A 71,843-nucleotide genomic window follows, 5' to 3' on the forward strand; every position below is an offset into this window, starting at 1 on the left:
GAATCTCTGAGTACTGCGGTTCCGATGTTCTCGTGAGAAACACGGCCGGGAAGGAGACGAAGCGTCAGAAAAAAGGAGAGAAAGATCCCCTGGGGTAACTGGGACTGGGTCTCAGGGAGGGGTTGGACCCCTAGGAAAAGGGAGCCAGGGGTTTCCTAGTACAATCCACTAGGAAAAAAGGGATGAGAGTGAGGGTCCCCAATTCCAGAAAAGCTGCCAGATTGAGGGTTGGAACACACAGAGGCTAGAAAAATTACTCTAGATGGGAAGTGTGAGATAACAGGCCCAAGAGAATCTGGGACTGGAAAACAACATTTGAGAGTTTACTATTTTATTTGAAACGCAAAATCTGTGGGTAAATACTAACAAGTGATTTGAAAGTAAAAATGCCTTCTTATTGTGTTGTCATGTTGTGAGTGAGAATGAGTGAGACAAGGAAATAAAAGTGGGAGAACACGAATGAATGAAAGTTTATGTAATATAGGTTGTTGACTTAAAGTTTAACTATATCATCTGGAAGGAGGTGAATATATTAGAGGAAAGATTTTCTGTGCTGTAAAGGGGAGTAGAGGCATGGGTGAGAGCAAAGAAATGGGCCAGGGACGAACAGATAAAAATCCTGGGGAGATGGAACAAAGAACCAGTAGGTTAGGTTCAAGGAAAAAAGGGAGTAAAAAGATAATAGCAGATATACCCCAAGATAGTTCCCTGGGAATTAGGTTAGCTAACTGGGATAGTCATCCTTGTACAAAGAAAAAGGATAAAGTAAAGATGATTCGGTATTGTATGATAGAATGGACAAAAAAAGAAATAAGATCCAACCATGTCTATTGGCCTAGATACAAGTCTTTTGAAGCTTTGATCTGCCAAGCTTTAAACCTATTTGTAAACTCAAAAGAACCGGTTGATTTAGAAGAGAAAGAATATGCTTCTTGTTGGACAGGGGACACGGGACCCTTGGAGGTAAAAGTTTTTTAAGATATCAGAAACCCCAGAGACAGAGCGAGCAAAGGAAAAAAAGAAAAGGGCTGGGATCCCCTAGAGGCACTGCTGCCCCCGTTCGCGCCAGATGCCCTGGCCCCTGCCCCCGGTCACGCCGTAGTCCAGCCTGGGCTAAACGCCCCGGCCCCCGGACAGGCGGCGGTTCCGCTTGAGCCAAGTGCCCTGCTCCATGCCCCCGGCCCTACCACGGCTCAATTCATGCTGCGGGTACCCACAGTGGTCCCGTTCATATCGGTTGGCCTGGCTGTGGCAGGTATTCCCGTCCTCGTGGCGGCTTTGCCCCCGCAGGCAGCTTCTGCTCCTGCTGTATTTCCGTTTCCGCTGACTACCCGGTCCACCTCCGCTCCCAACTCTATGACCTCGGAGGACCTGGCTACCCGGTCCACTTCCACTCTCAACTCTATGATATTGGAGGACTTGACTACCCATTGCACTTCTGCCCTTACCACACTACCCACTTCCGCCCTTACTTCGGTTCCCTTAGCAGCTCCAACTTTCGATAGTGGGGCACCCTATTAAAATACTAAAAGAAGTTAAGACTCAAAGGCAGCTCAATAATCCCTCTCCTGTCACTACTCCGAAACAGGGGAAAAGGGTCTCCTCTAAGGTTATGGAGACTGAGGAACAGAGAGGGAGGGATCAAGAAATTAACTTATTCCCTTTATGGGAAGTGCCGATGGGAGGAGTGCAAGGGGGAATAGGGCTTGTGAAGGCCCCTCTGACCTCTTCAGAGGTCAGAAATTTAAAAAAGGAAATTAAAGGGTTATTAGAGGATCCCATAGGTGTAGATAAACAACTAGATCAATTTCTAGGTCCCAATATTTGTACTTGGGAAGAGATGCAGTCAGTATGGAATATTATATTTTCCCAAGAGGATGATTCGCCCCAATCGAGCTCAGAGACACTTCAGAGACCAAGTCAGAGAAGTGGGTATTTGCTTTATTCGGTGCACCGGATGTGTGGGGATTGTTTCCACCAAACACACACACACACCTCAGTACCCCAAAGACACAGTTATAGGTAAAATCATGAATATTAATTACATTCTTCAGGATAGGAGTGGTTATACAAATCATTTCTCGGAAGTCATTAATATCATTAGCATGTGCACCACGCATGCTCCGTATATCCTGGTGGTCTTTGGAGACCCCCAAAGCCTCCTCCAAGGTGACAGTCTTTCATGGGATGATTCAGCGGTTTCTGTGCTGGTTTCAAATGCATGCTTAGCTGATAAGCTATCAGGCCAGAGCTGTTACCTACAATTTGAATTTGAATTAAGAGTTCAGCCTTCAGCCCCGGAGGCTACAGACAGGCGCCTGTGCTGGTGGAAGGGGGCAAAAAGCTCAGAGTCTCAAGGAGAGGCAGATGATTAGAGCTGCTGGAATGAGAATTTGGGAAAGAGATGATATACAAGGTCCCCCAGGAGGCCAGAAGATGCCAATAGCACCTCCTAACTGGAACCATAATGAAGAGGAAGGAAGAGGGCATATGATTGTTTATCATAGTTTAATAATCAAAGGAATAAAAGGGGCAGCACATCAGGGACAAAATGTTAGCAAAGCCTTCGACAGACGGCAAGGAAGGGAAGAAACTCCAACAGAGTGGTTAGAAAGACTCCGAAAGGATATGAAACAGTACTCTGCAATAGAACCCGAAAGTATAGCAGGGCAAGCTTTATTGAATGTTAACTTTGTCACCCATGCCTGGACAGATATTAGGAGAAAGTTGGAAAAGGTTGAGGATTGGCAGGACAAAGCATTGAATGAGTTATTAAAGGAAGCCCAGAAGGTCTATGTAAGGAGAGATGAGGAAAAATCCAAAGCAGAGGCAAAAATCATGATAGCTGCCATGTGGGAGGGTAACTCTAAGAGGAATCTGAAGCCCCCAGGTGATGCCTGATGGTTTTTGTATTTTCTCTTTATACCCTTTTTATATCCTTTCCCATTCCTTGTGCCTTTCACTCCCTGTACCTTAGCCCTACATGCCTATAACTATGATATTTAGCCTAGTTCCAGGGTTCTTTGGGGAAGATGAAACATCCCTGCTATCTCAGAACTAGAGACTCCAACCTTGAATGGGGCCTCCTCTCGGGAACATGTTTTTGTAAACTAGATTGTAGCCTCATTTAGGGAGGGATAATTAGAATAGGGGGACAATTACTTCATTTGTTAAGTTTCTTATTGGGGGATTTTAGGTAGATATGCTAATTTGTAAGGTAGATAAAATTGTATACGCGTTGTACACAGGTGTGCTCCTCGGCGTGATTCCACCTTCGAGTAGGGGACACCTGGGATCCTATTAAAACCAAGGTAATACCCTTTTTTCCCCTATACTGCTGTGTCTGCCTCTTATTTTACCAGCTTTTAAGGCATCACAGGTACCATTCCCAAATATTCAGGTTTCAGAGACTGCAGCAGCGTAGACTCTCGAGCAGCCCCCCCCGCTGCTGGGGAGGACTGCTCAGAAACCTGAACACCTAGGGAGAAACAGAACCCCAGAACAATCAAAATCTCAGGAACAAACCAAACATACCTGCTTCTATTGTTGGGAAGAAGGACGCTATAAAAGAGAGTGTCTTCATCTAAAGAAGAAACTGAAAATATTTCAAGAGAAAAACCCAGAGGAAGACTAGGGAAGTCATGGGCTCTATTTTCTGGGGGATAAGTACCATCTAGAGCCCTTGATAATTTTAAAAGTAGGCCCCCAAGAGGAAGTATTAGAATTTACAGTTGATACTGGGGCAGAGAGAACTTGTGTGGTGAATATCCCTAGAGGGTGTAGTATAAGTAATGACACTATAAAAGTAACAGGAGCAAAAGGAGAGGGATTTAAAGTTCCTGACATTAAATATGTAGTAATTGAAGGGGAAACCAGAATAGGGATGGGAGATGTCTTATTAGTTCCTGGAGCAGGTTGCAATTTACTGGGGAGAGACTTGCAAATACAGTTAGGAATAGGAGTTATACCAGAGGAAGGAAAGATGACAGCTAAAGTGTTAAAACTTGGTCAAGAGGATGAGGGAAGGATTAAAAAGAAGTTTGGGCTAGGGAAAGAGATAGGGGGGGATTTAATATTGACCCTATAAGGGTGGTCATGATTGAGAGAGAAGAATGTCCCATACGTGTCCGCCAGTACCCTATATCCCTAGAGGGAAGAGAAGGGTTAAAGCTGGTAATAGAAGAATTGATAAAGGATGGGACATTGGAGCCTTGTATGTCTCCTCATAATACCCCTATTCTTCCAGTAAAGAAGTCTGATGGGGCTTATAGATTGGTACAAGATCTAAGGGAAGTTAACAAGAGAACTTGGACACGTTACCCAGTGGTACCAAACCCCTATACTCTTTCAAGTAAAGTCCCACCTCAGCATCAGTGGTTTAGTGTAGTAGATCTTAAAGATGCTTTTTGGGCCTGCCTGTTAGCAGAGGATAGTCAGAATATTTTTGCCTTTGAATGGGAAGATCCAACTACAGGGAGAAAGAGGCAGCTAAGGTGCACAACACTACCACAAGGATTTACTGAATCCCCAAGTTTATTTGGACAGGCTTTAGAAGAAATATTACAGACTTTCCCCACTCCACCTGGAATACAAATTACCCAATATGTGGATGATCTTTTATTATCAGGGGAAGTGGAAACTGAAGTTAGAGAAGCTACCATAGGACTTTTGAATTTTCTTGGGGAATGAGGATTAAGAGTGTCAAAAAGGAAATTACAGTCTGTGGAATCAGAAGTAAAATATCTTGGTCACCTAATAAGTAAAGGCAGCCGAAAGCTGAATCCTGAGAGGATTGCGGGGATTTTCTCTCTTCCCCCCCTTCATCAAAGAAGGAAGTAAGAAGACTACTTGGATTATTGGGATATTGTAGATTATGGATTGAAGGATGTACTCAAGCAGTAAAATTTTTATATGAGAAATTGGCAGAAGGAGACAATATAGAGTGGACTAAGGAAGATGACAATAAATTAGAAGAATTGAAGTCTAAATTAGCTTTAGTACCAGCTTCGTGTTTACCTTCATTGCAAAAGCCCTTTTACCTTTATGTGAATGTGGAAGGTGGAGTGGCTCATGGAGTTAGTCCAAGAATGGGGAGGAGTAAAACGGCCAGTAGCTTTTTAATCTAAATTGCTAGACCCAGTAAGTCGTGGCTGGCCAGTGTGTATTCAAGCTATAGCGACAACTGCTATTTTAGTAGAAGAGAGCCGTAAACTTACTTTTGGAAGCAAGTTCATTGTGGGTACCCCTCATGCAGTCCGAAATATATTAAATCAAAAAGCTGAAAAGTGGTTAACAGATTCTAGAATAATAAAATATGAAGCAATTCTAATAAATGGTAATGACTTGACACTAGAATTAAACAAGAGTTTGAATCCAGCTCAATTTTTATATGAAGAACCAAAGAGTGATTTAGCACATAGTTGTTTAGAAATTATACAATACCAAACTAAAGTTTGGGACGATTTAGCAGAACAGGCCCTCCTAGAAGGGGAAAGAATACATGTTGATGGTTCATCTAGATGCATTCAAGGAAAAAGAGTGTCAGGATATGCCTTGGTTGATGGGAGAAATATGCAAACTATCGAGAAAGTGAAATTACCTTCAAATTGGTCGGCCCAGTCTTGTGAATTATATGCTCTAAAAAGGGCACTGGAATATTTAGCACAGAAGAAAGGAACCACATATAGTGCTTCAAAGTATGCTTTTGGAGTAGTACACAATTTAAAAAAATTGGGAAGAAAGGGGGTTTCTAAATTCAAAAGGAAAGGGACTGATACATGAAGGACTCATTTTAGATGTTTTCGAGGCATTAAAATTGCCTGAAGAAATAGCTATAGTGCATGTTAAAGGACACCAAAGGGGAATGTCCCCAAAAATAAGAGGGAATAACTTGGCAGATCAAGAAGCTAAAGATGCAGCAGAAAATGGGACAGAAAAGGTTATGTTAATTTTGACCCCAGACAAGGAAGAATTGGAAGTTCCAAAATTTAGTGAAAAAGAAGAAAAAGAATTAAGTAAAATAGGGGGAGAGCGATATCAGTGTGGGAAATGGAAACTTTCTGATGGGAGGAAGTTACTTAATAAGCCACTTACTAGAAAAATATTAGAAAACATGCATCAGAAGACTCATTGGGGTACTCAGGTGTTGTGTGATCACTTTTTAAGGAATTATGGGTGCATTGGGATTTTTGGAGTGACAAAAAAAGTACCTGAAAAATGTATAACTTGTCAGAAAGTAAATAAAAAGGTAATGAGGAAAACAACCCCAGGAGGCTGCAAATTAGCTCTGAGACCATTCCAGAGTATCCAAGTGGACTTTACTGAACTTCCCCAAGTACAGAGGTGGAAGTTTTTATTAGTAATAATAGACCATTTAACTCCTTGAGTAGAAGCGGTCCCCACTGTCAGAGCTACAGCTAATGTAGTATGTAAAACCCTTTTGGAACAAATTATTACCAGGTATGGAATGGTTAATAGAATAGACTCAGATAGGGGGACACATTTTACATCAAGAGTCTTACAGCAAATAACTCAAGCCATGGGAATAAAATGGGAATTACATACCCCATGGCATTCACAGAGTTCAGGTAGGGTGGAGAGAATGAATCAGATTTTAAAAAGAACTCTAACAAAGCTGATGATTGAAACACAAATGTCCTGGGTAACATGTTTATCATTGGCTCTATTGAGAATCCAAACACAACCCAGGTCAGACCTGGGAGTGTCACCTTATGAGATGATGTTTGGGCTACCCTTTCTGACCACCCAACATGAAACTGCTACCTATGAAATGGGGGAAATAAGTGTTATAACATATGTCAACACAATTGCAAGAACACTTGAAAATTTGCAGTTGAAAGGGATAATCCCTCAAACCACACCCTTAGAATTTAAAATCCATAATATCCATCCAGAGGAATGGGTACTGGTGAAAACATGGAAAGAGCAATCTTTAACTCCACAATGGGAAGGTCCTTTTCAGGTACTACTGACAACTGAGGCAGCAATCCAGACCAGGGAAAGAGGGTGGATCCACGCCAGCAGGATCAAAGGACCTGTGGAGGAACCTAAGGAGTCGACTATAACCTCTAAACCGGGTGATACCAAGTTGACTCCTAAGCAAAAGACTGGGTGGTAATGAACTGGGAAGACCCAAATGATCCAGAAAATGTACTGAAGATCACACCTAACTGGGAAGTAAGGCCAAGTTTATATCAGTGGTTCCAAGTGCCACCTGGACAAGTTTTGAGGAGCCTCCGATATCCCCCTTGGGGAGGAATACTTCCACCCCAAACTGGAGGATCAGGACTGTTTCGGGCAGAGGGTCCTCACGTTTTTGCTTTAGCCTGTGACTTGTATAAAAAGGAGGAAATATTACAACCTCCATCAGTACCATACCATATACGCTGTCTGATACATCCCAATACTGGACATGCTAGCTGGGTTAAATGTAAATGCATAAGATGTGGGAGAAATTGGTATTGTAGTTCATAGAAACGGCACCCTTGTTGCATAAAGTGCCGTGTACCAGACTTATTCCCTGTCCAAATAGAACCAGGAAAGACTGAGATAATAACTTTGCTCTGTAGATGGGAATTACTAGTGCCTGTTGAGTGGGAGGTACCTGAGGAACAGTAGGAAACTACAGTTAAGAAGTGTCAAAAGCGATTTTCCTAGAAAATAGCAAAAAGAAAGTGATGAGGAGATGAAGGGCAAGACCAGGATTGGCCACTGTACTTGCCACCGAGAAGATCATATACACACCTGCTATGGGTAGCAACCCCATAGGCATGGGAGGTGGGGATATAAGCCATACTGGACCTCTATTTTTCCTTCTATTGTCACTCATTTTTTGTCTCTTCCCTTCTGGGATGCCAGTATAATCATGTTGCAAGTGCTACCGAATGCTTTACATGGAAAGAACCCGAGGTTCCTTTCTTATTACTCACACCCACGTCAACAGCCACTGTTATAACCCATCCAAGTACTTGTACACAAAATGGGAAAAAATACTGGATTGCAGAAAATTTAGGAATGAGTGGTAATAGGTTAGGAAGTAAATGTCCAAAGGGGGAAAGATGGGTTTGTTTTACATTCGCCCTTAGGGGTAGGGTTCAGGACTTAGTAAAAGAACAAATAGTAAGCAAAAAGGCAAAGCCAGCACAGCAGTCCAACTCTGTATCAGCTCCACATTGAGATTTGTATACGAAACTCAGGAAGCAATTAGAAAAATAAGTAGATACCTCAAGATTTGGGAAAAACCTGTTTGTGGAATTGGGGGAAAGGATAAGTAAGGAACTAAACATAACCAACTGTTGGGTTTGTGGAGGGGCCTTAATGACAGAAGAATGGCCATGGAAAGGCAGCAGCCTGGACCCCGTCAGACTCCTTAAGAGGAATCAAACAAATATAAAAGAAGAAAACCAACCAGAGGGGTGGATTTTGAGTTCAACAGTGATAGGAGAAGGATGTCTCTGGCACACGGGAAAAAATTTTCTTAGCAAAGCAGGAAATACTCCCTGTAAGAGATATAAAGGTAGTAATGGAACTTTTACATGGTGGATTCCAGAGGAACCAACTCTGTATTGGGCCCAGAAAAAAAACAAAAGGAAAAAGTTGTAAGTATAATAGCGAAACCAGACTCTTTCAATGTAATGATACAGGCAAGAATCCTTATTTTGGGATCCCAGTGAGACTCTGAGCTTTCGCCCCCCTTCCACGGAGCCTGTCCCAGCTGAGGGCTGAACTCTTAAATTCAAATTGTAGGTAACAGCTCTGGCCTGATGGCTTATCAGCTAAGCATGCATTTGAAACCAGCACAGAAACCTTCACCCTGGAGGGGTCTTTGTGGGTCTCCGAAGACCACCACGACATATTAATGACTTCCGAGAAATTATTTGTATAACCACTCCTATCCTGAAGAATGTAATGAATATTCATGAATTTTACCTATAACACTGTCTTTGGGGGTACTGGTGTGTGTATTTGATGGAAACAATTCCCACACATCTGGTGCACCGAATAAAGCAAATACCCACTTCTCTGACTTGGTCTCTGAAGTGTCTCTGAGCTCGATTGGGGCGAATCAAATTGGCACCCCAGATGGGACCCTGACTCTGCTCGGCTGCCGGATCCAGGGGTAAGAAGACCTCCCAGTCGCGACCCTGAATTTTCAGGGGGAGCTCAGCTGTCCTTTGGCTCACGGAGGGGGGAGACCAAGGACCATCTGCACCAAATTAAGGTATTTGCTACTTTTACAAAAACAGAAATGCCTGCAGGTCCGGGGTGCTAGTCCCCAAGGGTGGGTTGAGACTGGGTCTCCCGAAACTAGTCCTGGGCAAGGGGTTGGACCCCACCACCAGGAAAAAGTACTTTAAAGGGTTGGACCCCCAGGGTTAGACCCTGCTATAGTGAAAGGTACCTTTAAGGGGTTGGACTCCACTGTACTACACCATCATACTGTGATTTTTGTTCTGTCTGTCATTATTTTGTGAATTCTGTGTGAGTGTGAATGAATGAGACGTGTCTCTGACACGAATCGAGAGTGGAGCTATATCTGCGTTTCCGTTCTCTGGCGACAGAAACGGCCAGAGAAAAGCGAAGCGACTGGCCAAGAGTGAATGAGTATAAATAATATATAAACCGTTGGTTTGGAGTATCTGGAGGGGGGCAGATTGTATTATTGGAGGGGAAAGACTAAATTGAGAACACCCAGACCCTCTACACCTTTCTAATACAGCTCCATGTGATTTCCTTTTGAAATCCTGTGTTTAGTGTGGAAACTGGACTTTTGTGTGCTTGTAATTGAAGGAATAGAATAAGGGGAGAAGTGGCAGAGAGTAGCGTGACTTTGTGGCTGGTTCCCCGGATCTGAGGGGTTTTGAGAGGAAAAGTCTGAGGAGACGTGCAGGAAAGTGTGCGTGGAAGGAAGAAGAGAGGGAGAATAGACAAAAGGAGGCAATGGGATCATCTGAAAGCAAGGAAATACCCCAAAAAAGTCCATTGGGATGTGTGTTAGCACATTGGAAACAACTAGGAGCGTTCTCTGGAGGGACTATGAAAAAGAGCACCCTAATTAAATATTGTAACCAGTGGTGGCCACTGTACAAATTAGATGATGGTGAAAAGTGGCCAGAAAATGGAACTTTAAACTATAACACCCTACTACAACTAATGTTATTTTTAAGGAGGGTAAACAAATGGAATGAGACCTCTTACGCTGATTGCTTTTTCACTTTAAGACGTGTCTTGGTTTGAAAGACAGGTGTCTGCCAAGAGAGGTTGAACCCTCCCTTAGAACAGAGAAGGTGATTTTTTTTTCCCTCCCTCCGAATTATTTAATTTGGTAAATCAAGGGCTTTCAGGCAAAGGTATGGGAAAAAAGGAATATCAGTTCTTTACTAGTATCTATAAACAAACAATAACAATAATAGCAACAACAACTAGAACCAAAAAAACCAATAGCAGATGACTTGTGAGCTGCTGAGCCTCTTCCCGTGTGGTGTAATCACGGTTGCAAGCAGCAGGGGCGCTGTTGAGCTCCCGGCCGGGCAGGGCAGGTGCGATGACTGCCGAGCGGCTGCAGGTAGCGCTGTGGCGCAGGGTCAGGTCAGCGTCCGGCAGCTGCAATGGCGGAAAAGGCTGAGAAGCACGCGGGGCAGCGAAAGCAGCTCGGAGCAGTGAGAAAAGCAGGGCAGCAGGGGCGGGCGCCGGCTCTCTCTCTCTCCCCGGCCAGCAAGGATTTCTGCAGTCACAGCAGACGCCGCGGTCTCGTGCGGCAGAGGGCGGGGGCAGGCAGCAGGGGCCGTGGGGCTCTCCCGGCAGCAGCTGCAGGAAAACACAGCCCGGGGGAAAACGTGCCCTTCCCCGTGGGGAGAAAAGTTGAATCAAAGCTCACCCAGCCAGGAGAAGAGAAAAAAACAGGGCACAGTTGGATTTCCTCTGGTAGCAGCTGGAAAGCAAAGAGAGCAGCCTGTCTCCTCAGCATCCGAACCACGAGCGAGCGTTCCCAGGGCCGGCTCTTCCCTTACCGTGCCCTCCCAAGCACACCTTTTGTCTTTTACAAAAGACTTGATGGCCCTAAAACACCCAACTATTTGTTGCTTAATAACAGGAATGGGAAGAAATTCCAAAGGTACTCAACCCCCGACAAGACGTAAACCAGAATGGCAGAAACAATGTGGTATTAATTTAGCACTTCAGGACTCGATGGTCCTTGTATTGGAAAAAGAGGCAAAAGGGAAAAGCCGCATGATAAGGTGCTGTTCATCTTGCAGCATTGGACAGCGGTGTTTAAAGCTCAAAGCTGAGAGAGACAAGGATCCCTTAGAAACCCAGGAGTTGATGAACTGCAATGGTGACACCCTAACATCAGGGGCAACATCCCACAGGTCCTCAACATCCCTGGAGGATAATGAGGATGAACGGACAAGTGAAGCTAGCTCAGGAATATCATCCAGAACTAGAAGCAAGGCCCTTGTAAAAGAGAAACTGATAGCACCACTCAGACAAGTGGTAGGGCCAGACGGGGGAATAACAAAAGTTAAAACACCATTTACAGCTTTGGATTTAGATACCTGGAGGGAGGCAGCCAGGCTGTATAGAGAAGACCCTGAAAAGGTAGCAAAGAGGTTTGAATTAATTGTTAGAAATCAAGATATTGATTGGGAGGACATAGATTTCATGCTATCAGAATTAACTGCAACAGAAAAGGCAGCAGTAGTATCTGCAGCAAGAACACATGTGCAGGGACAGATAGCTACTGAAATATTACATGGGAATGTAGATAACATCTTTCCTATTTCAAATCCGCAGTGGGATGCGAACGATACACAAATGTATCCATTTTTGGTTAGCTACAGGAAATTAGTACATTGGGGACTGCTAAATGCCATTCCTAAAACCATTAATTGGTCATTGTTATTCAATATTCACCAGGAAACCACTGAGTCCCCAGGCTCATTTATAGAAAGACTGAAAAATAATATGAGAAAACACACTACACTGGACCCAGCCTCTGAAGCCGGGCAACAACAGTTAATATCTTTGTTGATGGGTCAGTCAGCACCAGATATACACAGAAAGTTGCAAAAGATTAAGGGACCAGATAGCCGAGACTTAGAAAAACTCTTAGCAGAAGCATGGGAAGTATATAAGAACAGAAAACAGGCCATCATGGTGGCAGTGGCACAGGCTGAGGAGCCAAACACCCCCAGGGGCGGTAGAAGGCCCCCATCTAGGGGGCAAAGACGGCAACGCCCAGGCCGTGACCAGTGCCTGTGCTGCGGGGGGTTCGGGCATTGGAAGCGGAATTGTCCTAACCGTGCCGCGATTGTGCAGACGCAATCATCAGCGCTGCCAGAACCAGTGACTGTAGCACAGCTGCATACAGAATGACAGGGACCGGCAGGTTCCTCGCCAGCAGACCTGCTGGTTAAAATTAAGCTAGGGGAACAGGAGGTGGAGTTTTTGGTGGATACCGGAGCCACATTCTCAGTCCTGAATCAAACTTTGAGTCCTATAAGCAGTGATTACATCCAAGTTATTGGGGCCACGGGGAAAACTGAAAATGCCTACTTTTTGAGACCTTTAAAATGTACATTAGGCAAGAAGATGGGAATACACCAATTTTTATACCTTCCAAATTCACCAAAACCCCTATTAGGCAGAGATCTACTAACGTGGTTAGAAGCAAAAATAGAATTCACAGAACAAGGAATGAGACTACAGGTCCCTGAGGAAAAATTAATTATGGCTTTAAGCCTAGCAAATATCCCTGAAAAAGAAGAAATACCCATAGATAGTGAAATAACAGATCAAGCGATCCCCTTGGTATGGGATGTCAAAATTCCAGGAAGATCAAAACAGGCTTCCCCAGTGGTTATTGAACTGCTGGAAGGAGTGCAGCCAGTATCAGTAAAACAATATCCACTAAGGCATGAAGCACGGGTAGGAATAGAACCAATAATTGTTAAATTTATTGATCAAGGGTTGTTGAGAGAATGTAGGTCTGCCTACAATACCCCAATTCTACCAGTGCAAAAGCCAAACGGAAGTTACAGATTAGTTCAGGACCTGAGGGCAATAAATGCAATAATAAAAACACTACATCCTGTAGTGTCTAACCCTTACACCTTGCTTACAAAATTGCAAAGTGACTGGGTGTGGTTTTCAGTTTTAGATTTAAAAGATGCTTTCTTTTGTCTCCCATTAGCTGAAAGCAGTCAGGAAATTTTTGCCTTTGAATGGGAAAACCCCAAAACAGGGAGAAAAAGTCAACTTACATGGACTGTATTGCCACAAGGATTCAAAAATAGCCCCACAATATTTGGAGATCAATTAGCTAAAGAACTGCAAGGCTGGACACCGCCCCTTGGGGAAGGTATACTTCTGCAGTATGTTGATGACCTACTAATAGCAACAAGGACTCGTGAAGACTGCAAGAATTGGACTGTAAATCTTTTAAATTTTCTGGGACTAAGTGGATATAGGATCTCTCCAGAGAAGGCTCAGTTGGTCCTCCAGAAAATTACGTATCAAGGATATGAATTGGCGAGAGGAGAGAGAGCCTTGGGAAACAACAGGAAGAAGGCAATCTGTCAAATGCCCCGGCCAACTACAATCAAAGAACTGAAAACCTTTCTGGGCATGACAGGATGGTGTAGGTTGTGGATCCCTCGTTATGGGTTGATTGTGAAACCCCTGTACCTGCTCCTAAAGGAAACCAAGGGGACCTACCTATGCTGGACACCAGAAACTAATAATGCATTTGTAACTCGGAAACGTGAGCTAATGCAAGCCCCAGCATTGGGTATACCAGATATCACTAAACCTTTTCTGTTGTTCTCACATGAGAGGCAAGGACTGGCGTTGGGACTTTTGGCACAGAAGCTGGGACCCTACAAAAGGCCAGTGACTTATTTCTCCAAGCAATTGGATGTGGTCAGCCGAGGATGGCCCGCCTGCCTGCGTGCAGTGGCAGCTGTGATCCTGAACATAGAAGAAGCCCGCAAGTTCACAACGGGCCAGAAGATAACTGTTTTTGTCTCTCATACAGTGTCAGCAGTGCTCACACAGAAAGGAAATCACTGGTTAACCCCATCTCGCTTTCTCAAATATCAAGCTGTCCTAGCAGAATCAGAGGATGTGAGTATCCAGGTAACCAACATTTTAAATCCAGCAGCTTACCTCCAGGGCAGAGCTACCGAAGATCCTGTACAACATGACTGCATTGAAACCATGGAGGCAGTTTACTCCAGTCGCCCAGACCTGAAGGACTCTCCGCTGGAAGATGCGGAAAACTGGTTCGCTGATGGAAGCAGTTATGTCAGAGATGGTAAGCGCCTTGCTGGGTATGCAGTTACAACCACAGATGCCGTCATTGAAGCAAAACTGTTACCTGTGGGGACATCTGCTCAAAAGGCTGAGATAATAGCTCTAACTCGAGCCTTGGCACTAGCCGAAGGAAAGCCTGTCAACATTTGGACTGATTCAAGGTATGCTTTTGGGGTAGTACATGCTCACAGGGCTATCTGGAAGGAGAGGGGTTTATTAACCTCACAGAAGAAAGAAGTCAAGCATGCTACTAAAATCTTACAATTGCTAGAAGCAGTGCTGAAACCTTCAAAAGTGGCTATAATGCATTGTAAAGGGCACTCCCAGGGGAACACCATCCCTGAACTGGGAAATGCTATGGCAGACAAAACAGCAAAGGCAGTGGCTGGTATGGTTCAAATACAAGCCCTAGCTCTAATCCCTTCTAGCATCCTTATGGGTGAGAAACCCCCACTATATGACACGGATGATTTGAATTGGATACAAAAAGAGAAAGGACAAATAGGAGCAGATGGGTGGGCTAGAATAAAGGATCTCCTGGTCATACCCAGAAAACTGTTAAAGTTATTTATCCAAAGCGAACATTCCAAAATACATTGGGGAGTTGATGCCTTACATAACCATTTAAAGAGCAAAGTCATAGCATCAAAATTAAAGGAGACAATCAAGGACATAACTTCCACTTGTGAAATCTGTCTTAAAAACAACCCTAATACCACTGTTAGGCGAAACACTGGAACAATCCTCAAAGAAGCCTTACCAGAGGACGTATGGCAAATTGACTTTTCTGAATTACCTAGAAAGGGGAGATACAAGTACCTTTTAGTCCTCACAGACACTTTCTCAGGTTGGCCGGAAGCCTTCCCTTGTAGAACAAATAAAGTTAGAGAAGTTGTTAAAGCCTTAGTACAAGAAATAATTCCACAATTTGGGGTACCAAGGGAAATTAATTCTGATAGGGGATCACACTTTATAGCTCAGGTGGTTCAGGGAGTAAGTAATCTACTAGGCATACGCTGGCAACTACATACACCATACAGGCCACAAGCAAATGGACAAGCAGAAAAGATGAATCACTTAATAAAGCAACAATTAGCCAAAATTTGTCAAGAAACCAACTTATATTGGTATCAGGCTCTGCCCATGGCTTCACTAAGAATTAGGGTAAAACCATGGCTCAAGGAAAAACTGAGTCCCTTTGAAATTTTGTATGGAAGGCCCTATGGAACAAATGTGATTCACAATGACGGTGTGGCTCTGGTAGGGCAAAGCTATCTAATAGATTATGTAAAACATTTAGGTCAAAAATTACAATCAATACACACTACCGTTGTCAATTGTAAACCCCCACCACCTGATAAACCCTTTCATAATGTGCATCCCGGGGATTGGGTTTATGTTAAGCCTCTTTCAGGAAATCCACTCCAGGAAAAGTGGGAAGGACCTTATCAAACGTTGCTGGTGACTCATACAGCAATTAAAGTACAGGGAAAATCGACTTGGATCCATTATACCAGGACCAAACTTGCACCAAGACCAGAGTGGGAGACAAGAAAAACAAGACCTCTACACCTTCAAATACGAAAAATCAATACAACATGCTCTGGACCATACTAGTGACACTGATAATTGGGGCAGGTGCATGGGACCAAAATGCATACCTTTGATTAATGGACAGTTATAAATACAAGCTGCTGCAGTTACAAAATACGAACATTGCATCAGATCACTTTAGATGACACTTCTTGAGGGTTTAAAGAAGTGAGACAAACTTATAGCATAGTTACCCAACTTAACCTAGCTTAAACAATTGTTTGTAATAGTTATTTGTATTGTTGCATTGTTACTGTTTGTATTAGTAGTTATTGTTGTATGATATTATGCACTTGGAATTGCGATGCTTATGCTCAATGGCAAAAGTACAAACAGATATAAAATAGAGAAAGTTACTCACTTTCATGACATACAAGATTTGTAAAGAATTACAAATTACAAAAAGAAAAGGGGGGATTGAGAAAGAAATGGTCAAATAGAAAACCCAAATCTATTTGCACTTCAATCATCCTTGTTTCTCTGAGCTTTTGCCCCCTTCCACCAGCACAGCGCCTGTCCAGGGCTAAAGGCTGAACTCTTAATTCAAATTCAAATTGTAGGTAACAACTCTGGCCTGATGGCTTATCAGCTAAGATGCACATGCATGCATTTGAAACCAGCACAGAAACCGCTGAATCACCCCATGAAAGACCTTCACCCTGGAGGGGTCTTTGGGGGTCTCCAAAGACCACCAGGACATACAGAGAATGCGTGGTGCACATGCTAATGATATTAATGACTTCCAAGAAATGATTTCTATAACCACTCCTATCCTGGGGAATGTAATGAATATTCATGAATTTTACCTATAACACTGTGCCTTTGGGGTACTGAGGTGTGTGTGTTTGGTGGAAACAATTCCCACACACTGGGTGCATCGAATAAAGCAAATACCCACTTCTCTGACTTGGTCTCTGAAGTGTCTCTGGGCTCGATTGGGGCAAATCACCTGTATCAGTTGTCATCCTGGCTTTTAGGCCTCCATGACTTACCTATCTTGTCATCTCCAAGTATTTGAATTTTTCCTTGGAAGTGTCAACACTCGAAAACACATTTTCGCATTTCTCTCAGCTCTAGAATTGTCCCTGATTTTTAAATGTGAATAAAGTCCTATCTTACAATAAGAAAATCTACTGGAAAAGCCTAAGGGATAGTTCGAATAATTTTGCCCTCTCACTTTCCCTGCTGTGACAACGAAAGACAGTTGGGTCTTCTTGGAAAGACAGTTGGGTCTTCTTGGGCGTTCTCCGCACCCCAACACCCTCCCCCTACCGTCTCTGATGGGCAATTTGATTTGTCCTAAGATAAGAACACCAGGTGGGAATTGAAGGAGGAACTGTTTGAATGTTCGTACAATTAATGCATTCCAGAGATGGGGGAGCTGCGATGATTGCGACTGACTTTGGTACACATCGGCCTGCAAAAGGGTATAAAATGCTGCTGGAGAACAGACCAACTGGTCTCCCGCGATTGCGGGCAGCTTCTGGGTGGATCCCTCCCCCCTCCCCGGCAGGGACACCTGCAAAGTACATCCAGCCCAAAAGATGGGGAACACTCACTTTTGGACGGGTGAGTAAAAGCACTAAGATCTGGTCACATATGTATGTAAAATCCTAAAGTAGCTCCATAGATGTTTTGTTGCTTTGCAATTGTGCATTCTGCAAGGCCAAAGACTGTAAACCTGTATGTTTCTAGCCAAGCCTGCTGGTATTTTAACCCTTTACACCTGCTTATACTGCACTGGCAATATTTAGATACTGTATTAGCAATAAATCTAATCGCAATCAGCCACATAATCAATGTCATACTTCTTGCGCCTGACCGAGAGTCTTCTCTCTACTACTCCGCCACACCTGGTTTCAAAAATACCTGGAAGAGAACCTCTAGTAATCTCCTATAACAGCTTTTTATATTTATATATTTATATTTAGCTCCTTATTCCAAGAGCCCAGTCTAGAAACATGACATTTTTATCCCACCACAAGTCTATGATTCATAGGCAACCTTAAATCCTTACAAAGGAAGATTTATTTTGCTCTGCCCACCTCTATGACAAATTTTTAGTTTAGCTTTCTTTATATTAAACCCACATAACTCCATGACTTGCAGAAAAAGGCATATTTAACTGAACAGCTTTCTCAAAGAGATTACTCTCATATTTGGTATTTAACAATATTGTGCAGTAAGCTAGGCACTACGGGTTTTTCTGTCAAAATATACTTGAAGTATATGATACAGTTAAAATTGTAATTAGCCAGAAAAGGGCAACTGAAGCATTATGCTACAGAAAGATTTATTAGGATATATATTATAAATAAACAGGTTTGGTTTTTTTTTAAATAAGCTGCTGAGACACAATCCTGGCTCAATGAGTTAAAAAAGTCAACCATAACCTGCAATAATCAACATGCTTTTTAGGCCAATATCATATCCACATACAAGTTTGAGATGTAACAAATGCCAGCAATTAGAATAAGAGGTCCACGTAAATATGATCACAGCAAAAAGGACGTAAGTCTTCACTTTGAACAATGTATCAGGATAATTGTATACCAAGGCAAACAGATGTTCTTTGTGATCTGTGCACCACTGGAAGCCATTCTGTTGCAATCATAGTCACATGAAGCTTCATCTCCTTAATTCTAAACTACATTTTTGTCTTCTAACATTGGAAAAAAGGTCCAAAAGGATTCAGGAATTTGAGGGAGAGGAGGAGTAAAGAGCAAAGTGATTATTCATTTCCAATGTAGAAAAGAATTATTCTCCTTTATGCATCTTTCCCTATTCTAGTCTTAGTGGCACAGGTGAATTTTACATACAGCATATTTGGTTTGTTAAGAAACAGTATGAAAAACATCCTAAATTTTACACAATATACGTTCACATATTTATTATGATACAAACCTGCTACAAATAGGAGTTCTCAGCAAAAGTCAATCAACTCTTTGCATCTGCATAAATGCAAAGTCTTTAGATTAAAGTGTATCAATTTAGAGTTACATCTTATAGCCAGTATTAAAAGAATATGCTGAAAAAAATTTGTAAAAACATAGCTAGATGCACTTCATCTCTTACTGGAAAATACATTCACATTCTGAGACTAGAGGAATATTTTTGGATGTCATCCTCCTCAAGAATATGAGTAACTTCACTCCTATTTACTACAAGGAAAAATAAACTTACCTTTAACACTTTTTCTGTTAACATCAGCTCCATTTTCAAGTAAATACTGAGCAATTTCTTTGTGGCCTTTGTAACATGAGATCATCAAGCATGTATGCCCATGACGGTTTGATACTTCCAAGTCTGCTTTGTGCTCCACGAGGTATTTTACTATTTCCAGGTGACCATCAAAACAGGCTGCTCTAAGCGGAGTTGAATTTGTTAGAGTTGTGTTGTTGACAGATGCACCATGATCCAACAGACACTGAGCCACCTGTGGTTCCTAGGCATGGGTTCCAATTACACTGAACTATTGCAAGAGGTATATAAAAAGCCCGTCAGTTACTTTAATGCTAATGAACTTGAATCTTTGTTTGCAGTAATACGGTGAGTGTAATAATACTTTTTTGTGCTGGAGCTCTGTCTATGTATGCAATTGAATTATTACAGACTGTCTCCTTTGCTGTGCTTTCCAATGGAAATTCCTATTAAATACCCTGATACTGAGTATGCAAATACGAATTCAGGCTATTTCAATGTGTGAACCATTTTATGAAAATTCCCTTCCCTGACTATTTTATGAACCAGTCTTTATAGTATGAAATTGTATTAACTTTGTTAATATATATATTAGTTTACATTATACACTGTAATGCAATAGTGGAATTTTAGTGAAAACTTTGGTATTGTTCATATTTAAGTAAAACAGACTTAAGCACAGACTGGCCTTGGAAATAAAGACTTTGCTTCTTGGACGCTCAGAGCTGTGCATGAAGGATAAAGGATATCCCTGGACGATCAAGATAATGCCAGCATCCTAGCCCCTCTAATGTGTGTCTGAAACCCTCCCAGCATTGTCTGACATCATAGCTAAATAACTATAGCAAGACTGACTCCAGGGACATCTGATTCAAAAGACAAGCAGCAAGAATGCTGTAAAAATATAGTTGCTTTACAAAATTTTACTGTGATTAGTAATGGGTAGTGTGTGTTTGTGTGTGTTAGCGATTTGTCAAATTGTGTTGTACCTGAATGTTTGAAAGGTATAAAAACCCCATGTAAAACCACATTTGGGGTGCCCCAATTTGTCTGGGACACCTCATACACAGTAATAAATATTTACCCTTGTAATTCTGTACTTTGCGTCCTGGCTTCTCTCCTCAGTCAGCACGGGCCAGTTGCAAATTTTTGTGAAAGGGGCATTGGAGCTCCCATCCCTCCCCACAGGCACAGCAGGGCACTGAAGCCTCCACACCAGCCTCTCACCCTGGCCTACATCACGGGTGGGCAGGGAAGGTCTGCCTACGAACTGCAGGCCCTGCAGGCATTCATGGCCGCCTCTCCCACTAAATGGAGCATCGAATTACCCCCTTCAATTCAGCAGTAAACCGATCTATTTCTGAGGAGGAAACACCCACTTTTATTTCTCCAGACAGGGCAGGTTTTGCATCCTGCTGCAAGGGATGGGTTCATTGCTCGGAGCTGCTGAACAGATCCGCATATGGCCAGCCGTGAGGGATTTCCTCCTACAGCCCGGCGGGGTTTTGCTACCCTCCATGGAAGCGCCCCTCTCCGGGTACCGTGCACCCCCCGCTCTCCCCTCACCCCTGTGACATCCCTCCCTGCCGGTGCAGGCTCCGCTGTAGCGCTGCCCTACCCTTTATTTTATTCTCGAGAAAGGAAAAGAAGACAGGGGCTGGGGAAAAAGAACATCCCCTACCTGATCCCCACACACCACAGCTAATCAAAACCTACCTCCTTCCCGCTGCGTTCTGCCAGCCCACACGCGCTATAGTGGAGGGCAGCGCGAGGGACCTCACCCTCGCCTCACCCTCACCTCCCGCCCCCCTGAGAACGGCTACCGCATCATCACCGTCCGCCAGCACCGCCCCACTCTCAGCGTAGATTGAGCGACGACGTAGTCCCACCTCCCGCCCTGCTCCGAGTGGCTGGCGGCACTCAGGCGTGTTTCTCATTGGGCCTGGCGGTGGCCGGGATGTGCTTGGTAGGTTCCTCTGTTCCGGAGTGTAGGATTGGTGGTCGAGGTTCGTCGCTGTGGGGCCTGGTCTGTCGTGGAGGGGCTGGACGGAGTGCAGGAAGCGGCGGGCACTTCCGTGTGAGGGTGGCTTAGGTGGGAGAAAGCTGGTGGCGTCCTGGGAAGGTAGCCCGCACCCTTGGGTCCTTCCCCATCTCTTGTGGGCAGTGGTTGCTACTGCTGTCGCCTCTCCGGGCAGGTGGTGGAGGCCGCCCTGTTGCAGCGGTCGTGTGAAGAGCGGCTCTGAGGGAACTGGGAAAGGATTTTTGGGGACTCTAGGGTGGTTTGGGGGGCAGGTGGTTGTTGGACTAGTGGTAGAAAAGAGAGGGATGATCTGAAGCGAGGCACGGGGTAATCCGGGGGGAATGGGGGGTGGTAGGCGGCTTTGGGGTGGAAGGCAAATATAGTGTCGTCTTGAAGGAGGAGGTTGGGGGGGCGGGGGGTGGGCTTTGGGTAGGCTGAGGGTGTTTGTGATGGAAGGGCAAGTTCGGGATTTCGGCGGTGTCTGATACTAAATCCCACGCCTGTGGCAAGGACGTGTTTTTCCGATAAGGCTCTCCCTCGCCAGTAGAGTGGAGGTAGAATGGGGACGCGTGTGTTTGCAAACATGGGGCTCTGCAGAGGACCTGAAGGGGTAGGGCTCGTGGTTCTTAGGCTGTGCTTAAAAGCAGAAGTTGTTACAAGTGTTACAAGTGTACGGTTTGTTATGTTGTAAGGGGAAAGTGTTTTCCTGCAAATGGTAGGGACAGTGCTCTGCTAGGATCTGGCCTCCTGCTTAATATCTTCCTTTAAGAGATACTGTGCAGTCCAGAAAAGTCCCATGGAAGGCAGCTGAATGTTGGTGCACCACAGCTAGTGGTTTGAGTATAGCTGTAGAAAAATGTAATTGCACATACTTATTTGAGAAGTAGAAGGTAAAAACATCCAGAACTTTTTCTTTTGCAGAGTTATCAAGTGCAGCCTGTGCTTTGTCAGGACCTCGTTCAATGTCTCCATGTTTTCCCATCTGTCTGATCTGAGAAAAAGTTGGGGCTGTGTGTTTCCAATGAGCTTTTGTTTGTGACCCTGAAAAGGGCAGGTGTGTATCCTTCAAGAAACAGAGGTAAAGACTAAATGGATCTAAAGACAGCAGTGTTCAACGCAGCTCGTGATGGCAAGCTGCGCCTCCTTTCCAAGTTACTGGCAAGCAAAACCAGAGAAGAGGTGGCCTTACTAATGTCAGAAAAAACCAATGGTGCCACACCACTTTTGATGGCAGCCCGTTATGGGCACATTGATATGGTGGAATACTTGTTGGATTGTTGCTCTGCTTCTTTAGAGATTGGTGGTTCGGTTAATTTTGATGGTGAAATCATTGAGGGAGCTCCACCATTATGGGCAGCATCAGCTGCTGGACACTTGAAGGTGGTTCAGTGTCTGTTGGATCATGGTGCATCTGTCAACAACACAACTCTAACAAATTCAACTCCGCTTAGAGCAGCCTGTTTTGATGGTCACCTGGAAATAGTAAAATACCTCGTGGAGCACAAAGCAGACTTGGAAGTATCAAACCGTCATGGGCATACATGCTTGATGATCTCATGTTACAAAGGCCACAAAGAAATTGCTCAGTATTTACTTGAAAATGGAGCTGATGTTAACAGAAAAAGTGTTAAAGGTAAGTTTATTTTTCCTTGTAGTAAATAGGAGTGAAGTTACTCATATTCTTGAGGAGGATGACATCCAAAAATATTCCTCTAGTCTCAGAATGTGAATGTATTTTCCAGTAAGAGATGAAGTGCATCTAGCTATGTTTTTACAAATTTTTTTCAGCATATTCTTTTAATACTGGCTATAAGATGTAACTCTAAATTGATACACTTTAATCTAAAGACTTTGCATTTATGCAGATGCAAAGAGTTGATTGACTTTTGCTGAGAACTCCTATTTGTAGCAGGTTTGTATCATAATAAATATGTGAACGTATATTGTGTAAAATTTAGGATGTTTTTCATACTGTTTCTTAACAAACCAAATATGCTGTATGTAAAATTCACCTGTGCCACTAAGACTAGAATAGGGAAAGATGCATAAAGGAGAATAATTCTTTTCTACATTGGAAATGAATAATCACTTTGCTCTTTACTCCTCCTCTCCCTCAAATTCCTGAATCCTTTTGGACCTTTTTTCCAATGTTAGAAGACAAAAATGTAGTTTAGAATTAAGGAGATGAAGCTTCATGTGACTATGATTGCAACAGAATGGCTTCCAGTGGTGCACAGATCACAAAGAACATCTGTTTGCCTTGGTATACAATTATCCTGATACATTGTTCAAAGTGAAGACTTACGTCCTTTTTGCTGTGATCATATTTACGTGGACCTCTTATTCTAATTGCTGGCATTTGTTACATCTCAAACTTGTATGTGGATATGATATTGGCCTAAAAAGCATGTTGATTATTGCAGGTTATGGTTGACTTTTTTAACTCATTGAGCCAGGATTGTGTCTCAGCAGCTTATTTAAAAAAAAACCAAACCTGTTTATTTATAATATATATCCTAATAAATCTTTCTGTAGCATAATGCTTCAGTTGCCCTTTTCTGGCTAATTACAATTTTAACTGTATCATATACTTCAAGTATATTTTGACAGAAAAACCCGTAGTGCCTAGCTTACTGCACAATATTGTTAAATACCAAATATGAGAGTAATCTCTTTGAGAAAGCTGTTCAGTTAAATATGCCTTTTTCTGCAAGTCATGGAGTTATGTGGGTTTAATATAAAGAAAGCTAAACTAAAAATTTGTCATAGAGGTGGGCAGAGCAAAATAAATCTTCCTTTGTAAGGATTTAAGGTTGCCTATGAATCATAGACTTGTGGTGGGATAAAAATGTCATGTTTCTAGACTGGGCTCTTGGAATAAGGAGCTAAATATAAATATATAAATATAAAAAGCTGTTATAGGAGATTACTAGAGGTTCTCTTCCAGGTATTTTTGAAACCAGGTGTGGCGGAGTAGTAGAGAGAAGACTCTCGGTCAGGCGCAAGAAGTATGACATTGATTATGTGGCTGATTGCGATTAGATTTATTGCTAATACAGTATCTAAATATTGCCAGTGCAGTATAAGCAGGTGTAAAGGGTTAAAATACCAGCAGGCTTGGCTAGAAACATACAGGTTTACAGTCTTTGGCCTTGCAGAATGCACAATTGCAAAGCAACAAAACATCTATGGAGCTACTTTAGGATTTTACATACATATGTGACCAGATCTTAGTGCTTTTACTCACCCGTCCAAAAGTGAGTGTTCCCCATCTTTTGGGCTGGATGTACTTTGCAGGTGTCCCTGCCGGGGAGGGGGGAGGGATCCACCCAGAAGCTGCCCGCAATCGCGGGAGACCAGTTGGTCTGTTCTCCAGCAGCATTTTATACCCTTTTGCAGGCCGATGTGTACCAAAGTCAGTCGCAATCATCGCAGCTCCCCCATCTCTGGAATGCATTAATTGTACGAACATTCAAACAGTTCCTCCTTCAATTCCCACCTGGTGTTCTTATCTTAGGACAAATCAAATTGCCCATCAGAGACGGTAGGGGGAGGGTGTTGGGGTGCGGAGAACGCCCAAGAAGACCCAACTGTCTTTCCAAGAAGACCCAACTGTCTTTCGTTGTCACAGCAGGGAAAGTGAGAGGGCAAAATTATTCGAACTATCCCTTAGGCTTTTCCAGTAGATTTTCTTATTGTAAGATAGGACTTTATTCACATTTAAAAATCAGGGACAATTCTAGAGCTGAGAGAAATGCGAAAATGTGTTTTCGAGTGTTGACACTTCCAAGGAAAAATTCAAATACTTGGAGATGACAAGATAGGTAAGTCATGGAGGCCTAAAAGCCAGGATGACAACTGATACAGGTGATTTGCCCCAATCGAGCCCAGAGACACTTCAGAGACCAAGTCAGAGAAGTGGGTATTTGCTTTATTCGATGCACCCAGTGTGTGGGAATTGTTTCCACCAAACACACACACCTCAGTACCCCAAAGGCACAGTGTTATAGGTAAAATTCATGAATATTCATTACATTCCCCAGGATAGGAGTGGTTATAGAAATCATTTCTTGGAAGTCATTAATATCATTAGCATGTGCACCACGCATTCTCTGTATGTCCTGGTGGTCTTTGGAGACCCCCAAAGATCCCTCCAGGGTGAAGGTCTTTCATGGGGTGATTCAGCGGTTTCTGTGCTGGTTTCAAATGCATGCATGTGCATCTTAGCTGATAAGCCATCAGGCCAGAGTTGTTACCTACAATTTGAATTTGAATTAAGAGTTCAGCCTTTAGCCCTGGACAGGCGCTGTGCTGGTGGAAGGGGGCAAAAGCTCAGAGAAACAAGGATGATTGAAGTGCAAATAGATTTGGGTTTTCTATTTGACCATTTCTTTCTCAATCCCCCCTTTTCTTTTTGTAATTTGTAATTCTTTACAAATCTTGTATGTCATGAAAGTGAGTAACTTTCTCTATTTTATATCTGTTTGTACTTTTGCCATTGAGCATAAGCATCGCAATTCCAAGTGCATAATATCATACAACAATAACTACTAATACAAACAGTAAGTAACAATGCAACAATACAAATAACTATTACAAACAATTGTTTAAGCCAGGTTAAGTTGGGTAACTATGCTATAAGTTTGTCTCACTTCTTTAAACCCTCAAGAAGTGTCATCTAAAGTGATTTGATGCAATGTTTGCGTTTTGTCTAAAATTGTCTGCAAATCTGTTTCTATTCGTTTATTCAAATACAACCAATTTAATGCGAGTCTATTTTGCATGGCTAGTTGTGAGATGATCTTCATCTCGATTTGCTCTTATGGCATCTTATTGCACAGTGACTTTGCCATCTTAAGGGCAAAACTTTATGGGCACTTTGTTCATATACCTAATATCAACTTTGCCCTGGGGGCACTGGCCAACTCCTGGGCTATGGTCTTATCTTAGTTTGATTTTTATTTTACATATTAGCCCCCCATAGGTCTAGAATTTTGAGCAGTTATTTTGAAGAAAAAGAAGAAAGACAGAATCTACAGAAATTCTAAGAGGAATGTTAATTCTTTTGGCTTTTTTGGGCTTTCCATCCCCCAGCGGGTTTCTCTGGAGTCCGGGATGGGGAGAATGGAGCACTGCCTCTGCTGTGTGCATGGCTGGCCTCACTGCAGGCTGGGATTGGAGCTTTGTGGAGCACTGCCTCTGCTATGTCCATGATTGAGAGCACTACTGCAGCACTGGGATGCTCTGGGGCTGGGGTGAGGAGCAGTTCACTGTCTCACCAGGGCAAGGCCTGACCTGCCCCTTCCCCACACAGACACACCATACATAGGCATTTTGAAGTGTCTCAGAGACATTAATCTTTTAAGTTTTGGCAGCTCACATCATGGCTCCAGGTAGTGATCAGGGCCACTGATAGCTTTTTTGGTTGTAAAATGGGGTACTTTTCTTTCTAGCAAACAGAGCAGAAAGGAAAGAGGAAAGCATAAAGGATAACTGACTAAGACTCTCGTACTGTTAGTTTTCTTTGCTTGTGATCTAATTAGGCTATCTTTTCTCCCCCTTTTTTTCTAGTCCTTTATTTTACTCTCCATAAATCTAGATTATCTTTCAATTCACAGAAAAAATATGCTCACAAATATTAGCCACCCACGAAAATCAACAGACATTCAGGATTTTTTTCTATATGATTTTGCGAGCTCTTTCCAGGATCTCAAATGTGCTACTGAAAAATGGCACTTTTAACAATCTGCCTCAGCAGCTTGCTGAAGTGGGGTTTGAATTACCCATCCTCCCTTCCCTTTTTGGTGGGAATTCTAGCAGACAGAGGAGAAAGGAAAGAGGAAAGCATCATATGAACAGTAACTGCTATTTTAAATTTAAAATCATCTTTTGAATTGCAGAGCCCAAAGCCTGGCAGATTGGTCTATGACTTTCAGCGATTTTTCAAAGGCAGTATTTTCTTTTTGTGGGGCTTAGCATTCTCAAACACCGGACAAACAAATATGCATTAAACAGCAACAGTTAGAAATGTGACAATTACTAATACTTAGTAGAAAAGCCAGCCATCCTTTTGAAACCTTTTCTTTAAAAAATGAAATTATTTTGTTATTGTTATATTTCAATTTCACAAATTTAGATTTAAGCCTATAAGCTAATGTGGTCGTTGTTTCATGTGAAGGCATTAAAAAGGATATAGCTTTCTCTTTTCTTCTGGCTTACTTACCCCTTTGCATCTGAAGCCATACTTGCCATTACAATTATTACGAGGTTTTGCTAGGATAGCTGACTGTGGATAACACTGTTCTGGAAATACAAAAAGCAAAACCATGTAATGTGTTTCATTTTGGCATTGCAGCTTTTAACCCATTTACTGTATATTATATTGTCCAATATTGTTCTTTTGTGTCCTCTTTGTCTGGAGTTTCACATTAGAGAGGAGTCTCTGGCCGTAGATCTCACAGTCGTGAGGGAAGTTAGCAGTTCTTTTTGCTTCTGTGGCTTGAGTGGTTCCTTGTCTCACGTCTGGACACAGCTTTTTATCTGATGAGGACACACTTAAGGATGTTGAAACAAACTTGCACAGTGATAACACATGTTAGAGTGGGGAGAAGGATGAGTTTTTGCCTCTTTCAACTCCCCATTGGAAATTCTTATACAAATTAAGTTTTTAATAAGTGAGAAATTAAGATCTAATGAACTAATGTTTTACTCCTGTAGGTTAATAAACCTCTTCCTTCTTATAATTTCTTAAATGCATGTATTACTCTATATGCATATTTAGAATTAGTAAAAATATTCACTCTTCTGCCCTGATATAGTTCACAGGATCTCACAAGCACCTACAGCTCTGCTGCTCGAGCTGACCATGTGAGAGGCAATGTTTGACTTATTTTAACTTTCTTTCATTAATGATCGTGTATCTTTCAAATTTTCTCTTCTAGTACTCTTGAAGACTCACTACCAAACACATTCCTTCTCCAAGGTTAGGGAGTGCCTCGCGAATCTTCCCTAGCCTGGGTCTGGAGATTTATCACTTGAATGCTGTGCAGTCATGGGTTCTCCTCAACCCCCTCAAGGAGGCTGAGTTAAACCCCCTCGTTTTTCAATTCTAAATGCTCTTGTTTTACTAAACAAGATTCACAGTACAATAACCGTGCTGGTCATCTACTCAGATGCTCCTTGAGTCAATAAATCTTCAACTTGGTGTGAAACTTATGAGGTATATTCCTATTGTTAGCCCTCGGGCCTCATTTACTATCAGAGTCCTGGCTGCACAACTTTTGCAGACAGTGCGGCCAGCCTCTGGCTACATTCTGAGACAATAGCCTCCAGCCACTGGATCTGGCAACTTACAAAAATTAGCATCAGGCCGCAGTGTTCTCCAAAAAGTGGCTGCCAAATTCCCAAAGCATGGGAGAACAACACTTTCTGCAAAAGTTACTTGCTATGACAACAAACCATGCAGAGAGGACTGAACCCCCTTGGGGACTTGAATTAAGCACACATTGTCATGCTCTTGGCTGCCTGAACAGCCCGGACAGTGGCTGAGAGACACACCTTTGTCGCTGATGAGCAGCTAGCAGAGTAATGAATGCATCAGTTCTCAGTGGCAAGAAGGAATGACCTTTATTGTTTTGATTTCATCACATATATAGAGTTCTCAAAAGTCACCCAGATTGGTCGGTCAGAAGCCCTCCCCTATGCCTGATTGGCCAGGCCTGCACTGTCCAAGTTCTGGGACACTGTTCCAATAACATCCAAACTTTATCTTTATTTATAAAACACAAAAAGAATTCTCGTGGGAAAAAGCCTGTGCTAGTCACAACACTCCAGTTAAATCTCTTCATGTTCTGCTCCTGAAGAGTCCTTGCCTCTGTAACCATGTTGTCCAGCCTTCAAAAGATGTTTTTAAAAGAGAGGAGCAAGCTGGTTGAATTTCAGAAACATTATTTTGCATCAGTAATTCTACATGCTTAAGAGACCATTCTGGGTTGAACAATTGCTGTTGGCCTGTATTTCTTATCACATATGGGCCAACTTCGTAAATTTTTGGTCGAAGTGTTAGTTTAGGAGGAATAGGAGTCTTAATTTGGGAGGACTCTTGTTTTGGTCTGGCTGCCACATTCATTTTAATTTTCTGAATTAAACCTAATAGTGTTGGTTGAGTAGGTTTAGATGTCCACTGGCACACTACATAAAAAGGATGAACCATAGTAAGATTAAACCAGCAGTCACTTTGCTCTTCCTTGCAACACTTGGTAATTTCGACATTGTCGCTTGGGTCACCGGAAGTCTTGTTGCTAGCGAATTTCTGGCGACAACATAAGGAAAACACACCTTGTTTAACACAATCCCAGTCCTCAGTAGGACATAGTTCCTTTGAAATGCCAGAGTGAATTTTGGATGCCAGATTGAAATCAGAAAAATGGGCAAAAACCGTAATAGAAGAGGCTTTTTCATATTGAAAACCAGGTTCTATTTTCCTGCATCCCACCTGGATTTTTTCACTAATGATACCAGGTAGGGTCATGATCCACTCATCTTGATTCCAAGCCCATTCAGGTGGGTGGTAAATTTCATCATCATGCATTACAATTATAGCCAAATCCGGATGGCTGTCTGTAGGGTACTTTCCCTGAAAGCTGGAATGCCATATGAGGGCTTGTGACCAAGGCCATTCAGTATAGCCCTGGTTGAAAGTACCTCCTTTTCCTTGAAGTATGGTTATAATTGTGAGAACACCAAAGAGAGTAACTTTTCTAATTGCATTCATTTTACCCGGGTAAATTTCAATTTCAGTTCATTATCGTTAGAAGCCACTTTCCAAGGGGTCCCTGGAGCCTTCTTCACTTGAGTATGATGAATCCAGATGTTCTGTTCTTTGATTGTAAACTGCACATTCTAGAGATAACAGCCTGGGGGAGGGGGGGAGGGAGTACATTGAGAAAATGTATTAAGGTAAGGTTAAGCTAAGATGTTGAAATTAGGAGACTGTATACCTACAAAATGCACTTTTCCCAAACATCTGAAGCATGGGATTGACTCCACAACTCAGATAGTTATGAAGTAGGCATGTGTTTATTCCAGCTGGGGTGCATGGGGGGTAGCCCCTCCAAAAGCATGCTGTCTTGGTTTGAAAGACAGGTGTCTGCTAAGAGAGGTTGAACCCTCCCTTAGGACAGAGAATGTGATTTCCCCTCCCTCTGAATTTTTTTAATTTTGAAATTAAGGGCTTTCAGGCAAAGGTATGGGAAAAGGAATAACAGTTCTTTACTGTATTTATAAACAAGCAATAACAATAATAACAACCACAAATAGAACCAGAAACCAAATAGCAGATGACTTTCCCGTGCGGTGTAATCACGGTCGAAAAACAGCAGGGGCGCTGTTGAGCTCCCGGCCGGGCAGGGCAGGCGCGATGACTCCCGAGCGGCTGCAGGTGGCGCTGTGGCACAGGGTCAGGTCAGCCTCACACAGCTGGTAATGGCAGAGAGCTGAGAAAAGCAGGCAGCGAGGCAGCTCGGAGCGGCGAGCGGAGCGGCAGGGGCAGGAGCTGGCTCTCCCCAGCTAGCCAGCAAGGTATCAAGGATTTCTGCAGTCACAGCAGACGCCGCCGTCTCGTGCAGCAAAGCAGGGCAGGCGGCAGAGGGAGCCGGGCTCCCCGGCAGCTACTGCGAGAAAAACGCAGCCCGGAAAGCATGCACTCCCAGTGGGAAAGAGGTTGAATCAAAGCTCACCCAGCCTGGAGAAGAAAACAGGGCACAGTTGGATTTCCTGTGGTCGCAGCCAGAAGCAAAGAGCAGTCCCTTTTCCTCCCGGTCCGACGGAATGAGTGCCAGTTCCAAAGGCCAGTTCCTGGCTTACCCTGCCCTGCCCAAGCACACCCTTTTGTCTCTTACAAAAGAGTTGATGGCTCTAATCACCCAGCTATTTGTTGCTTAGTAACAGTGATGGAGAAAAAATTCCAAGGCTCCCCAACCTCCAACATTATCCACCCCGAATTTTTTTCCATTCCAACGTTACATTGAGCTTAAACATTTAAACTATATACATACATGCATTATTGTAATTATATACATATATACATTCAGATATGGATACAGGCATAGTGTTATGAGCAATTCAACCCCAACTAAGGTCTCCCTGAGGTATGCATTGTATCTCTCCATCCTTTTGCATCACCCACCAGGTGCACCCTGGTCCCTGAGCGAAGACAACCCCATGGGTGGGTTTGTCTTTGCCTGAGGCAGAATTAATCCAAACAGTTTTCCCTAGCATGCCTCTCATGTGTACCACTGGAACTTTATCCTCGTCTGCTGTTTGCAGGGGTTCAGATTGGGCAGGGCCAGCTCGGTTGGTGGAACCTCGGGTGTTAACTAGCCAGGTGGCCTTGGCTAAATGCTGTTCCCAACCTTTAAAAGTCCCCCCGCCTAAAGCTTTCAAGGTGGTTTTTAGCAGACCATTGCATCGCTCCACTTTGCCAGCAGCAGGTGCATGATAAGGAATGTGGTAAACCTACTCAATGCCATGTTCCCTAGCCCAGTTGTTTATGAGGCTATTTTTAAAATGAGTCCCGTTGTCTGACTCAATTCTCTCAGGGGTACCATGCCTCCACAGGACTTGGTTTTCGAGGCCTAGGATGGTGTTACGGGCAGTGGCGTGAGGCACAGGGTAGGTTTCCAGCCACCCTATGGTGGCTTCTACCATTGTGAGCACATAGCGCTTGCCATGGCGGGTTTGAGGCAGTATGATGTAAACAATCTGCCAGGCCTCCCCATACTTATATTTAGACCACCTTCCACCATACCACAGGGGTTTCACCCGCTTGGCTTGCTTGATGGCAGCACACGTCTCACAATTATGGATTACCTGGGAGATACAGTCCATGGTTAGATCCACCCCTCGGTCTCGTGCCCACTTATAGGTGGCATCTCTGCCCTGATGGCCAGAGGCATCATGGGCCCATCGAGCTAAGAACAGCTCCCCCTTGTGTTGCCAATCCAAATCTATTTGTGACACCTTTATCTTTGCAGCCTTATCCACCTGTTCGTTGTTTTGATGTTCCTCATTAGCTCGACTCTTGGGGACATGGGCATCTACATGACGGACTTTCACAGGTAGCTTCTCCACCCTAGTTGCAATGTCTCACCACTCATCAGCAGCCCAGATTGGTCTTCCTCTACGCTGCCAGCTGGCCTTTTTCCACCTTTCCAACCAACCCCACAGAGCATTGGCTACCATCCATGAATCAGTGTAGAGGTATAGCTTTGGCTGCTTCTCTCTTTCAGCAATGTCCAGGGCCAACTGAACGGCTTTGAGTTCAGCAAGTTGTCTCGATCCCCCCTCTCCTTCTGTAGCCTCTGAGACTCGTCATGTGGGGCTCCATACAGCTGCTTTCCATTTCCGATTTGCCCCCACAATACGACAGGAACCATCAGTGAACAGAGCGTAGCGTGTTTCATCTTGTGGCAGTTGGTTGTAAGGTGGAGCTTCCTCTGCACGAGTCACTTGTTCCTGCTCTTCTTCGTCCGTGAGGCCAAAGTTTTCACCTTCAGGCCAATTTTTAATTATTTCCAAGATCCCAGGGCAATTTGGGTTTCCAATATGGGCGCGCTGTGTAATGAGGGCAATCCGTTTGCTCTACATGGCATCAGTGGTATGGTGAGTAGAGGGAACCTTTCCCTTGAACATCCACCCCAGTACTGGCAGTCGGGGTGCAAGGAGAAGTTGTGTTTCCGTACCAATTACCTCTGAGGCGGCTTGGACACCTTCATAGGCTGCTAGGATTTCCTTCTCGGTGGGAGTGTAGTTGGCTTCAGACCCTCTGTAACTTCGGCTCCAGAATCCCAGTGGTCGGCCTCGAGTCTCGCCAGGCACCTTCTGCCAATGGCTCCAGGACAGACCATTGCTCCCAGCCGCAGAATAGAGCACATTCTTCACTTCTGGTCCTGTCCTGACTGGGCCAAGGGCTACTGCATGAGCGATCTCCTGCTTGATCTGAGCGAAGGCTTGTTGCTGTTCAGGGCCCCAAGTGGAAATCGTTCTTCTTGCGTGTCACCAGGTAGAGAGGACTCACAATCTGGCTGTACTTGGGGATATGCATCCTCCAGAAACCTATGGCGCCTAGGAAGGCTTGTGTCTCCTTCTTGTTGGTTGCTGGGGACATCGCTGTGATCTTTTTGATGACTTCGGTAGGAATATGACGCCGTCCGTCTTGCCACTTTACTCCCAGGAACTCGATCTCTTTGGCAGGCCCCTTGACTTTGCTTTTTTTGATGGCAAATCATGATGCGAATCCATGTCTTGTCATAGAAAAAAGCCTGCCAAAAATGCAAATGAGAAAGTTCACGAAACTTTCTCTCTGAACTTTTTAAAAGCCAAATCAGATGACTATGAATGTACAGAATCCTTGGAAAGGGGTTCTCTGACTTGAGGATGTGGAAACTTGCTGATGGTATAACAGATACTGATGATCTGTTAGCCAGTAAACCAGAATTTGCAAGGCTAGTGATATAAGACATTTTAATTGGGGAGTGGGAGGGTGGGATTCTTACATGGGTGTGCTCTTAATTATTTTCATGTTAATGTAGTGGGAGGCTGAAAAGTTGGTATGCCTGAATCTGTAGTATATAGGAAAAAGAAGCTAGGTTTAAATTGTGTAGTTTTAAAAGCAATAAACCCCCAAGAGGCTTTATTACGTTGGGGAGGACGGAGAGAGTTATTGGTTGTCCATCTTCCTGTCTCCCCCAGTGAACTACTCATGTATGGTCTTAAGCAAAACTTTCTTCTACTTGAAGCATAGTAGTTTGATATTTAACTGTGGTGGCCAATGTTTTCTTTTTAGTTTGCTACAAATGTTTTTCAGTCAGGTGGCATTAGTGCTTGCTGGAAATTTCACCACATAGTGTGAGTGCCACCTGAATGCCTTTAGCATGACATTACATGTTCTCTTCATGAGAAATAATGTAAATTATAAGACTTATAAGACAAATAGCTGCATGTTGTGTGTTGAAGGCATTGTTTGGACTTGGGAGCTTGGGGTTGTTTCTTTTTTTAGCTTTTGGGAATCCTGAGTAGAGGAGGGGTTTATGTGGGACTTCAGAATAAAGACCTAATAAAGTACTAGAAATAGTTTGTCTGTGTGTATACATAGGCTTGACAAAATAAGTCGGCCCCTCAGAATATTCTGGCAGTCTCTGAGGCCCCAGCTGATATGAAGGGCCTGTTGTGATGAGCTGTATTTGCCTTTATGTACAGTTATTACCTTGGAACACTTTAATTAAAGGCTTTGGATGAAAGAGAGAGGAAGAGGTACAGTATAGAGGTGAGCAAAGCCAGTGCTGAGTTAGCACAGTTTTAATTTTTATACAGATCTTATTTTTTTTAAATTGTGGATGGAGATAGGGATGAAGGAAATATGACAAGGGGAAGAAGGGAAAATATAACTACTTAAGATGGCAAGCCTAGGTTTCTGTTTTATACTTGAAAGCAGATACAAAATTTCTCATGTGGTAGAGAATTCTGGTTTAAGTTTTGAATAATGAGATGTGTCCTTAAAATCTGTTTAATTCTTTTGGGTAATAATGTCAAGCATTTTGGTTTGTATAACTGTGTGGTAGCCTTGATGTTTTAATCAGATCTTAAATGTTTTTAACTTGTCATTTAAGCCTTTCATAGTCTGTAGATGTCAAAACAGATTTTTTTTTTAACCTATTAGTGTGGTGATATCTGGACTATAATTTGATTATGATTTATGTAATTGTTTTTCTTCTTTTGCTAGGAAACACTGCATTACATGACTGTGCAGAATCTGGAAGTTTAGAGATCATGAAGATGCTTCTCAAGTATTGTGCTAAGATGGAAAAGGATGGCTATGGAATGACTCCCCTTCTGTCAGCTAGTGTGACAGGCCACACAAATATTGTGGACTTCCTGACCCAACATGAAGAGACCAGTAAGACAGAATGTATAAATGCTCTGGAACTTCTAGGAGCAACATTTGTGGACAAAAAGAGAGATCTGCTTGGTGCTTTGAAATACTGGAAGCGAGCTATGGAAATGAGATACAATGATAGGATTAGTATCCTGAACAAACCTGTGCCACAAACACTAATTATGGCCTATGATTATGCTAAAGAGGTAAACAGCTCAGAAGAGCTAGAAAATCTTATTGCAGATCCTGATGAGATGAGAATGCAAGCACTATTAATTAGAGAACGTATTCTTGGTCCCTCTCACCCAGATACATCCTACTATATTAGATATAGAGGTGCTGTCTATGCAGACTCTGGAAACTTCAAACGATGCATCAACTTATGGAAATATGCTTTGGACATGCAGCAGAGCAATCTAGATCCACTGAGCCCTATGACAGCCAGCAGTTTACTATCATTTGCTGAACTCTTCTCCTTCATGCTGCAGGACAGGGCAAAAGGCCTGCTAGGCACTACTGTCACATTTGATGATCTAATGGGTATACTATGCAAAAGTGTTCTTGAAATAGAGCGGGCCATGAAACAATTCCAGTGTCCTCCTGATCCAATACAGCTGAACAAAGCACTTTCTATCATTTTGCATTTAATTTGCTTGTTGGAAAAAGTACCTTGCACCTCAGAACAGGAGCATTTTAAGAAACAGACTATTTATAAGTTTCTTAAGCTTCAGCCCAGAGGGAAGAATAACTTCAGTCCACTTCACCTTGCTGTTGACAAGAATACTACATGTGTGGGTCGCTACCCAGTTTGTAAATTCCCCTCTCTACAAGTTACTGCTATCCTGGTGGAATGTGGTGCTAATATAAATGTCAGAGACTCTGATAACAACAGTCCTTTACATATTGCTGCACTGAACAACCATCCAGGCATCATGAATTTTCTTATTGAGTCAGGTTCGCACTTTGATGCCACAAACTTGCATAAACAAACTGCTAGCGATCTACTGGATGAGAAGAAAATAGCAAAAAACTTAATCCATCCTATAAATCATACTACATTGCAGTGTCTTGCTGCTCGTGTTATAGTGAATCATAACATATGCTATGCAGGGCACATCCCTGAAAAGCTAGAGAAATTTGTTTTGCTCCATAGATAATAGTGTGCAGTCACAGAGTGCTGTTGTTGAAGCATGACTTGGTGACAATGTTTTTCTTGAGCACTGTTGAAATATATCAGTATTCCTTTAGTTTGCTCCATCTTGCTCTCATTTTCTAAAGTGATGTTAGAATTGCATCTGCAGAGTTGGTTAACCAATATTTGAATATGCCATACGTTAAATTTTGTGGATTATTTAGAAATAAAGTGCCATATTTAGACTCTTAAAATTGTTTGCCATAGGCTTGTCTATTCTGGTCTTTTTTTCCTGTCAGGTGTTTAGGACTGAGTTGAATATTTTCCACTAATTTCTTTTTACTACAACTGTTGTGTGGATTTTATACAGTTGGAGGGTCATATTTTTTGGTTTTGCTTGAGCATTTCTACTCTTCCTCTGTTCTTTTTCTATGGACTTGTTAACATTTGCAACTACCATAAGTGCTTTTTATCTTCTCTATGCACTGACTTAAATGTGACTGTTTGTGGTGAACAATTCTATGCAGCAGTTGGCCAATTTCAACTTAAATGCCCATTTTGATTTGCAGTTTTGTTTGGAGCTCTTTTTGAGAATGTTGCCTTCATAGCATGACAAATTTTGGACCTACATATCACCTTTCTGAACTGGGGTTTAACTTTTTTATTCTAGCAGTAACAGGTTGCTTTCCTGTTGATCCTCTGGAAGTCAGTGCTATGTTTGGGAGAAAAAAAATCTCTTGTTCTCGTGTTAATCCACTTGAACTTTTAATCTGATAATTGTTCTCTCACATCATGCAGTTAGGGAAAGAGTACTCATTATGTACAATTGGCAGCTTCCCTTTGGCACTAATGTCTTGCTTGTGTTGGTTATGTGACTAGATGTAAAGCTTGTTCAAAGTTGAACCAGAAACTTACTTATACGTTTCATCTATTTCTCATTAGAGTGTATGCCATAGTTTAAATTCACAAATCAGCTTCTTTACAAAAGAAACTAAAGCACATTGGTGGTGTGAAGCTTATCAGTCCAGAAATATAGGCATCACCAGTATCATTATAACATAGTAAATGGCTGTATGGCAGAGTAATAGAAATTCTATAGTAGTGTCTCCTTCTCTTAATTTTAAATAATTTTATAAATGCATGTTTTTTCTCTCTCTTATTATGTCAGCTGTACTTAAGAAAAAGCAGTTTGGTGTGTGTATATATAGTTCCTAATTAAACTTACCTATTTTTATAATATTTGCAAAATAGCTTAACTTTTACAACAGAAAGGGCTCTTTTGACTTGATAAGAATCTATACAAGAATTTCATAAAGGAGAGCGAGATTCAGGTATTTAATATAATTCAGCACTTTAGTGTTGATCAATAGTAGAATTTATTATGGCACATTAGCCCTGCGAATGTCTAAGTGAAATTAATTTGTGTTGAGTAGAATAGTTTCCCTGCAAATTTAGTATTCCAGCATATTGAATATTGTTGACTTGGTCTTTCATTTCAGTGATGGGCAGTAAATGGGTTTCTTGCTCCAGAAACTCAACAAGTTGATTTAGGCTTTTACTGGTGATGGAGATATTTAAAAGCCAAATTAAGTAGATAAAAAGAAAAAAATATTTAGGCGGGGTTTTTTCAATTTGATGTTGGAGTAGTTTTCTTTTGTGATTTAAGTTTATTAAGAATGTCTTGAAAGTATTAAAAAAAAGTTCATCCTCGCTTCTTGGCTGTTTTGAGTTTTCTCTTAGTATTCAGTGTGGAGCCAACAAGTTTAGCCATTCTTGGGGAAAATATTGTAATACTTTTAAACAAAGATATGTTGAAAGTAATGCTGTTTGTAATTGCCACTTTCAGACTCTTGTTTTGAAACAACTTTCACATTTTTGTCCCATGGTATACCTATATTGTATGAAATTCTGTGTATAGGAAAATCCTATTTGCTTCTCTTGCAAATCTGCAGCAGTAAACTTGTATTAAATTAGCTAATTTTTTTTTTCTGATTTGTAATGCTTAAACTACATTGCACCCAAGTTGTCAACCTGTGGGAGTTTGGGTGGAAGCTGACAGAAAGTTGCAGCTATCGAGATCTTTAGATATTAGTTAATGGGAGACAGTTAATGGGAAGTTAAGCTGAACCGCCCCTAGCAAGGGCAGAAACTGATAGTATTGATGGGTGATTAGCAGGGGTGATTGGGAATGATGAAGGTAATCAGTAACCCATTAAGACCAAGTTCTTGTAATGGCTAAAGTTATACTTTGTAACAGTATAAAACCATGATGTTTCTGTTCAATAAACGGAACTTTGCATGAACCAGGCTGAGTCCCCAAATACAACACCGACATCAACCCATAAAGATATTGAGAACATCGAGGAAAAAACTGTATGCTCTGTGGGGGTGGAATAGATTTAAAAATTGATTAAATAATTTGCAGGTATGTATTTTTAAAGACAAGGATACTGATACCCCCTTGCTTGTTGAAACATCTGAAATTGGATTTATTTTTTTTAATGAACACTCAAAGCACTCTTCCTGGGCTTCCGCTGAAATACTTTGGCTAGGAAGATGAAAATTATTGTGGTTAAAAAGAAAAAATGAAAAAATGAAAGAGCTGTTCTTGTCAAATTCTAAAATTATATTCTTATTTTTGAATTGCTTATGTCAGTGACAAGATTCCAGCTGTCTTAAGTATCTCTGAGGTTCTGATTGTTAAGCACATGGTAGAAAGCACTTTTTAAAATGCAAGGCAACAGTGTGGTTATTTCTTCCATGTATACTCTGCAACAGTCCTTGCATAGGAGGTATTTTATATATTACCTAAATACCAAAAATTCTCTTTTACCATCTCTTTTGAAACTGGTTGAAATTAAACTCTTTTCACTTTTATAAAACACTATCTTATAGAAGGAATGGAATGCTACAGTAAAATTCTTACTGAGGTATTAAAAGAGAATAAAAACCGTAATAGGAAAGACATATGCCTCTTCTCAGTTTTACATCAACTGCAAGTTAATAGTGGCAGGATATGACTACTCTGGAAATAGCTTCCTTGTGCTTTGAATTATAGAGTGGAATGCCTTTTATACTCTCAAATATTGACAAATGTGAGTACAAAGACAACACTAATTTCTGTGTTCTGTGACTACAATGAAGTGGTATTTAATGCTTCAAAGTAACTTTGAGGAATATGATGGAGACATGCTAGACTTAAATATAGTTTATTTTACATTGTTCAAATCTCTTTCCTTCAGTGAGCAAAATGAAAAGTTATTGTTCATTTGGTTTTAACTAACTCTTTGTGTTTCATTTTATCACAGACTTCCTGTGAAGAGAAATTCCATGTGATTGAAATATTTGAATTATAAACTCAAATATATAAATTCCATGTATTGAAATACTGCATTTTCTTTTTAAAATTAGCTTCAATGATAATGTAAAAAAAAAAAAGTAATAACAAATATATTTCTCTACTCTTACTCTTTTTAGGCTTTAAATGCAGATTACATTAAAAATATGCTCTGGATAACACCTGTCTGAGTCCATCTTTTTTCTTCAGGGTTACTGTAATACTGGTTGCTGAACCTCTTTTTCAGTTGAATATAAATAGTTTAATTTGAATGCTGCAGATTTAAGCTTTGATCCTTTTGTTGTTAATTATTATACCTTAAACATACTATCGTATTTCATTCTCTTACTATGCTCCAACCAAACCTTTAAATTCTGGTGATGGGCAGTAGTAAGGAAAAGGCTTAAAATAGAGGCTACAAGAGACACTTTCACAGTTTTTCTAGATAATGCATTTGGGCATGCTATTAACTCTGTTAAAACATAGTTGTGTTTGTTTATAGCATAAATAAAATAACTAGCAAGATCTTGTAATAAATAAGCAATAGACACATTTCCAAGAAAGTTGCACAGTTTTATTTAATAGCTTTTGAAGTCTCTTACCTATTGCTTCCATTATGTAAAAAGATAAAAAAATACTTCCAGGATGAGAGAATTATGTTAAGATTCTTATTAAAGAAGTCTTCAAAAGTCTTCTGTTCTGTAGAACATTAGCCTCAGAATTTTGAGATTGTTATAGTTATGCACAGTAGTCATACTTAAAAGGCAGTGTACACTTCATTTCAGTTTATTTAGATTGATTCCTAATTGGTAACAAACAGCATCAAGCTGAGGCACGGGATGAGGAAAACTGGTCCAGAGCTTTCACAGCAAAATAATTGTTACATAGATGACTTACTGAATCAAGTATAGATTGTCTTAATTAGGAAACAAAGAATTGGAATTACATCATTATTCATCTCTCTGTAGTTGCAGATGATGATAGATGTTTAGTCTGGAAGTGTCTGATGGCCTATCTAAACTATGCCTATGTAAAATCTGTTTTTCTGAATTTTCCAACTCTCTCCAATTCTCTTTGTGCAGAAGTGTTTCTCCAGCTGTGACGACTTATAATCATAGAATTGTGTAGGTTGGAAAACACCTTTAAGTTCATCCAGTCCAGCTGTTAATCAAGCACTGTGAAGTCTATCACTAAACCATGTTCCTAAGTACCACATCAACACATCTTTTGAATATCTCTAGGGATGGTGACTCAACAACTTCCCTAGGCAGCCTGTTCAGTGCTTGACAACTCTTTCAGTGAAGACATTTTCCCTAATATCCAGTCTAAACCTCCCCTGGCACAAGTTGAGACCATTTCCTCTTGTCCTACTCTTTGTTACTAGGGAGAAGAAACCAACAGCTGCCTCACTACAACCTTGTTTAAAGTAGTCGTAGAGAGTGGTAAGGTCTTCCATCAGCCATTCCTTTTCTCCAGACTAAACACCCTCAGCTCTCTCAGCTGCTCCTCATAAGACTTGTGCCCAAAACTGAACACAAGATTTGAGGTGTAGCCTCACCAGTGCCAAGTACAGGAAAGAATCACTGCCCTGATCCTGCTGGCCACACTATTTCTGATACAAGCCAGGATGCCATTAGCTTTCTTGGCTACCTGGACACACTGCTGGCTCATGTTCAGATGGCTGTCGACCAACACCTCCAGGTCTTTTCCAATGGGCAGCTTTCCAGCTGTGATAGATAGGGATTGATTCGCTAAATCGCAACAGGAAAACAGGGCCCCCACAGACCAAAGACCTCCTGCTGGCATAAGCAGAACTTAAGCATCCTGTTTACATAAGGCTTATACAAAACTTGCACAATCTAAAGTAACCAGCAAGGTTTAGGGGGAAGGGCAGGCTGCGAACGTGTGAGGCAGACTATGAGCCTTCGGCCCCGAACGACCACCAGAAGGCAGCGGCAGACCCCCTAGCAACAGCAACAGACTACGCAGACACAGCCTTATCTCCAGCGAATGACACGTAACCCAGAAAAAGAGACTGCATAAAACCCCAGCACACACAAACCTCTGCGCGGTGCCATAGGCAGAGCAAGGGAGCCTGCCTAGCCCACCCAGCACTGCTTTGACCTGTATCCACTGGCTTGCATAAATTACAAATTACTGAATTGGAATTGTCTCTGATTGATTTATTGAGACCCAAGTTATGACAACATGGTGCCGTGACTCGGATCAGGGTCCCTCGCTGGAGACCCCTCACTGGGAGGCGCCCCGTTGTTTCAACGGCCCTGCGGGGGTACTTCTCCGACACCCTGACCGACGAACCTAAATCCAGATACTGGTCAAAGGAAAACCCCATAATCTTTGTGCACGAAGCTCCGGACGAAGACGCAGGATGCGTGAGTATGTGTTCAGATTAAGAGAACACAGGATATCCGTTCGGTTGGGGTGGTTATCCCAGAGTGTGGTGTGTGAGACGCCGAAGGCTTGGCGAAGTGAGTGTGGACTGCCTTGTGGTGCGGTTCCCACATCCCGCGAGGGACTGGGCCACGACCGGGAGGACACGAGTGTGTGTGTGACTGAAGACACTCTGGAAGATGGGTCAGAGGAAAAGCAAGCCCTCTGAATCCATGGGGGGGAGCCCCAGACAAAACTCCCGGATATCCCGCCTGATAGTCCCTTAGGGGTTTTGATTAAATATTGGGCGGATGACCCCCGTACGAGGGGTAAGAGTAAAAGTAAAATGATAAATTATTGCATGGTAGTTTGGGGAGGAAAACAGATACGGACCGACCCTTTGTATTGGCCAGTATTTGGGTCGTTTGAGGATTTTATGTGTCAAGCTTTAAATTTGTATGTAAATTCCAAACAACCTTTTAATCAGGAAGAAAGTGATTATGCTGCCCTTTGGATTACCCCAATACGAGGGGCAGGACTTTTTGTGTTAAAACTAAAAGATCCTAAGAAAAGGAATTCAGAGGAAATGCCCCCTCCATATGTACCTCCAGCACCAACTCCGGCGCCACCTCAGAATGCACCAACAGACCTGTTATTACCCCAAGATGACACTAATCAGTCGTCTGAGGATGAGGAGCCTGCCCAATCCAATAGACGCATTACACGTAGTAGGGCACGAAATGGTTTATATCCACTTAGAGAGGTCGGCATGGGTATGGTAAATCAACCGGGAGGAGGTCAGGCACCTGGCATAGGGTACATAGCAGTTCCTTTAAATTCAGGGGATGTTAGGGAATTTAAGAAAGAGATGGGACACCTTTTAGAAGATTCTCTGGGGGTCGCTGAAAGGGTAGACCAATTTCTGGGTCCCAACAAATATACTTGGGACGAAATTCAGTCAATCCTGGGCATCCTCTTTACGGCAGAGGAGAGGCGAATGATCAGAGCTGCCGGCATGAGGATTTGGGAAAACAATCATCTCCAGGGTCCGATAGGGGATATGAAATGGCCACTCCAATGGCCCAATTGGAACAACCAGGACCCTAACTAACGAGATGCGGCGGGAGGGAAAACTCACGGCACTCTCAATATGAGATATAAAGTAAGCTCCATTTTATTTCACCAAACGAGAGACTTATATACTGTTACAGACATTTCTAATTATAGATACACACACACACCTGCAGCTGTTCTCACACATGCAGGGATCCTCCTGCTAACTCCCTAATTCTTTTCTCATAACACTCCTGACTCCTAATCTTTCTCATGGCATTCTTCCCACAGAACATTCTCAGGCCAACAAACCACTGCAGCTTGTCGGAATTTTACTGAGGCCTGACAATATTAAAGCTTTGCTCAGCCCTACTCAGTTAGCATGAGTTTTGCTGGAAAACTACGTTTTCCAACACCTAACGATAGGGCCCATATGCAGGATTTAAGAACTATTATTGTCCAAGGCATTAAAGAGGCCGTCCCTAGGGGACAGAACATGACCAAGGCCTTTAATGAACAGCAAAAGAAAGATGAAGATCCCACTGAATGGTTAGAACGATTACGGAAAAATTTGCAACTTTATTCTGGTATAGATCCAGATTCTCCTGTGGGACAAACCTTATTGAAAACTCAGTTCGTGGCCAAGGCATGGGTAGATATTAGGAAGAAGCTTGAAAAGTTAGATGATTGGCAAAATCGGGGGTTGGATGAGTTGTTGAGAGAAGCTCAGAAAGTGTATGCGAGGAGAGATGAGGAAAGTCATCGAAAGCAAGTAAAAATGATGGTGGCGGCTGTTAGGGGTGGACAAGAAAAACCGGCCCAGCCACCTCGGAGCCCACAGCCTGAGCGGTGACCTTTTAAGGCGTCTCGGGACAAGGAGGTACAAAGGAGAAGTGAAGTAGTATGTTACTACTGTCAGAAAAAAGGGCACATGAAGAAAGATTGCCGCCAAAGGCTGGCGGACCTAAAAATGTTTGCGGAAGATTAGGGGTGTCAGGGGCTCTATTTGCTGGGGTCAAGGAAGCCATCAGAGCCTCTGGTAAAGCTTAGAGTAGGACCTCAGCGACAGGAGTTTGAGTTTTTAGTGGATTCAGGAGCAGAACGCTCTACTATTCAGAAATTGCCGAAAGGGTGTAAAATATCCCGGGACACTGTCCAGGTGGTGGGAGCAAAGGGGGAACCCTTTGGGGTCCCCGTAATAAAAGAAGTCTTGTTTGAAACAAATTCTAAATTGGGAGTGGCATCATTGTTACTAGTCCCTGAAGCAGAATTTAATTTATTGGGAAGAGATTTAATGATAGAACTGGGGATAGGGTTGGAAGTTAAACAACATAAATTAAACATTAAGCTTTACTCTCTAAATGTTCAAGATGAAAAGCAGATTGATCTGAATGTATGGTATACTCCAGATTCTGTAGGAAAATTGAACATAGAACCCTTTACAGTAACCCTAACCAATCCAGGAAGTCCGGTAAGAGTAAAACAATATCCCTTGTCCGAAGAAGGACGAAGGGGGCTACAGTCGGAAATTAAGAGGCTAATAGAACAAGGCATATTAGAACCATGCATGTCTCCTTTCAACACACCAATTTTACCAGTGAAAAAGCCAGATGGCAGTTACCGATTAGTGCATGACCTAAGGGAGATAAATAAAAGAACTGTTGAATGGTTTCCTGTTGTGGCCAACCCATATACTATCCTAAGTCAATTAGGTCCTTATGACGTTTGGTACAGTGTGATAGACCTAAAAGATGCATTCTGGGCTTGTCCATTGGATGAAGGCAGTAGAGATTATTTTGCATTCGAATGGGAGGATCCGGATAGTCATATCAAGCAACAGTTGAGATGGACAGTTCTTCCCCAGGGATTCACTGAATCGCCCAACCTATTTGGACAGGCCTTGTGCCAAATCCTACGAAACTACCACACTGGCCCGGGAGTCAAATTAATTCAATATGTGGATGATTTGCTGATAGCAGGGGAACAAGAAGAGTTGGTAAGACAAGAGAGTATTAAACTTTTTGGGGGCACAGGGACTTAAAGTCTCTAAAACCAAATTACAATTTACAGAACAAGAGGTAAAATATTTGGGGCACCGACTAACAGGAGGGGCAAAGAAATTGGACCCTAGTCGGGTTTAGGGAATTTTGGCAATGCTACCCCCCAAGATGAAACAACAAATTCGACAATTACTGGGATTATTTGGCTACTGTAGACAATGGATAGAGAATTACAGCCAAAAGGTCAAATTCCTATATGAAAAATTGGCCCATGACGGACTCCTTAAATGGTCTCCGGCGGATGAAGAAAGATTTCAGGCTCTGAAAAAAGAATTGGTCAATGCACCCGTGTTAAGCTTGCCTGATATCCACAAGCCCTTCCATTTATTTGTGAATACCGAGGAGGGGACTGCATTTGGTATTTTAGCTCAGGACTGGGCCAATAGTAAAAAGCCTGTGGCCTATTTATCTAAATTATTAGACCCCATTAGTAAGGGATGGCCTACTTGTCTCCAAGTAGTAGCCGCAGCATCACTAATGGTAGAGGAAGCCCTCAAAATAACCTTTGGAGGAGAACTGCAAGTTGTCTCCCCTCATGATATGCCGAGAAACGGAGGCTTGACAATCCAATATGGGTTTACTACAAGCTTCAGTTTATTGATCTACAGTATACAGTTTTATAGTGTAGTTAACTAGATCATGCATATTCTGTAATCGTACAATATTATTGGTTATATACTTCCACGCCCTAAGTTTGGCTACTTGCCTTAACATGTATCTATGTTTATCTATAATGCCTGATTTCTGCATATTTGTTACCAATTAACGCATTCTCGACGGCTCCCACCACCTCTATGTTGCAGCCAAGGTTATGGTGACATAGATCGCTGATTGGACGCAGGTATCTAATTAATAGTTGGCTGAATATGGCTATTGTTAAGAAGTGGCTTGTTAAGAAGCAATCTATCTACGTCTGCGTGTCCCTTCTCTAGAAGCCAGCTTTCCACAATTCCCCTGTTTTCTTTAGGCGTTTGTGCAAGCCAAAGCTGATTCACCGTCTGTGATAATGATTTTTTCAAGCATTGCAAAGCACAAGGTAGAATAACAGCTATGCCAACAAGGACAAGTAAAATCACTAATCCTACTTGCAAGATATAGCGAAGCCATCCTGTTATACCCCAGTCGCCCCATGGAATTCCGAATAGGCCATCGCCCTTTTGCACTGTTATCTTTGCTGTATGCTCCTTAAGCCATTGAAGTTGTTTATGTATTGACTCACCATGATTGGTAAGGTTGAAACAGCACATACCATCAAATTCATCACAGCCGTGCCCCTGAGCAAGCAGCAGAAAATCTATGGCAGCACGATTCTGCAGTATGGAATGCCTTAAGCTATCCATGTCTGCGGATAGCTTTTCTATTATTTCTGTAGTAACATTTGACTGCTTGCTTACCCAGCAGGCCAATCTCCCTATGGTTTTTAATGCATGTGCAGTGCCCACGTGTGGTAAAAGGGAAGCAAAAACCCGAGATGGTTTATTCCATAGGCCTACTTCATCATTGCAGTTTGCATCCAAAGTAAGACTGCGTCTCTTTCTGGACCGCATTAAATTGGCTGCAGTGGTTTTATTCATGGCAAGTGTAAGGGTCGATCCAAGAATCAAGTTCTGTCTCAACATTTCTCATCAGAAATTACAGGTGCAGGACTCACGCAGAGAATGCTTTGTACTCACCTAAAGCTGGTGCGGAGCGAATGCTTCGTGCCTGCCTAAGGTAGTACGGAACGAATGCTTTGTGCCTACCCAGAGCTGATACGGAGCGAATGCTGTGTACCTGCCTAAGGTGGTACAGAACGAAGACTTTGCACCTGCCTGAGCTGATACAGAACAAAGGCCTTGTGCCTGCCAATGCGGGTATGTGACGAAGGCTTTGCACCCGTTGCCCTGACACCCATTGTGAAAAACCTGCCGACCATGCCTCGGACACTCCTCCCTTGACCCTGCCAAGTGGAGATTGGCAAATCTCCACGAGAATTAAGGGGGGGCAAAGGCGGCTGGCAAGGAGGGACCAGGTGTATGGACTAGCATAAAAGACAGCTTTGGAGTGGCTGAACTCCGAAGATCTTCCCCACCGAAAGATCACATCGATCTTTGCAGAGGCCAAGGAACGCCGACTGAACGGGACGCCAGGGACGCCGGACGTCTGTGGACCCGTGGTGGTAGCTATAGCCCCTTTCCTGCCCTTTTCTCCCCATCTTTTCCCAATTTTCTCTCTTTCTCTCTCTATCGCAGGCCGCTTTACAGGCCAAATTAATAAAGTTCCCCCTTGGATTGAAATTTAACTCCCTTGACTTGTTGCATTTTGTGTTTTCTTTTCCTTTTTGCACTCTGAGATCGTAGCTGGTATGAACCATCACGCGTCTGCTCATGAGTGGACCGTGACAGCAAGTAAAGTGAGTTTGCCCAAATAACATGGTCCCCCATGAGCACTTTTCGGGACTCCCTGCCATGCACGGTCTCCACAAATGAGAAATACACCTGATGGAAGGGCAAGGGCACTTTCAATGGCCCAAATTTGTACATGACCACTTCCCCAGCCATAACTGCCACGTGGACCACATTGGGCAGAGATGTTAGCATATTCTGCCGTATGGGGAGTCAACCAGGTGCTGTTAGGAACCACTATGGGGCTACCAAAAGTTATGCAGCCTGTTTCATTGCCACTTGCATTAAGAGCTCGGCTCCCCAAGAGATCCAACTCCTGAGGATCCCATGGCAATGAGGTATTAAGACCCGACAACAAGAGAGCAGTACAATGGCTAACATTGGCAGCTCGTGAGCAGTTGTTAGTTGAAAACCGTGCGAAGCTAGTATTATCAAAGCCTGGGATACCAAGTAAGCATGTGCGAAAAGGGTCAGTGGCTGATGCAAGCGCAAGGCAAAAAGCACTAGTACGTGTTTGATTTGCCCAGGTGACCCACAAATTTTTCCTGGGCTCAATTGAATGGAGGGGATTATTGGCGTTTGCATCGGTAGCATCTGCCAGAACAACCCCTAACATGCACAGTATGTACAGGAGCAAAACACCTTTTAGTGCGTTCCCATTCATGTTCTCTGATAACCCAATACTTTGGGATCCTTTCTAAAGCCCAATCGGTGCACACCGCTCTCAAAATTTGAGACCCAGAGTTTGATGTTGCCCAATTTACTGCATCTTGGGCCTCCCAACGTAACCAGGCTATAAATTTTTGCTCTTCAGATTCAAATAATTGCAAAACTTGCCAATCAGGCAGCCCTGTAAATGCGGCTAAAGCTCGTTGCAGCCCGTTATGGGCAAAATCAATTTGAGTTATACGTGTATTAATGCAAGACAAATACAAGTATTATACACTTCTTGATGGACCCACCAGCGTTTCTTACAAATACCACACTTAATAAGTAACCATGCCTGACACCACAGCTTAGCACAATTTCTACAAGGGTATCTATTCAGGTAAGGGGGTACAGAGCCTAATCTATTTATAATATCTCTTAATTCTAAAAAAGTTTGCCAACGCTCGACTGGAACCCCAGCTCGCCGCAAGATAGGATCAAGAGCACAATGTAGAAGCTGGATCAGTCGTGGTGTTTCATCGATCGGCGATATCGGGGGCACCTGTAGCCGTGCCAGGTTGATCAAGTGCAGGCTTCACCCAGCGGCTAGGAACCCAAAGGGGGCCTGTGGAGGAAGATACACAAAAATAACCTCTGCCAGAATATATGACCTCTACTGGACCCTCCCAGATGCCTGTTTTGGGGTCCTTATATAGGACCTTCATGCGTGGTACCGGTGGCTGTGCCGCTCCCTTGTGATGAATTAAGATAGGTGGTAAATCCTGATCTCCAAATATACACAGATGATTTAGTACAAACAGGGTTTTAGAAAGCCTTTCTCTACTATCTGAGACCTCCTTATGTTTTGCCAGGTAACCCTTTATTGTTGCATTTGCTCGTTCTACCATTGCCTGCCCCGTTGGGGAGTGAGGAATTCCTGTAGTATGTTTTATATCCCAAAGTTGCATGTATTTTTTCACCAAGGCACTACAATAAGCTGGTCCATTGTCTGTTTTGATAGCTTTGGGTTTGCCCAATACGGCAAAGCAACTAGTAAGGTGCCTTATAACATCCCGGGCTCTTTCGCCGGGCTGTAATGTTGCCCATATCATGTGGTTGTATGTGTCAATGCAAACATGGACATATTTTAATCTACCGAATTCAGGGAGATGTGTTACATCCATCTGCCATAACTCATTAGCTTGTAACCCCTTGGGGTTCACTCCCATACCCAAACCAACACCCTGGTTATGAAAACTACAAATAGGGCAGGCCCGCACTATGGCCCTGGCTTCTGCCAGTGGAATTCCAAAACCCTTATGGAGACCCCTTGCATTTTGATGAAAGTTCATATGTGCGTGGCGGGCCCTCTCAAAGGAATACACTGGAGCTTCCGCCACCGCTACCAATCGGTCCGCTCTGGCATTGCCTTCTCCAAGGCCCTCTGACCACTGATGACTTCTTATATGCAACACGGCATATGGGTCAGTCCTTTGGCCAATGGTGCATTGAAGCACCATCAATAGTTCCGCTAGTCGGCGTTTTTGCACATCCTTAACCATTTCTTCCTCAATTCTGTTAGCAATGTCTGCGACATAGAGAGAATCTGTGACGATGTTAACAGGTTGGTCTATCCAGTTGGTAAAGACCCAGACCACTGCTGATAGTTCCAAGGTTTGTAAAGAGTCCTCCGGTGTTGCAGGAATAATTTTGTGTCGCCATTGCTTCTCCTCCATCCACGTCGCAGCAGCTTTACGGGAGCGTTTGCCAGCATCTGTATAAACAGTCACTGCTCCTGAAAGCGGAGAGGATGACCGCAATGGCTTTATTAGCCATCGGTGATTAGACATCCATGCCAGCGTAGAAGGCTGGAGAGGTCGGATACTGATGAGGGTTCCCTCTTCCAGCAACGCTGCCTGAAGTTCCATAGAATTTTGTAAGTACCAGTTCAGGTCATCCAGCTTCAGTGGTACCTGTATTTCCCCTGGCGATGTTCCTTGGATCTCCCTTATCCTTTGGCGGCCGCGTTTAATAAGATTTGCCATTGTAATTATGTTTTCCTGAATTGTTTTTCGTGGTTAAAGGGATGGTGCTAACCATTCCAGCACCAAAACATTGTAATCCTCACTTGTGGTGGGGGTATTTTCCCCCGTGTTGTTTTTGGCAAGATTTTTTTTTAATTTTTTTTTTTTTTTTTTTTTTTTAATAAGAAGATGAAAATGACACAAAGGCGTAACAATACATGGAATGAAACAATAAGCTTATTTAAGAAAATACATCCTCAATTGTTTAACTACTCTGCTATCTCCCAGGGACTGCAATTGCTGGGGAACCTTATTCCACAGGCAGGGCTTGGAGAACCTTTCCCGGGCAAGGATTCCAAGTTTACCTGGAAGAGGGTTCAGCTTTCACAAGTCCAAATCAGCGAGTCAAGGTGACTCGATTACATTTTTGGTGCAGAAACACCTGGGTTTGGTGGCATATTTCCCAACCAGTCAGGATTAAGGCTTGGCCAGAGCCCCAGGCCTTAACTGGGAGGGTTTTCTTAGAGCATCTTATAAACAAGCTTTGATTAATACCAATAAGGAGAGTGTTTTATCCTGTTACCACTTTGGTAGATAATTATATAAGGTGAGGTGAAATATTTGAAAACAGTGGACCTTATCATTTGACTTTAACTAAGGAAGATGAAACTGCAAGGCTTTTGTGAGCCATAATATAAACTAACAATTTTAAAACTTAAAATTAATATCACTGAAAATGAATAAAGCTTGATCTTAATAAATTTGATTTAAAACTAACAAATAGGACTTAACTATAATGGAATTCAAAGTTGATATCACTTTAACAACTTAACTCTAACAGAATTTAAAACTTAACAGAATTTTAACCTTAACAGAATTTAAAACTTATTAAAATTTACATCTAATAATACTTAATTTTAACAGAATTTATACTTAACCAAAGGCATTTAACAGGTAACTTAACTATTCAGTAGAACTTTGCTCTTAGGTTTCATTCACACATCAAAACTCTCAAAATCAAAAACCACACTCTCAGCACTTACAGGTTTCATCTACACATTAAAACACTCAAAAGCAAACAACACTTTCAGCAGGCCTGCAATATTCACACATACACACAAACACTATCTTAAGCAACACTGTAACAAAATTCAGCTTTTGTTCAAGGCTTTGGCAGCAAAAACGTGTGTTCTTCAAATGAGCACAACATAGCAAAAACAAACTTGTCAAAACTCAAAGTTAATACCACTGAAAGTGAACAGAACTCAATCTTAATAGAACTTAATGGGACATAAAATTACTAGAACTTAAAAATTAATAAATAGTAAATTGAGCAACACTTAAGAGACTTAACTATAATTGAATTCAAACTTAATAGAATTTAAAACTAATGGAACTTAAAACAACAAATATTGAGTAACAGTTGAACTTAGTGTTAATTGAATTTAAGCTTAATGAAATGTAAAATAACAGACAACATAATATACCTGTAATAAAATCTAAATTCACTTAACTTTAATAGTGTTTGAACTTAACAAAATTTAAAATTTAATATAATTTGTGGTGCTTTTATTCTCTTGACTCTGCTTAGCTTTTATCTTAGGTAAACTTATCAAGGTATTACTTGAGCTTAATTTTAATGACACTCAACAGGTAGTTTAAATTATTTAGTATAGTTTTACTTATAGGTTTGGTTTACAAATTTAAAATGCTTTAGAAGCCAAAACGACATTTATAGTATGTTTGTCACAGCACTGTCACACCCACACACCAGACACACTCACACACACATAAACACTGCCCCAAACAACACTTATAAATAAAAATATTTCTTTAAATTTAGTGTGGTAGTTTTGGATGTTTCTGCAAATAACTTACATGGGGTAAAGCTTAGGGTGAGCCTTACACAGTTAATTGCATTTAATAATTTTTGTAAATCATTTGATGTTTTGATATAAGGATTTAAGGGTAATGGCTCTAGCTTTATATTTTGTTTAGTTAATATTCACTTTATTTTAAAAAGGGTTTACTGAATTTGTTTAAAACACTGAGTTGGTTTAAAAGCTAAGATATTATACACATAATGATAAATGATGCTTTGAGGAAATAGTTCAAAAATTAACTTTGTTAAAATATACTTAGGACAAACACTTTTAAAATTGCTTTAGCAAGGAATTTTAGCTTTTCTTTAAGGTTTTAGTAACTAAGGTTCATCAGGACAATTATGTTGTTACAATGGTTTCTCATTAGTAAAAGCTGGAAACAAGTTTAAATCATAACTTAGTTGCACTAATTAACAGGGTACTTTAAAATACAGTTATGAATTGATTTTTGGAGCTTTGAAAAGAATCTTCCATGGCACAGCTAGTGTTTGCTTGCATCATTCGCAGCGGGGCAGTCCCAGTCTCGGTGTTGGTGGTGGTTTCAGTGAGCAGGAGGCGGTGAAAGGGGCGTGGACAGCCAGCGGCACCGCCCATCGGGGTGCCTTCTGCGACTTCCGCCTTCTGCTTCAGTTGACAGGAAACCGAGGTTGGAGTAACTTCCGTTTCGCTCTCGGGTTGCAGAGTCTGAATGGCGCGGCGGGGCTGTTCCTGGGCGGGGCGGCTGCTCTGAGCTCTCTCTGCTACTACGGTGCGTTTCGGCTTTGCGGGTGGTGGCTCTGATCTGGCAGAAACTGTCATTCTTTTTCCGCGGTTTGTTTGTGAGGCAATGGAGCGATAGAGGGCTACAATTCTCCCTGCCCCCTGGTGGGGGGGGGGGGGGCGCTGCGGCTGACGGAGTTTTTTGCATGTTAAAAACAGTTTTTTACTGCCACATCGATAACACCGGGGTGATTTCTGGCTACTCTGGGTTTTTACCCGTGATATTTGAGCTCTCTCTAGCATCGTATTCAGTTGTTCTGGCAAAAATTCAACGGTGACTCTCTCACACAAAGCAGCTAAGATGTTTTTCGTTGTAAAGTTGCTAAGCTCTATGATACATTGAGACAGGAATAGGTTTTTCATCCAATCGAGTAACTTTGTATTCTCGGCTCCCGGCAGCGGCGCGGCGTGCCCTTCCCCTGCCGGCGCTGGCCGCGAGGGAGAGCTATGCTTCCCCCTCCCCCCTGGCGGGGGGGGCTTCCCCGGCTGCGCCGCGGCTGCTTGCATGTTAAAAGCAGCACGGCAACTCTCAAGTTTCTCTCCGCTCTCTGCAACCGCAATTTTCTGTGCCACCACCTTTGCCAGTTCCAGCTCTGCAGGATGTTGTAAGCAAGCTAGGACTTTACTCCATGGTTTGCCAAGCTTTTTAGCAATTTTATCACCCTCCAGAAGTAAACCAGCTCCATAATTTAACCACTCTTTTAGGTTGAATACTGTAACAGGATTTGTAAGAAATCCATAGGTTTGTCCCACCACGATTAAAACAGCAAACTGTGATAGGATGCTTTTACTAAGTCCATGCTTTTCTAAAAAGCATAATGATATCTCTAGAGCATCTTGCCTCTCCATCCCGATTTACGGAACTGCGCACTTACTTCCACCCCCTCGAGGTTGTCGGCTGCTTCCCCTCCCTGGTGCATGCGAAATTCACCTCGCAAGTCCGGCAGTGTCCAGATCCTGTCTATACAGTCGTCTGATCAGTGCGCCCACTGCTTTGACCCTCCTGGGTGTCGGAGCCAGGTGCCTTCTCGGTTGTGGCTACATCGCCTCCCAAATAGATCCAGCCAAAAGGGGAGCGAGACCCTTGGACGTCGGGGTCACCATTATGCCGAGAAACGGAGGCTTGACAATCCAATATGGGTTTACTACAAGCTTCAGTTTATTGATCTACAGTATACAGTTTTATAGTGTAGTTAACTAGATCATGCATATTCTGTAATTGTACAATATTATTGGTTATATACTTCCACGCCCTAAGTTTGGCTACTTGCCTTAACATGTATCTATGTTTATCTATAATGCCTGATTTCTGCATTCTTGTTACCAATTAACGCATTCTCGATGGCTCCCACCACCTCTATGTTGCAGCCAAGGTTATGGTGACATAGATCGCTGATTGGACGCAGGTATCTAATTAATAGTTGGCTGAATATGGCTATTGTTAAAAAGCGGCTTGTTAAGAAGCAATCTATCTACGTCTGCGTGTCCCTTCTCTAGAAGCCAGCTTTCCACAATGATATCCGGAGTATTTTATCCCAAAAGGCAGATAAATGGATCACAGATGCTAGATTGCTTAAATACGAAGGAATTCTGGTTGCGTCTCCTAAATTAACTTTAGAAACCACCTCGGTACAAAATCCGGCCCAATTTTTGTATGGGGTACCCGATGACAATGTGCTATTGCATGATTGTCTCCAAACCATAGAGGAACAAACAAAGATTAGGCCTGACCTAGAAGATGAAGAATTAGAAGATGGCATTAAATTATTTGTAGACGGGTCCTCACGGGTAATAGAGGGCAAACGTAAGTCCGGCTATGCCATCATTGACGGACAAACCATGGAAGTACTCCAATCAGGTCCCTTAAACCCAAGTTGGTCAGCTCAGGCATGTGAACTTTATGCTGTATTACGAGCCTTACAAATAATTGGAAAAGACATGGGAACCATCTACACTGACTCCAAATATGCATTTGGAGTGGTACATACATTTGGAAAAATTTGGGAAGAAAGGGGCCAAATAACCTCCCAGGGTAAGGGACTAGTGCATGAGAGACTCATTAGAGAAATCTTAAAAGCACTTCGGCAACCGACTAAACTGGCTGTAGTACATGTCAAAGGGCACCAAAAAGGATTAAGCTTAACTACAAGAGGAAATAACCTAGCAGACGAAGAAGCAAAACGAGCCGCTTTGCTTACCCTCCACAAAAAACACCCACGTGAGACATGTACAACATGTAAAGATGATTTAGAGGAATTCCCCTGCTTTGCTTGCTGGAAGGATTTTGGGTGCGATGGTCTGGTTTGCGCATGCAATAATCCCCAAAATGAATGGTGTTATGTACATGAAGAAGAGGGTCAAACCCAGAGACCCCAGTTGTTATGCTTTTCTATGCTAGAGGAGCAAAAGCTTAGACAAACAGGGGTGACACAGAATTCAGAAAAGAAGTGGGTCCTTGCAGATGGGAGGGAAGTACTACCAAAAGCTATGGCTCTGCGGGTTTTGCAGAGACTACATGAAAAGACTCATTGGGGAATACAAGCCTTAGTAGATCACTTTGCTAATAAATATATGTGCATAGGGATATATAATCTGGCCAAACAAGTAACCATGGGATGTGTAACCTGCCAGAAAGCAAATAAACAGCAACTAAGAGAACGATTGCCTGGGGGACGGGAATTGGCACATAGACCATTCTCCCATGTTCAAATAGACTTTACAGAATTGCCTGCAGTAGGAAGACACAAATATCTACTAGTAATGGTAGACCACTTAACCCATTTTGTGGAAGCCATTTAAACAACACAAGCTACTGCACAAACAGTCGCCAAGGTATTGTTAGAACAAATTATTCCACGATATGGTCTCATTGAAACTATGGACTCAGACCAAGGACCCCATTTTGTGTCCAAGGTGGCAAAAGCTGTGGCAGACGCTCTAGGTATCAATTGGGAATATCACACCCCTTGGCATCCACAAAGTTCAGGAAAAGTAGAACGTATGAATGGGGAAATTAAGAAACAATTGACTAAATTAATGCTTGAAACAAAAATTAGTTGGGTTAAATGTTTACCGTTAGCTCTATTAAATATTAGGACACAACCCCATACAGATATAAGACTTTCTCCCTGTGAAATTTTATATGGAATGCCCTTTGATTTAGAAATTCCTGGAGATCATCCCGCTGTATCAGACACTCACTTACAAACTTACATAACACACCTGGCGGGGAGACGGGACAAGCTGAGACAAAAGGGGTTAGCTGTCCAGAGACCACCTCTCTGGATGCCGATACATGCATATCAGCCTGGAGATGAAGTTTTAATAAAATCCTGGAAAGAGGCATCTTTAACCCCTCAATGGGAAGGTCCCTATGTTGTGTTACTTACCACAGAATCTGCAGTCCGGACTGCTGAAAAGGGTTGGACTTACGCCAGCCGAGTAAAGAAGTTCAACAGAGACCCCTTGTAGAAAGTCGTGGAACGCCCCGAGGAATTGAAGATAAGAGACTGTAATTTCTAGTGCATGAACCCTGTTACTGTACACCCAAAATACCCTATTAGAGTTTTCCCTAAGTATGATTTACCCTATGATTGCTATGCTTGGGACCATGTGGTCAAATGTAATACCCCTAATTGTAATTGCTATCCCTTTGTATGTTTTGTATGCAAAGTACGTAGAGAAAAGTGGTGGACCCATTGCACCAGGGGAAGGCCTCCTATGGGGGTCTGCCCAACCTGCTATAAGGCAGAACGTAAGCAAACCGAGCATTTGTTACGATTGGCTGTTAAATTGGGGAGATTACGACGGGGGACACCCAAATGGTGGGATATTTACCTCCATGGGATTCGCCCTGAATTTTATTGTTACCACTCCAATGAACCTAGGCCGATGGTGGCAGAAATCATTGGAGGAGACTGTAGAAAAAATGTGGCTCACTTACCCTGCCATGGTCCAGTGGTTAAACATAAAAACTGGGACAGTTATAAAAACAGATCATTTACCCCGGAGCCCCCCCGAGGAATATCCTTGCTGCCGAGAAGATGGTGACCCCCGTGGCTCGCGGCAACCGAGTCGACGGGCGAGGCAGAGGGATTGAACCTGGGAGAGTAAAGACAGTCCGTGGGACTATGAAAAGATCTGGACCGAGCTGCCCCAAGTCTTGGAAGGACTTTAAAAGGGTTCAAGAGCCCAAGCAGCAAAGTGGGTATCAAATACAGGTAAGAAGTACACGTTCAGCCATGGGACCATCACTTACACAATGTATATATATGTGTAGCTTAATTTTGTTAAAATGTATCATGAGTAGCGCTAGCCATCATCCTCATGAACCGTTTAAATGGTCTCTGATCTGATGGGGAGATCAACACATCATACAAACACAAACTACTGTGGGAAACCCATCTTTTCAGATCCCAGTCGGGTCATTAGGACCATACTGGTATCCGAATCATACTACAGATTACTATATGTGCCCAAGTTCAAATCCTGGTCTTGGGTACTGTAATCAACCAACAGCTTATTATTGTGCACATTGGGAGTGTGTAACTGTAGCAGGAAGTTGGACTCCTAGGAACAGTGACAAACATATTTCCACAGGATGGTATCCTTAAGGGTGTACATCACCTACTAGGTACAATTATATTGACACTGGGAACTCAAATCCTAGAGGATCTGTGTGTCACGGAATTTATATAAATATCACTCAAGGGACAGATGTAGCATGGGTAGTAGGAAAAACTTGGGGAGTCAGGCTATATGTACCCTGGACCGACCCCAGGAGCCTAATATTTATAAAGAAAGAGCCCATCCCGAGTGACCCTGAACCGGTGGGGCCAAATGCAGTAATTGCAAAAGAAGTCCCCACCAACGAAGGTACCACAGTTTCCACAGAAAACAACACCCTCACGATAGTAACAAATATACCCCCACCCACATCAGGAAGAACAGATGAGCTATGGAAACTGATGAAAGCTAGTTATAATGTACTTAATAATACACACCCCAATCTAACAGAGCACTGCTGGTTATGTTACAACACCAGACCACCCTTCTATGAAGCACTAGGTACCACAGAGAAAGCCAGACGAATAAATGGCACAAACCCTGCACAATGTCTATGGAAAAAGGGCAGAGAACTAAGCACCGGCATAACCCTTGCACAGGTGTCAGGCCAAGGGAGATGTTTTGGGCAAGTACCCGAAAATAAGAAACATTTGTGTAACACAACAACGCAGGCTAAAAAGGCTGAAAGACCAGCAGATTAGCTGATTCCCTCTAAAAACGCCTACTGGGTGTGTGCCAGTGTGGGAGTGACACCGTGTATTCCACTCAAGCATTTCAACGAAACAGATTATTGTATTCAAGTTGTAATAATACCACGCATAAGCTACTACCCCGGTGATTACATGTATGAACACCATTCCGTTACAGAACATCATATTATGAAGTGGGAGCCAATAACAGCCATTACCATAGCAACATTGCTGGCTTTAGGAGCTACTGGAGCCAGTACAGGTATAGCATCTCTTGTAAAACAAGACAAAGAATTCACTGCTCTGCGGGTAGTAATTGATGAAGATCTGGCTAAAATCGAGGCCTCAATCACAGCACTTGAGACATCACTAAGGTCTCTCTCAGAAGTTGTTCTCCAAAAGAGGAGGGGCTTAGAAATTTTACTGGCCCAAGAAGGGGGATTGTGTGTAGCATTAAATGAAGAATGCTGTGTTTATGCTGACCACACAGGGGTAGTGAGAGATGCTATGTCTGAACTCCGTAAAGGATTAGAAAAACGCAAAAGAGAAAGAGAAAGCGCCCGGAATTGGTATGAAAGCTGGTTCAATACATCCCCATGGCTTACAACCTTGTTATCTACCCTAGCGGGACCTCTGGTTGTACTAATATTGACACTTACATTTGGACCATGTATATTCAATCGACTTTTAAGTATAGTTAAGGGAAGATCGGAAGCAGCACACCTAATGCTAGTTAAGTCTAAACTAGAGATAATACCCAATCAGCAAGAATATGATATGGCCGAAGGACTGATCCTTAGCACAGAAGCCTTAAAGCGATTTAGCGAACAAAATTGTATTAAAGAAAGGGGGGATTGTGATAGATAGGGATTGATTCGCTAAATCGCAACAGGAAAACAGGGCCCCCACAGACCAAAGACCTCCTGCTGACATAAGCAGAACTTAAGCATCCTGTTTACATAAGGCTTATACAAAACTTGCACAATCTAAAGTAACCAGCAAGGTTTAAGGGGAAGGGCAGGCTGCGAATGTGTGAGGCAGACTACGAGCCTTCCGCCCTGAACGACCACCAGAAGGCAGCGGCAGACCCTCTAGCAACAGCAACAGACTACGCAGACACAGCCTTATCTCCAGCGAATGACACGTAACCCGGAAAAAGAGACTGCATAAAACCCCAGCACACACAAACCTCTGCGCGGTGCCATAGGCAGAGCAAGGGAGCCTGCCTAGCCCACCCAGCGCTGCTTTGACCTGTATCCACTGGCTTGCATAAATTACAAATTACTGAATTGGAATTGTCTCTGATTGATTTATTGAGACCCAAGTTATGACACAGCCACTCTGCCCCTAGCCTGTGGCACTGCATGTGGTTATTGTGACCCAAGTGCAGGACCCGGCACTTTGCCTTATTGAACCTCATACCCTTGACCTCAGCCCATCGATCCAGCCTGTCCAGATCCCTCTGAAGAGCCTTCAAAAAATTATATTTTTCTCCCTGCCAGAGAAGAAATTGACTTCATTTGCTTTCACCCCCACTGAACTCAGCTGTCCACTCTGCCTATCCAATCTGCCCTTGCATTGCACTTTGTCTTGCTTTGAGATAATTTAAAGGAGAACACTCTGGAATGAGTTGCCTCCCTTTATAGGTTCAACCAATCCCTTTCCACCAATAAGGAACAAATATGAGTAGATATAAGTGAAAAAATAACAGTTTACTAACAAGTGGAACAGCAACAGGCAAAAAATAACAGTAAATAACTGCTAGATACAAAATTACTAAATCTCACGGACTCCCCAGAACAAAGAGAGACCCAAAAAGGGCTGGTGACATCCCCCCACCCCAAAATGGCACTCCACAACCAAGCGCGTGGTTTGTAGGACAAAGGGAAAGGTGGTGTCAGTCTTCCCCCCCGCCTCCCCACCACTCTGCTTATCTCCCCAACAGCTGGAACTCCAACTGGTATTCTTTGGATCAAGGGCTAGAACTTGCAGAGGGAATTCACCTTTCTTGTGGCAGGAAACAGCAGGACAGGCAAGACAAGGCAGCTGGGCTGGGGCAACTTGTGGTCTTCTCTCCTTGGCCAGGCACCATTGGAGAGTTGGAGCAGCTTGGACTGGAGCAGGGGCTGCCCTTCTTGGCGGCAACAGGCGCGTGCCTGTGAAATTCGCCCCAAGGCAGCCTCTCCGAGACAGGAAAAAAGCTGAAAAAAGACCTAAAAGGGAACCCAAAAAGGTAAAGCTTTTGCCAAAGCAAAGACCAAACAGCCAGTAAAGCAAAGTACCACGCAGCAAAGACCTGGAAACCGCCGGTGGCAGACAATTTTAAAAGTGCCCACGATAACACCCCCTTCCCTCAAGGTTTTCATTTGTAGGGTCTAAAGATACAGTACCGGTTTTTGGGCACAGATAGATATGGAATACAATAACATGAATCACCCCAGGACATTTCCACCCCTTATTCCATATCATTGGAATCATGCCCAAATTAATACATTTCAATTGTAAACACACATATCTATACATATATACATATAACTATATACTGTGGCTAGCACAGGTCTTTCCCATGAGAATTTTCTCTTGTGTTTTATAAACAAAGATAAAGTTTGGATGTTATTAAAACAGTGTCTCGAGATTTGGACAGTTCAGGCCTGGCCAATCAGGCCTAGGGGGAGATTTCTGACTGACCAATCTGGGTGACCTCTGAAAAGTCTATATAAGTTGGAATCAAAATAATAAAGTTCTTCTCTTTTCTATGCCACGCTGAGAATCCGGGTCTTTTTCTCTGCTAGCAGCTCAACAGCGACAATATACAAATAAAATTATTTCAGTAGCTGCTGACCGTCCCCTAGGATATGGATTGAGTTAATTTGCTCCATGACTGGTAAAACAGGGAGCAGTCGATTCTCATTGTCCATGGTAGTTACAACATGAAGTGGCAGTGACACCAACCACCACCACTGAACATCTGGAGAAGGACCAGACCTTCTGCAGGACCACTGCTTTCAACCATCACTTCAACAGCACTGCTACCACTGCTTAATTGGACTGCAACTACCACCCTGACCAACGGGGTATCCAGTTGTACTCTGACTTTGTGGCTTTAAGCCAGTCTTTCTGTATTCATTGCAATCTTTTCATTAAATTCTAACTGACCTAAAAATCTCTCTCACAGTATTTGTGTGGGGTTAATTCCTCCCACTGGTTTACTTTCAAACCAGTAAAACACTTCCAGGGAAAAATTCAAATACTTGGAGATTACAAGATAGGTAAGTGTGGCTAGCACAGGTCTTTCCCATGAGAACTTCTTCTGTGTTTTATAAACAAAGATAAAGTTTGGATGTTAATAAAAACAGTGTCTCGAGATTTGGACAGTTCAGGCCTGGCCAATCAGGCCTGGGGGAAGGTTTCTGACTGACCAATCTGGGTGACCTCTGAAAAGTCTATATAAGCTGAAATCAAAATAATAAAGTCCTCTTTTTCTTATCACACTGAGAACCCGGGTCCTTTTCTCTGCTAGTGGCTCAACAGTGACAGGTAAGTCACAGAGATCTAAAAGCCAGGACGACAAGTGAGACAGGGGTATAAAAGAGTAGTTTAAAAGCATTTGAAAATTACTGATTATGAGATTTGATGGATAACAGTTCAGTAGTACAAGAAAAGTTTTAAAACATTACAAAAAATTGAGCAACTGAAGGGAATAATAGAGTCTGATTTCATTCAAGTACTTTATTTTTAATCATGCTTTTTAATGGTAGCTGTCACGTAAGAAGGGAATTGAGGTAACCCACTAACAGCATACTTGCAGTTGGGCCTCATACTGCCATTTCTACTTTGGTAATTAATTGTAAACTACATTTTAAAAGGCAGATGCTAGGGATGAATCCTTCCATCTAGCAATGAGAAGCTGAGTTCTGCTTAACTGAAGAGCTGTCCTCATTGTAGCACATTTTTATTTGTAGCAGGCCATAACAGCTATGTACCAGAAGGCTTACAACCATTTTCAGGGTAAAGGATTTCCATATCAGTGCCTTTTTTAAAATTTTATTTTTTAGTTTGCATAAGCACATTTGACCCAGGTTAAATTGTACTAATTGCTACTTGTCCTGTCACCGGGCACGATTGAAAAGAGCCTGTCTCTGTCTTCTTTGCACCTTCCCTTCACATATTTGCACTCTTTGATGAGATTCCCCCTGAGCTTTCTCTTCTCTAGGCGAAATAGTCCCGGCAATCTCAGCCTTCCCTCAGAGGAGAGATGCTCCAGTCTCTCAGTCATCTTTGTGGCCCTGTGCTGGTTTCTCTCCATTATGTCCATGTCTCTCTTGTGCTGGGGAGCCCAGAACTGGACACAGTATTCTAGGTGTGGCTTCACCAGTGCTAAGTAGAAGGAAAGGATCCCCTCCCTTGACCAGCTGATGACAAACCCAGGAATGCAAAAGCACAAAAATATCTGAAATTAGTAAGCAGGATCCAAGACTAAAAAGACATCTTCAAGAAAAGCCAGAGGGCAAATAGGAGAAATACAGAGAAAAAAAAAGCCAAAGAGGAACATAAGACATACATTGGTGCCTGCGAATGTTCTTTCCCAGGTGCAGGACTTGGCACTTCCCCTTGTTGAACTGCATGAGGTCCCTGTCAGCCCATGTCTGCAGCCTGTTGAGGTCTCTGGATATGGCAGCTCGACCCTCTGGCATATCGGCCACTCCTCCCAGTTTTGTGTCATCAGCAAATTTGCTGAGGGTACATTCTGGCCCATCATCTAGATAATTAATGAACATTGTCGCTGTTGAGCCGCTAGCAGAGAAAAAGACCCGGATTCTCAGCGTGGCAAGAAAAGAGCGATTTATTATTTTGATTCCAACTTATATAGACTTCTCAGAGGTCACCCAGATTGGTCAGTCAGAAACCTTCCCCTAGGCCAGATTGGCCAGGCCTGAACTGTCCAAATCTCGAGACACTGTTTTTAATAACATCCAAACTTTATCTTTGTTTATAAAACACAGGAGAAAAATTCTCATGGGAAAGACCTGTGCTAGCCACAGAACATGTTAAATGGGATTGGACACAGTATTGACCCCTGGGGTATACCACTAGTTACTGGCCTCCAACTAGACTTCCATGGTTTCCAGGATTAGCTACTCCATCACCTTCCCAGGTATTGATGTGAGGCTGACAGACCTGTAGTTCCCTAGGTTGCCCTTCTTGCGCTTTTTGAAGATAGGAGGGACATTTGCTTTTCTCCAGTCTTTGGGCACTTCTCCCTATTGCAGTAGAGACGGACATGTGACACAAAAGACACGGCTCCAAGCCAGGAAGGAAGGTAGAAGATAGAGTGAGCTTTATTACTACAAAGTCTTTTTTATACTATTTTCTAACATTCGTGCCATATAGCCATTGGCTCTCAAACCTGTAATTACACAACACCATTGGTCAGTTATTCCTATCACACATCTTTTGTGAAAAACAGCCTCCCTACTGCAGGTGTGAATTCTGTGTTTTTCTGTCCTGTTGACAAGTTGTTGTCCACACTTTGTTTTGCTTCTTGCTTCTGTCCACACTAAGGTTCTTACAGGTGAGGTTGTTTGCAACACGGTCAGTGTTTGTGAGCTGAGACAGACCTAGACAGGCCTGCCATTGATTCTCACATCTCCCACTCACCACAATTGATCAAAGATTATCAAGAGTGGCCTCGTGATGACATCAGCCAGTTCACTCAGCACTCATGGGTACATCCCATCAGGGCCCCCTTTTTTCTTCTATGTACTTATAGAAGCCCTTCTTGTTGCACTTGACATCACTTGCCAGATTTAACTCCATGTGGGCCTTGGCTTTCTTAACCTCATCCCTGGACAATGTTTCTGTATTCCTCCCAGGTTATACAACCTTGCTTCTAACCTCTGTATTCTTCCTTTTTGTGTTTGAGTTTGTCCAGGAGCTCCTTGTTCATTCACACAGGCCTCCTGGCATTTTTGCCTGACTTTGTTGGGGTGGACTGCTCTTGGCTTGGAGCAGGTGATACTTGAATATTAACCAGTTTTCTTAGGCCCCACTTCCTTCCAGGGCCTTATCCCATGGGACTCTTCCAAGCAGATCTTTGAAGAGGTCAAAGTCTGCTCTCCTGAAGTCCAGGGTTGTGAGCTTGCTTTTTGCCTTGTTCCTTCCCCCTCAGGATCCTGAACTCTGGCATCTCATGGTCACTGCAGCCAAGGCTGCCTTTGACCTTCACATCCCCAACCAGCTCCTTGCTGTTGGTGAGTATGAGGTCCAGCAGAGCATCTCTTCTTGTTGGCTTCTCTATCACTTGGGTCATGAAGTTGTTGTTGATGCCCTCCAGGAACCTTCTGAATTGCTTATGCCCTGCTGTTTTGTTCCTCTGGCAGATATCGGGGTGGTTGCAGTCCCCCATGAGGACCAGGGCCTGTGAAAGTGAGGCTGCTCCCAGCTGTCTGCAAAGGGCCTCATCTGCTTGTTCTTCCTAGTCAGGTGGCCCATAGCAGACACTGACCACAATGCCACCTGCATTGGTCTGCTCTTTAATCATTATCCATAAGCTTTCAGGTGTCTCCTCATCCATCCCCAGGCAGAGCTTCATGTACTCCAACTGCTCTTTCACATAAAGAAAAACTTCCCCTCCTCATCTTCCTAGTCTGTCCTTCCTAAAGAGCCTGTATCACTCCATTGCAGCACTCCAGTCATGGGAGCATCGATCTACACAGCACCAGGCCTGTTGACGACAGACAGGGTACACCTGTCTCAAAGCGGGAAAAAGGTCTTTGCACAGGAGTTATCAGGGCTCATAGAAAAAGCTTTAAACTACATTCGAAGGGGGAAAGGTATAAAACCAGGCTCACTAGAGATAAGCCAGGGGTGGCAGGCCACTGTTTGAGGGACAGAGTACTAGCAAGGTCCTTCAGTCTGCCATATTAGTGGAGGTAGGTGATGGAGATCAATGCAGTAGCAAGGATGCAAGGATTATTGATGTGTTAGAAATCCTGGAAGTACCTGAGAATGGTCACACAGAAATGAAGGCTTCTCCCCGCAAAAAGGTGTCAGGGTCATTAGCCCAACTGAAGTGCATCTATATCCATGCACACAGCATGGGAAGCAAACAGGAGGAGCTGAAAGCCATGATGCAGCAGGAAAACTATTGATGCCTTAATAATTTTAGGGGGTTTTTTGTGTTCATGCGTCTGTAACTTGGTGTAGTTCTGTGCTCTTACAGAATGCTGAAAACTTCTGTTACCAACACATTTAACCAAAACAAAGCTCTCTGGATAGAGATTCAAGGACATATTCATTACCCTAGCGCCCAAAAATATGTAAACAATAGTGGAAAGGGGGGAGCAGGCCTGGGGCGGTCAATATCATCGCCTGAAAGTGTGATTGGAGAATTAGGGACCAATAAACTAATAAGACAAAACTTATAAAAGGTAAAGAGCTTGTGACCTGGCGTGCATTTTGGATGTAGTCCCCAAGGGGTGTCGCTGTTGAACCGCTAGCAGAGTGAAAGAACCAGGCAGGATCACAGGTGGCACAAATCTGAATTTATTAATTAATTTTAAAACTTATATAGACTTTCAGAGGTCGTCCGGATTGGGCCAATTCAAAACCTTCCCCTAGGCTGATTGGCCAGGCTTGAACTGCCTATCTTTCCAGAGACCGTTTCAATAACATCCAAACTTTATCTTTATTTATAAAAACACAGGAAGAAGAAGAGAAAATTCCCATGGGAAAGAGTCTGTGCTGCCACAGCTCCCCCTTTTTATTTAAGAACAAAAGGCATTGCTTGTGAGCCTCAGTGGATCAGCATGAAGGATCTGCTTGGTAGTGGCCAGTTACCAAACAGAGCCTAGTTGAAACTCGAGAAGGGGTCTGTCTGGCAGTGGCCAGCCACCGAACAGAACCCAAACCAGATGCTGATTTAAGGCGAACAGAAAGACTCTTTGCAATACCCTGAATAAAGCATATATAAAACCTAATTCTACATACAAATCTATAATTCAATTAAAACATGCATTCAAAGTCCTTGCTTTCTGACTCCATAAAATAAATTTCAATCTCTGCTTGTGGAAAGACCGGCTTCTTGGTCATCATCAGAAGGATCACTTGGTTGGTGTTCTGCATTCTGGTTGTTATTTTGAGGTTGCTGGTTCTGTCTCTGGAGCCGCAGGTCAGAATGGACGCATTTTGCAGGCAGCCATCGTACCCCAGTATCTGTGGAGACGCAAAGCATACCCCCGACCCCAAGCAATAAGCTCATGTGGGCCTTCCCAGGTGTTAGTAAGTAGGTTCCATACCCATACCTTTGCCCGGGGCAAACGCAACTCGCCTGACGACTGCAATGAGAGATTATGGTTCAAAATCACAGGATTATTCGAATTCAGTGGCACTGTAAGGTGATTGATTGTATACAAAGCTTTTTCCAATTGACTCTGTGGTGTTTCCCCATGCATTCCCCCTTTTTGCCTTTCCAAGACACACTTCAAAGTACCATGAGCGCGTTCAACAATGGCTTGACCAGTAGGAGAATACGGAATACCTAATGTGTGGTCTACACCCCATAGGTGTAAGAACTGCCACGTCTTCTGTGAGGCATAGGCAGGACCATTGTCAGTTTTCACAGTGGCTGGCACCCCCAGGACCGAGAAGGCTAATCTCCAATGGGCAATGGCATCACAACTCTTTTCTCCAGTATGAGCAGTTGCCCACATAGCTGAGGAGAAAGTGTCAATAAACACATGCACATATTTGAATAGGCCAAATTCAGGAATGTGTGTCACATCCGTCTGCCACAACTGCAAGGCCTTTAGACCTCTGGGGTTTACCCCCGGTGGCAGAGGTGCAGCGAGTCCATGGCAGTCAGCACAAGCGCTGACAATGTCACGAGCCTCAGTTGGCGTCAATTGAAACTGCTTCTGCAGGGTATGTGCACTCTGATGAAAGAAATTGTGCGATGCCTTGGCTTGTGCAATTTTGTCAGGCTGAGGTGCCACCCATGCAGGGTTGGCTAACGTCAGCCCTGGCATTGCCTTCTGTTATAAAACCTGGTAATTTGGTGTGGCTTCGAATGTGCAAAATATAATATGGATGCACTCGAGCCTGAATCACCTTCCACAGGGTTCACAATAGCGAAAACAGAGCTGCATTATTGACTTCTTTTAGAAGTGAGCAATCCAAACATTTGGTTATGTCTGCTACATAAGCAGAGTCAGTGACAGAATTCAAAGGCAACTGAGAGAATCGCTGAAAAGCCATGGCAACTGCCTTCAATTCAACCAACTGAGCAGACCCTGACTCGTGGCCTTTCAGCACTTGCCACTCAGATCCCTCCTTCCAAGAAACAATGGCCTTTCCTGTTTTCCCAGAACCGTCCGTGAAGACCATGGGTCCGTGAACTGGCACCCGGCTGTTCTTTGGCTGCAACGTAAGATTGATTGAATTTGCCAGCTGCAGCAATTTGTGGCTGGGCAGATGATAAGCAATCTGCCCTGAGAAAGTTTGCAGTGCACTTTGCAAAAGAGCGCTGTTAGCAAGACTCCATTCAAAAGTGTCCCATGGTATCGGAACAACAATCGTTGCAGGATCTGCTGCCATCAATTGTAAACACCAATGACGGCATTTAGTTATCAGGCAAGCTATCAATTCAAACAATGTGGGTGCTGTCTTTTTTGGCTGATGGGGCAAAAAGATCCATTCCAGGATGTGCAAAGGATCATCCCATTGTTTGTTCCACTAGCCAATGATACCTGTAGGATGGAGGTCTGGAGCAGTAATGAAAACAGTGATGTCAGTAGAGGGATCTACTCAATAAACCTGATGAACAGAAACAGCTTGCTGCACTTCATTCAGCACCCGTCACGCCTCAGGAGTCAATTTCCGAGGTGAGTTTAGATCAGAGTCCCCCTTTAAAATATTAAAAAGTGGGGAAAGTTGTGCATTGGTTAGTCCCAAATACAGACGTAACCAGTTGATGATGCCTAGCAATTTTTGGGCATCATTCAGAGTCTTAATAGTGTATGAAAACTGCACCTCTTGATGTTGTATGGTTCGATCCAAAATTTTGACTCCCAAATATTTCCAAGGAGACTGTTGTTGAACTTTCTCCGGAGCCACTTGCAACACATAGGAATGCAAGGCATCAAGCAGGTGAGGCTGTAACCTCCGCAACTCATCCTGGGTGGATGCTGCCACCAGGATATCATCCATATAATGGTAGCAGAGTGCCTCAGGAAACTGCTCACGGATCCCGGACAAGGCCTGCGGGACATACCGTTGACAGATGGGCTATTTTTCATGCCCTGAGGTAACACTTTCCATTGAAATCTCTTTACAGGCTCCGCATTGTTAATTGCAGGCACAGTAAAGGCAATTTTTTGTCTGTCATTGGGGTGCAAAGAGATTGTGAAAAACAATCCTTCAAATCAAAGATCAAGATTTCCCACTCTGTGGGAATCATCGTCGGTGAAGGCATGCCAGGCTGTATGCTCCCCATACTTTCCATCGCTGCATTAAATTTTTGGAGATCTTGCAACAGTCTCCATTTCCCCAATTTTTTCTTAATCACGAAAACAGGGGTGTTCCAGGGACTGGTAGAAGGCTCAATGTGTCCCTGTAGCAGTTGCTCCTAAACCAGCTGACAAAGGGCAACTAATTTCTCTTTTGGCAGGGGCCACTGTGGTTCCCATTTAGGTGTTTTGGTCAGCCATCGCAGAGATAGCGTGGAATACGGTGTGCCATTGCACACAGTGACCCCTATTAAAAATTTGTCGTGATCCGCACCCCCCAAGCTTCCAACACGTCCCGTCCCCAGAGGTTAATTGGAGCTGGAGTAACATAAGGCCGAATGGAGGCCGTGTGTCCCTCTGGATCCTTCACCAACACAGGTCGCTTACTCCATCGACTCTGTGTGGTTCCTCCCAGCCCTGCGATACTCAGTCCCGCAGGGGATAAAGGCCACGTAGGAGGCCATGAAGCAGAGGAAAGGATCATTGCATCAGCACTTGTATCGATCAAACCTTGGATTCAGATTTGATGTGGACGTGCTTTCAGCATGATGAGGGTACAAGTCATCTGTGGTGACTCATTAGAGATGGTTGCAGCCCAGTAGACCTGCAGAAGTCCCGGCAGTTCAGTGCTGTCACCTCCGCCAACTTGCTGGTCTACCCTGGGAACAGAAGACTCAAAAGGCAACAATTGAGCAATGTGAGTCTTTGCAGGAATGGTGACAGGGGGGTCTGATGTGGAAACCGTAGTGTGAACCTGGCCCTTGAAGTCAGCACCTATGACATCTGGAATAACAAGGATCCCTTGGCTGATGGCCCCAGGCCCTGCCATAAGCAATGCACCAGCCCCCTGATCCAGGGAACCGTCCACATCCAAGGAAACCCTGTGGGCATCGCCAGATTCTAAGACGATTGTTGCTGCGGTGTAGGCGTTGACTCGGGCTGAGCCTTTGGTGCCTCCTCCACATTGACCGAGTAAGCCTGTGTCGTCACCCTGTTCTGGGGGAACTGTCGTGATGGGGGCAAATCCCCCTTTTTGCACCCCTCTTCACATTTCCCGACAGGGGTCGACCATCTGCATGGTACTGCGACCTGCAGTAGTCTGAAGTGTGACCTGGCCTACCACACCTCTTACATTGAGGAGTCTCGGTCCCCGAATTTCCCTTTTTTCCCGAATTTTCTTTCTGCTTTGATTTGACTTGTTTCCGTTTGTTCCCAGCCTTGGGCTGTTTTTGTCCCTGATCAGGGGGTTCCTGACCAGGCGACAGAAATGCAGCCAAAACGGATTTCCCGTGATTTTCTGACTGCACCCTGGCACAAGCTCGCATCATGTCTGTGACAGAAGGATCCCCCGGTAGGGCATTGATAATCCTTCTACACTCATCATTGGCATTGTCTCTTGCCAAATGTTTACACAAAATCTGTCTCAGAGATGGATCCTCAATCTGCTTTTCCAAAGCTGCTGCCAGCCTCTCAATAAATGTCAGGAAAAGCTCAGATTGCCCCTGTTGTATCTTTGTGTACCATGTTTGAGGGGCGACCATCTCTATAGTTTTCAAAATGGCTCCCATACCAAGCTGTTGGGCTTGCTCCAGGATCCGAGGATCCCAAGCAGCTTGAAAGTTGGGGTTAGTTAAAGGTCCCTTACCCATGAGGACATAAGCCCCAATCATGTTCCTAGGGTCCTCGGAAGGCAAGGACATATTTTTCTTCAGCTGTTCATCAACCATCACTTTCCAATTGTCCTCAAAGGCGCTGTATTGCATAGGGTGAAACAGCACCTGAGCCAGATACATAATATCAAATGGAGCAAGCAAATCACTATTTATCACTCTAAGAATTTGCATCACAACCAGGGAAGAGACGCCGAAGGTCGCTGCCTTGGTCGCTAAGTCATTTTTTACTTGCCATGCAATGGAGGTGTGGCTGTTCCTCGTGTCCATGGCAGAAATGCCAATCAAAGTCCCCACAGTGGAAGCACCGCCCGCCGGAGGCTTCTCTTCTGGCCCCTGCCCGGCCAAAATGGCAGCTGGATCCTGAAACTGCACCGGGGCCGAGCCGGGAAGCCGCGGCCAGTGGTGGGGCCAGTGCAGGCCCGCGCAGGCCCAGCTCCACGCCCGTCCCGCCCACGCTGGCTGCAGCCGGCGGCTGAACCGTCACCGAGCCGCCCGGGCCTGGAGGGATGCCGGGCCAGCCCACGCTGACTGCTGCGGCCGTGGTGGCCGCTGTGGCAGCTGAAGCCATCTGCCTTGCAGGGAGGGGAACTCCCAGAGCCGTGGGCGGCTGGAACACAGCCAAGGTAAGCAGCTGCCTCTCCCGCTCCACGGCCTCACCACCCATCTCTGCCCCGCCAGTGCCCCCTGCTGACGCTGGCTGCCTACTGGGGAAAGGTGCAGCAGCGCCATTTTGCGGGGGTGGGGGGGGCTTCTGGACCTGCCCATTCCGCGGCAGCAGAGGACGGGGGACTCCTACTGCTGCTGCGTTAGAGCACCTCTTTCTTCATCATCTCGGCTAGCTGTTCTGTCGGATGGACGTCGGTGCGCTTCGGAAGGTCATTCGGGGAAACATATTGAGTTTTCGCAGCTGCAACCTCCACCAGTGATGGGACTTCAGAGTCGGTCTGGGTCGGTACATCTTTCATGCTCCACCCAACGACTGAAAGCAGAGGGTCCATGCCCTTGCAAGCCACAATCTGGGCATCATAAAACTCCTGTCCCTTCAACACATTCCAAATGTCTCTCCAAACCCCATGAAAGCGGATTGTGGTCTGGACTCCAAATATCATCTCTGTGGTGAGGGAGCGGCCAACAGTGAGCCAAGACTCACAGCCCATCGCCGTGTCCCAGACCTCCGGGACCACGTGGTCCGAAACCCACTCCAATAAAGCCTGAACAACCTGCAGCGTCTGAGCTGCCGCTGGGTCATCGTCAGAGTCCTCCAGAAAAGCCCGTAAAAGTTCATCCACAGGCAGGGGAGACTCCATCACTATATCAGGATCGGCCACGCCTTACGGCAGGCGGGGGGGGGTGGGTCCGGGCCGACAAGTTGCGTATCTGTAGCTGCACGCAGTACGCTTCAGTGGTCACCAGATGTCGCTGTTGAACCGCTAGCGGAGTGAAAGACCCAAGCAGGCTCACAGGTGGCACAAATCTGAATTTATTAATTAATTTTAAAACTTATATAGACTTTCAGAGGTCGTCCGGATTGGGCCAATTCAAAACCTCCCCCTAGGCTGATTGGCCAGGCTTGAACCGCCTATCTTTCCAGAGACCGTTTCAATAACATCCAAACTTTATCTTTATTTATAAAAACACAGGAAGAAGAAGAGAAAATT

General features: G+C 43.4%; 2 protein-coding genes and 3 long non-coding RNA genes across 9 annotated transcripts in view; 2 read left to right on the plus strand and 3 right to left on the minus strand.

The window, feature by feature from the left end:
- Positions 1-17,819: 17,819 nt before the first annotated feature.
- Positions 17,820-20,925, minus strand: LOC146425597 (uncharacterized). Its single transcript, XR_014846642.1, has 2 exons — positions 20,845-20,925; positions 17,820-19,399 (listed from the first exon to the last, which is right to left on the minus strand). It is a non-coding gene; the product is annotated as an uncharacterized LOC146425597 (long non-coding RNA).
- Positions 20,926-21,070: 145 nt separating this feature from the next.
- Positions 21,071-38,516, plus strand: LOC146425598 (protein fem-1 homolog C-like). 5 transcript variants are annotated; one of them, XM_085041524.1, is made up of 3 exons: positions 21,071-21,250; positions 22,070-22,781; positions 34,929-38,516. In XM_085041524.1, exons 2-3 carry the CDS (start codon positions 22,238-22,240, stop codon positions 36,236-36,238), a joined length of 1,854 nt encoding a protein of 617 aa, XP_084897650.1. In that variant the 5' UTR covers positions 21,071-21,250; positions 22,070-22,237; the 3' UTR covers positions 36,239-38,516. The 5 variants fall into 5 exon arrangements, with proteins under 5 accessions (XP_084897650.1, XP_084897651.1, XP_084897652.1 ...); XM_085041525.1 differs by having other exon boundaries at positions 21,073-21,220; XM_085041526.1 differs by having other exon boundaries at positions 21,074-21,205.
- Positions 38,517-45,636: 7,120 nt separating this feature from the next.
- LOC146425599 (syncytin-A-like) lies at positions 45,637-46,628 on the minus strand. The gene has a single exon (XM_085041719.1). It carries the CDS (start codon positions 46,626-46,628, stop codon positions 45,900-45,902), a length of 729 nt encoding a protein of 242 aa, XP_084897845.1. The 3' UTR covers positions 45,637-45,899.
- Positions 46,629-70,597: 23,969 nt separating this feature from the next.
- LOC146425600 (uncharacterized) overlaps positions 70,598-71,843 on the plus strand; it is a 3,968-nt gene continuing 2,722 nt past the window's right edge. The window contains exons 1-2 of the long non-coding RNA XR_014846581.1: positions 70,598-70,808; positions 71,025-71,843. The exon at positions 71,025-71,843 is cut by the window's right edge and continues 881 nt beyond it. This is a non-coding gene — a long non-coding RNA (uncharacterized LOC146425600). The remainder of the gene's footprint in view (positions 70,809-71,024) is intronic.
- LOC146425601 (uncharacterized) overlaps positions 71,650-71,843 on the minus strand; it is a 41,506-nt gene continuing 41,312 nt past the window's right edge. The window contains exon 2 of the long non-coding RNA XR_014846618.1: positions 71,650-71,843. This exon is cut by the window's right edge and continues 15 nt beyond it. This is a non-coding gene — a long non-coding RNA (uncharacterized LOC146425601).

This window comes from Lichenostomus cassidix, chromosome W (assembly GCF_008360975.1).
Source record: "Lichenostomus cassidix isolate B80296 chromosome W, HeHo_3.0, whole genome shotgun sequence".
Lineage (NCBI taxonomy): Eukaryota > Metazoa > Chordata > Aves > Passeriformes > Meliphagidae > Lichenostomus > Lichenostomus cassidix.

Excerpts from the sequence above, each read along its gene's own strand:
- LOC146425598 (XM_085041524.1), top strand. The coding sequence starts at position 22,238 with ATGGATCTAAAGACAGCAGTGTTCAACGCAGCTCGTGATGGCAAGCTG. Across the intron at positions 22,782-34,928 it reads TAACAGAAAAAGTGTTAAAG|GAAACACTGCATTACATGAC; the intron begins GTAAGTTTATTT and ends TTCTTTTGCTAG.
- LOC146425599 (XM_085041719.1), bottom strand. The coding sequence starts at position 46,628 with ATGAATAAAACCACTGCAGCCAATTTAATGCGGTCCAGAAAGAGACGC.